The 58233-nt window shown below is 49.0% G+C and overlaps 2 protein-coding genes and 1 pseudogene across 3 annotated transcripts in view; 1 reads left to right on the forward strand and 2 right to left on the reverse strand.

Moving 5' to 3' along the window:
• LOC149435133 (beta-1,4-galactosyltransferase 3 pseudogene) overlaps positions 1 to 2117 on the reverse strand; it is a 5064-nt pseudogene extending 2947 nt beyond the window's left edge. The window contains exon 1 of the transcript XR_016308548.1: positions 458 to 2117. The product of XR_016308548.1 is annotated as a beta-1,4-galactosyltransferase 3 pseudogene (transcript). The remainder of the gene's footprint in view (positions 1 to 457) is intronic.
• A 12625-nt stretch (positions 2118 to 14742) lies between these two features.
• On the reverse strand, positions 14743 to 18639 carry LOC149435134 (uncharacterized). Its single transcript, XM_089662978.1, has 3 exons — positions 17610 to 18639; positions 16826 to 16879; positions 14743 to 15506 (listed from the first exon to the last, which is right to left on the reverse strand). The coding sequence occupies exons 1-3, from the start codon at positions 18637 to 18639 to the stop codon at positions 14743 to 14745; spliced, it is 1848 nt and encodes a 615-aa protein (XP_089519104.1).
• Positions 18640 to 24448: 5809 nt separating this feature from the next.
• On the forward strand, positions 24449 to 32452 carry LOC149435135 (uncharacterized). Its single transcript, XM_089662983.1, has 3 exons — positions 24449 to 24587; positions 28109 to 28268; positions 29708 to 32452. Exons 2-3 carry the CDS (start codon positions 28131 to 28133, stop codon positions 32042 to 32044), a joined length of 2475 nt encoding a protein of 824 aa, XP_089519109.1. The 5' UTR covers positions 24449 to 24587; positions 28109 to 28130; the 3' UTR covers positions 32045 to 32452.
• Positions 32453 to 58233: the final 25781 nt, after the last annotated feature.

Genomic DNA, 58233 nt, shown 5'->3' on the forward strand with positions numbered 1-58233 from the left:
AGGGAACAGTATAGGGGGCCAGTAGACCCCAGTACAGGGGGGCCAAAAGGAATCAGTACTGGAGGGCCCAATACTGGGGTCTATAGCTGAGGAAATCTGCTGGATCATACGTGGTGCCCTGATCCCCACCCGCCCTCCCCTCTCGTCCCTCCCGAGCGATGTCACACACAGGCTCCTGGGGCAGACAGGAGGGGAGGGCCGGCTGGGATCAGCGCAGGACAGTCATGCAAGTTGCTCTGCAGCTTGACTGTCAGCTATGTGGGGATGCGATCCACCCGTCTTCTGCTTGTGATGGGTGGTGGAACCCCGGTTGAGAAACCCTGCTCTAGAGGGGGAAAATAAAATCCAATTTACTGAGCAGACTATGGGGAAACATGATGCTCCGATGATGGAGAACATTGATAGGATGCTTTAAAAGTTATAAAAATAAACTACTTTGTCAGATGTACCCTCTTACCTGTCACGTAAGGCCTGAGAGGACGACAGAAACCACCATCTACCGAATCCCAATCACCCAACTGTAGGAGGTACAAGATGGAGCCCACAAGCAAACTAAATTGGAGCCTTCGTCCCGCAAATTCCATAATGGGCAGAAATTTCCATTTCTCTTGTCTGAGAACTGCATTGAGCACAGTGTTACTTGAATTGTATTCCAGGATTTGCTTGCCTTCAGCTGAGAGAACTCTCCATAAAGTCTCGGAAACCTTTCATTGAGGCGTTTTATAGTTTGAATACCACGTCAGAGATATATCATTGATTACTGTAAAAGAACATATTCCATATTTTTTTTTTTCAATTTTCCGGAAAAAACAAAACAAAAATGATGAGGGGGAGGGGCTATAGGTACTTCTTGTTTTACTAAAATTTGTGTTAAGATGACACCAGAAAAGAATTCACAGCATCAATCAGTTACATACAATTGTTCCACTTCCTGGTTTGTCGGTTGACCAACTGGTCCAAGCCAAGACTTGTTGGACCAATCGTAGAAGGGTAGACAGGTGAATAAAGGCTAAAATGTCTTGAAATGAGTAGAAGTCCATGGAGTTAGAGGGGAGAGACTCCAGAAAACCGGGCAAAGGGATTGGTGAAAGCCCAGTCCCAGTCCCACCTTCATAACGGAGCGCGTCTATTTGTTCCAATGTCCACCGTGATGTTGGTGTAAAGTGGGAGAAGCTCCTTGGACAGCAGTTTATATTTGAGGGAATTTAGGCCGTCTTGTCTCCAAGTCCCCCACGCCTTCCTCAAAAGGTAGTACCGCTGCGGGTTTATCATGTTCCCTTTGTCTCGAGAATGTTGGATCATTTTGTACCTTCCCACAAGGGCCGACGGCCGAGATATATTCATGCCTCTGAAATGAATTCGAGCCGAAAAGTCGTCGTCTTCACCGCCCCAGCCCCAGTAATTGTTTGATAATCCGTTCAATTGTTCATACTGCTCAGGGGTCAAGGCAGAGACACCCCCAAAGTAGTCCTTGTAGGGCAGACTGTAATTAAACTTGTCCATGGCCACAGAAGCATGTTTGGGAAACTTGTCGCAGGTGTACAGGTTGCGGTCATCTTCGGGGATGAGGTCCACGTCATGGAAGAACAAGCAGTCCCAGTCCTCGTCCTTCATGGCTTCTTTAAAGCCAACATTCATGAGTTTAGCACGGTTAAAGGTGAAACTGCCCGCCTGGTGGATGATGTAGATGCCGTAGTTCAGATGTTGGCGCTGCAGGAACGGATGTAGGTTGTACAAGAGATATTTAAGGTGCTCCTCTCTGTTCCGGTAAGGGATGATGATGGCGGTTTTTTTTTTGGAGATACAGTCGGGGGGCTCGTAGCGGCCTCCTTGGGTCACATTAGGGTTCTCCTGTATCACGTCTTCCAGTTTCAGGGACTTTGGTAACTGGACCTTGATTGGACCTTTTGCACTTGGCGAGATCACCGGGCAAGGCCGGGGTTCAATACTTCGTTGAATCACAAGGAACTTGGACATCTTTAGTTGTACCTTGTGGAACAGAAAGGCTAAAACCCCCAGCTGGACACAGAGAAAGAGCAGCAGGCAACGCAACTTCCTGGAAGCCATTTGGCTGTTCTTTGCAATCCAGGGGTCAAAATCCAGTAGAGGAAGCAGACATCCACAGTCCAGCAAGCAGCAAGTGTCTGATTGCTACTCAACCTTTGCAAAGTTTCTGTTCATCTCACCATGTGGTATTCAGTAAAATATCTTTGACTTGTAATGTCCCTCAGGCAGAAACCATAGCAAAAAACTCAGGTTTTCAGAATCGAAGTCACCAAGGGGTGAGGTGCATATTTTTGGAATTCCCCAGTTTGGTGCACGTAACTCCATCCCCCCCCCCCCCCAGCAATTTCTCAAGGAGCTTTTATAGGGCAGATATAAAAAAAACAACAAATGGTGGGGCAACAGGGACCCGGCACCATTCTAAGGAGGGGCAGTTTGTTACCACTGACATTGGCCGGTCTATGGAAAAGTATACACTACGGGGTAATTGCCGGGTGTCGTAGGTTACACCACTGTGGTGAAGGATAGATGCCAAGGTTTTGACCTCTATAGACCGAGGTTGTCTACATCCAACCAGTTTATACAATATAGAAGGCCTTAGTCCGGAGGGAGCCGTATCCCGAGTGGAGGGAGGAACCCAAAAACTAAGAATGTGCATCCAAATGTTACAATTCTGCATTAGAGCAGATGGAGAAAGTCCAGAAACAAAAAGCAAGGTAGTGTGGAAGCATGGCGCTGACCGGGGGTCATGAGGGCCGAATTTTCCCCATCAGTTTGACGTGATGTACTGTGAAGGAAATGTGTATTTGCTCCCCGTCTGATGCTGAATTTTCGCCCCTCACACAGAAATGATCGGTCTAACAATGGAATGTTCGCCCCTCACACAGAAATGATCGGTCTAACAATGGAATGTTCGCCCCTCACACAGAAATGATCGGTCTAACAATGGAATGTTCGCCCCTCACACAGAAATGATCGGTCTAACAATGGAATGTTCGCCCCTCACACAGAAATGATCGGTCTAACAATGGAATGTTCACCCCTCACACAGAAATGATCGGTCTAACAATGGAATGTTCGCCCCTCACACAGAAATGATCGGTCTAACAATGGAATGTTCGCCCCTCACACAGAAATGATCGGTCTAACAATGGAATGTTCGGTGTAACACTGAGAGACAGAATACAACAACAAATTCAGCAGAAATGCGTCTAACAAATGATGACTGATCTGCATGTTCATGAGGGAAAGAAGGATTTGATCTCCTTCACAAACATGACTTAGTACTTGGTGGCCAATCTCTTGTTGGCAATCACAGAGGTCATACGTTTCCTGGAGTTGGCCCCCAGGTTCGCACACATCTCAGGAGGGATTTTGGCCCACTCCTCTTGGCAGATCCTCTCCAAGTCATTAAGGTTTGGTGGCTGACGTTTGGCAACTCGAACTTTCAGCTCCCTCCACAGATTTTCAATCGGATGAAGGTGTGGAGACTGGCTAGGCCACTCCAGGACATTAATGTGCTTCTTCTTGAGCCGCTCCTTTGTTGCCTTGGCCGTGTGTTTTGGGTCATTGTCATGCTGGAACACCCATCCACCACCCATTTTCAATGCCCTGGCTGAGGGAAGAAGGTTCTCACCCAAGATTTGATGGTACATTGCCCCGTCCATCGTTCCTTTGATGCAGTGCAGTTGTCCTGTCCCCTTAGCAGAAAAACACCCCCAAAGCAGAATGATTCCACCACCATGTTTCACAGTTGAGATGGTGTTCTTGGGGTCATAGGCAGCATTCCTCCTCCTCCAAACACGACGAGTTGAGTTGATGCCAAAGAGCTGGATTTTGGTCTCCTCTGACCACAACACTTCCCACCAGTCCTCCTCTGCATCATTCAGATGTTCAGTGGCAGACTTCAGACGGGCCTGGACATGGGCTTTCTTGAGCAGAGGGACCTTGCGGCACTGCAGGATTTCAGTCCTTGTCGGCGTAGTGTGTTACCAATTGTTTTCTTGGTGACTGTGGTCCCAGCTGCCTGGAGATCATTGACAAGATCCTCACGTGTAGTTTTGGGATGATTCCTCACTGTTCTCATGATCATTGACACCCCACGAGGTGAGATCTTGCATGGTGCACCAGACCTAGGGAGACTGACACTTGTTTTGTGTTTCTTCCATTTGTGAATGATTGCACCAACTGTTGTCACCTTCTCACCAAGCTGCTTGGCCATAGTTTGGTAGCCCAGTCTAGCCTTGTGTAGGTCTACAATCTTGTCCCTGACATCCTTGGACAGCTCTTTGGTCTTTGCCATGGTGGAGAGTTTGGAATCTGATGGTTTGATGGCTCCTGTGGACAGATGTCTTTTATACAGGTAACAACATGAGATTAGCAGCACTCCCTTTAAGAGACTGCTTCTAATCTCAGCTTGTTACCTGTATGAAAGACACCTGGGAGCCAGAAATCCTGCTGAATGATAGGGGATCAAATCCTTCTTTCCCTCATGAACATGCAGATCCGTCATCAGTGTTACACCGAACATTCCATTGTTAGACCGATCGTTTCTGTGTGAGGGGCGAACATTCCATTGTTAGACCGATCATTTCTGTGTGAGGGGCGAACATTCCATTGTTAGACCGATCATTTCTGTGTGAGGGGCGAACATTCCATTGTTAGACCGATCGTTTCTGTGTGAGGGGCGAACATTCACCATCAGCTGGGGAGAGAATACGCATTTCCTTCACTGTAGAAGGCCTTAGTCCGGAGGGAGCTGTATTCCAAGTGGAGGGAGGAACCCAAAAACTACGAATGTACATCCAAATTTTAAAATTCTGCGTTAGTCAGAGCAGAAGGAGAAAGTCCAGAAACAAAAAACAAGGTAGCGTGGAAGCATGACCCTGACCGGGGGTCATGAGGGCCCAATTTTCCCCATCAGTTTGACGTGATGTAAGAGGGCCCAGAAACAGGGTTCCAGGCTATGGCCTGTTTCTCCTTCCACATTGGCTCACTTCCTATGGAAGACTCCAGTTTCCCCAAGACTGAAGTCTTCAGAGTCCTTCCGGTCATGGGTTGGCTGAACCCGAATGCTCAACGATGATTGGCTGAATGCTTTGGGGAGGCTAAATATGCACAGAAAGTCACCTCCCCTCCCTCTCATCCACACATCCATTGTGAACGTCCTGCAGATAGTCCTTCCAACAATTTCCCCAAAATATTGATGAAAATTTGGAGAGTTCTGCAAATATTTGTAGCAGGGACTGACCATTTGGGTGGTCAGTCGGTGGTCGGTGATCAGGCACTGCCTGAGGGCCCGAGGTCAGAAGGGGGCCCCATGAGATGCCCCTGGTACCTTTCATAGGCTTTTTTGGGTGTGGTTGAGCATGGGGGGGGGGGCACTAAATAGGCAGGAAGTGCACCCTACACTATGGGGGTACCTACAGGAAAGGGGGGGCACTTAGGCGTCTTCACCTTGGGTGCTGAACAGGGGCAGACTGACCATTCGTGCACTTGGGCAGTAGGGGGGCCTATGAGATGCCCCTGGTACCTTTCATAGGCTTTTTTGGGTGTGGTTTGAGTGTGGGCAAGGACACAGGGGCCCCATGATCCCCTATTGCCCGGGGGGCCCCATGAGTTGTCAGTCCGCCCCTGGTTTGTACACAACCTGGATTTGCTATGGTTTCCCTCCAGGTCAGCCCGGGGCACCACCATCTGGCACCACCAGAATTCCACTTTTCAGAATAAATATGTAGCACTACCCCCATAGGAGTCGCTAGAAATTTGGGTCCCCCTATACTCCTGCACAGCCAGGCAACACGCATTTCCTTCCAGCCTTGCACTCCAGAGACAGTAAACAGTCCTTGAACTTGGTTTTTTGGGATTTTATTAGAGGATTGGAACTTGGATGGAGATGAGGGATACATGGGATGCCCAAGGAACTGTTAAACCGAGCTCAACTTCCTGGAATTATGTACAAATGCTCCTAAAGGTTTCTCTTTGAGAAGCTATCCAGCTTCTCCCGGCGTACCTCCTCAGACCCCAGATGAAATCTCCTCTTCGCCCAGCTGCCTGAGGGAATCTCTGGGCAAGAGGACCCAGAATCTGCCACCTTACGGTCAGCAGTCCCAGGTGGGGGCTAGGTAGGTCCCCCACCTGAATGCCCTTCCTTATCCGGCCCGGGGTGTGTGGAATTACTCAGTCCTCTCCTGCAAGCTTGTGGGTTGGTGGTGCCTTCAGGCCTTACGCTGGGCTGGCTCCTTCCCTACGTCCCAGGCTGTCCTCTCTCAGGGGATGGTGATCCTCCCTTCCAGTTCCTCCACCTGTAGGTAGGCCCCTCTCCTGGACCCCCTCCCAGGCTTTACACTCCATCCTGCTCACTCCATCTTCCTCCAGGACTCTCCTGCTGCTGAGCAGGCTCATTCACTTTTAAGGGCTGTCCTGACCCCTTGCCAAGCCTCCTGCTTGGGGAGTCCCTTAAGAGCGCAGACCAGTTCCTCCTCACCCCCCACCCACTGAGTTCTAGAGACTCCTCCAAGTCTCTCTATCAGGGGGAGGTATCAGAGAACTGGTGTGACCCAAATCTGATTATTTCTCCCTGGCTGCTACTCACCCATTACTTTATATCATCCAGCTCCCCCTAGCTGTCTAGGAGGGTACTACAAATTAGAAGCGTTTTCCAGTGCGATGCTGGCCCAGGACATCCCAATGTGCTTTTCTCTCAATTACCGTTTCCAAAGGAGGTTTCATTTTCTGGCAGTTTATTTAATTTTGAATTTGAGTTGAACTGATTTTCAGATTCCATCACTTCCTGTAGATCAGTGGTCTCCAAACTGCGTCCCGGGGGCCGGATGCGGCCCTTTGCTTGCTTTTATCCGGCCCTTGGGGCATTATTTACCCCCATCAGCAACAGTGGTGCATAGTGGTGCATACTATTCCTTCCACTGACACCAATGATGGGACACTATTCCTTCCACTGACACCAATGATGGGACACTATTCCTTCCACTGACACCAATGATGGGGCACTATTCCTTCCACTGACACCAATGATGGGACACTATTCCTCCCACTGACACCAATGATGGGGCACTATTCCTTCCACTGACACCAATGATGGGGCACTATTCCTCCCACTGACACCAATGATGGGACACTATTCCTTCCACTGACACCAATGATGGGGCACTATTCCTCCCACTGACACCAATGATGGGGCACTATTCCCCCCACTGACACCAATGATGGGACACTATTCCTTCCACTGACACCAATGATGGGGCACTATTCCTCCCACTGACACCAATGATGGGGCACTATTCCTCCCACTGACACCAATGATGGGGCACTATTCCTCCCACTGACACCAATGATGGGGAGCTATTCCTCCCACTGACACCAATGATGGACACTATTCCTCCCACTGACACCAATGATGGGGCACTATTCCCCCCACTGACACCAATGATGGGGCACTATTCCACCCACTGACACCAATGATGGGGCACTATTCCTCCCACTGACACCAATGATGGGGCACTATTCCTCCCACTGACACCAATGATGGGGACACTATTCCTCCCACTGACACCAATGATGGGACACTATTCCTCCCACTGACACCAATGATGGGGCACTATTCCTCCCACTGACACCAATGATGGGGCACTATTCCTCCCACTGACACCAATGATGGGGCACTATTCCTCCCACTGACACCAATGATGGGACGCTATTCCTCCCACTGACACCAATGATGGGGCACTATTCCTCCCACTGACACCAATGATGGGGCGCTATTCCTCCCACTGATACCAATGATGGGGCTCTATTCCTCCCACTGACACCAATGATGGGGCGCTATTCCTCCCACTGACACCAATGATGGGGCACTATTCCTCCACTGACACCAATGATGGGGCACTATTCCTCCCACTGACACCAATGATGGAGCACTATTCCTCCCACTGACACCGATGATGGGGCACTATTCCTCCCACTGACACCAATGATGGGGCACTATTCCTCTCACTGACACCAATGATGGGGCACTATTCCTCCCACTGACACCAATGATGGAGCACTATTCCTCCCACTGACACCAATGATGGGGCACTATTCCCCCCACTGACACCAATGATGGGGCACTATTCCTCCCACTGATAGCAATGATGGGGCACTATTCCTCCCACTGACACCAATGATGGGGCACTATTCCTCCCACTGACACCAATGATGGGGCACTATTCCTCCCACTGACACCAATGATGGGGCCACTATTCCTCCCACTGACACCAATGATGGGGCATTGTTTACTCTCACTGACACCAATGATGGGGCATTGTTTACTCTCACTGACACCAATGATGGGGCATTGTTTACTCTCACTGACACCAATGATGGGGCATTGTTTACTCTCACTGACACCAATGATGGGGCATTGTTTACTCTCACTGACACCAGGACATTTTCTTCTCCCACTGTATACAGTCTGGTCCCCCTAAAGTCTGAAGGACCGTAAACTGCCCTTCGTGTATAAAGTTTGTAGACCCCTGTTGTAGATCATCTCTCAGCATTCCCTTCCTGTAGGCCATATCCTGGAAGCCGTCACCTTGTTTCTGGACCCCCACCTCCCACCCACCTCCCACCCACCTCCCACCTACCTTCCACCAACTTCCTATACAATCTGATTGTACAATCTCCTTTTAGATTTTCCCATCAGCTATGCACTACAAGGGTCTGCCTGACTGGATACGGAGTGATTGGATTGTTTAGGTGGGTCCTCCTCAGGGGCGGGACTGACCATTTGGAAACTCGGTCACTGCCCGAGGGCCGGGGTCAGTAGGGGGCCCCATGAGATGCCCCTGGTACCTTTTTCATAGGCTTTTTTGAGTTTGGGCAAGGACACGGACCCCATGATCCCCTATTGCCCGGGGGCCCCATGAGTTGTCAGTCCGCCCCTGGTCCCCCTATTCCATAGTTCTGGTAAATCTAAAGGAAATTGTACAATCAGATTGTATGGCTATCTTTATACAAGTACATAGGAGGGAGCGGACGGAGAGACTCGGCCGTCAGGCCACGTTCATACCTCCATGTAGCGAAAACGAACATTCCCGCATGCGTTCGTTTTGGAGCTTCTTTGCTTGGCACGCATTCAAGTGAATGGTCAGCCCTACACGCTACAATCGTTGGCCTGGTGTAAACAAACCGATTTCACCTTCAGGCCCCATTTCACGCTGTGAGCAGTAGGAGAACGTGTTTTTTGGCTCGTTTTTTCCAGTGAGACACATCGGGCAGCTGGTTTACTTCAATAGGCTGAGATGCTGTGCAGATACCTCCCCGATTCCTTAGACAACCTTGCTTGTCTTGTTTTTCTTGACTCTTGAACCCTCTTGAACCCTCCTATTAAAGCCATGCCTTTGCACTTCCTGTTTGCCAGGTTGGTCTGTCAGGGTCAGGGGGGGGGGTCAGGATCGGAGACCAGTAGCTATAGCAGTAGAGAGGCTCCCCACCGACCAGCAAGTATACAAGCAGGTCACCCTGGAGAAAGATGCGGGCTCACCTGAGGTGCGGGGACTAAGACCTAACCACTGATGGTGGGGATGGGTTTTGCTGCTTGTTAGTACCTGGTCGGGGTCCTCAGGTTCGCCCCACCAGGAGGTGAGCAAGATGGGGACTAGTAACAGATAGAGAAAGTAGGGATCAAGCAGAAGCGTAGCCAGTAAACAAGTCAAAGGTCGGTAACAAGTGGTGGCAGGTTGGGACCAAGTCAAAGGTCGGTAACAAGTGGTGGCAGGTTGGGACCAAGCAGAAGCATAGTCGAGGAACAAGCCAAAGGTCGGTAATGAGTGGTTGCAGGTTGGGACCAAGCAGCAGCGCAGTGGAGGAACAAGCCAAAGGTCGGTAATGAGTGGTTGCAGGTTGGGACCAAGCAGAGGCGTAGTCGAGGAACATGCCAAAGGTCGGTAATGAGTGGTGGCAGGTTGGGACCAAGCAGAGGCGTAGTCGAGGAACATGCCAAAGGTCGGTAATGAGTGGTGGCAGGTTGGGACCAAGCAGAGGCGCAGTCAAAGAACATGCCAAAGGTCAGTAACAAGTGGTTGCAGGTTGGGACCAAGCAGCAGGGTAGTCGAGGAACATGCCAAAGGTCGATAACAAGTGTGGCAGGTTGGGACCAAGCAGCAGGGTAGCCAAGGAACAAGCCAAAGGTCGATAACAAGTGGTGGCAGGTTGGGACCAAGCAGCAGGGTAGCCAAGGAACAAGCCAAAGGTCGATAACAAGTGTGGCAGGTTGGGACCAAGCAGCAGGGTAGCCAAGGAACAAGCCAAAGGTCGATAACAAGTGGTGGCAGGTTGGGACCAAGCAGCAGGGTAGTCCAGGAACAAGCCAAAGGTTGGTAACAACTGGTGGAAGGTAGGGACCAAGCAGCAGGGTAGTCAAGGAACATGCCAAAGGTCAGTAACAAGCGGTGGCAGGTAGGGACCAAGCAGCAGGGTAGTCAAAGAACACGCCAAAGGTCGGTAACAAGTGGTTGCAGGTTGGGACCAAGCAGCAGGGTAGTCAAGGACCAAGCCAACGGTCGGTAACAAGTGGTTGCAGGTTGGGACCAAACAGCAGCATAGTCAAGGAACAAGCCAATGGTCGGTAACAAGTGGTTGCAGGTTGGGACCAAGCAGTAGCATAATCAAGGACCAAGCCAAAGGTCGGTAACAAGTGGTTGCAGGTTGGGACCAAGCAGCAGCGTAGTCAAGGAACAAGCCAAGGGTTCATAATGAGTGGTAGCAAAAGTACGGATGTCGGCTGGAGAGAGCACAATAGTCTGGCAAACAGGAAGTGTAAAGGCATGGCTTTAATAGGAAGTTCATGGGACGAGCAAAGGGTTCAAGGGTCAAGAGAAACAAGACATAAGGCAAGGTTGTCTAAGGATTCAGGCTGGGGGTGGTCCAGCATTTCAGGTGGCTCAGAAAATAGAGATGCTGCCGGACACGACAGAGGTTGCAGGTTCCAGCTCCAGGTCCTGACAGGACCTCATTTCGCACAAAAAAAACAAGAAATGTTTACTAATTCAATTGTGCTTGCTAACAATCATCCCGAAAACACGTCCACCTTAAACCTGGATACAAAAGGATCTTTTTCTGGTGTTTTACAGTTTAGAGTTATGAGCTCTGACTAATGAGAAGCTCATTTATAGGAGTACGGGGTGGTCATAAAACCTGGCCAGTTCCTGCACTCACACGTCAATGTGGAGACTGAAGCAAAGGAGAAGATCTGGTGACAGAGAAACAGAGCTGAAGATCCTAGGAGGAGATCACAGGTGGAGGTTATAGGTAGACATCATGGTGCTAAGGATTGTTTCTGGAGATCAATGGTGACCACACTCAAGAGTTGGTAGAGAACAAAATGTTGGAGATCACAGAGATCATAGCGCTGGATATCATAGGTAGAGAGTATAGTACTGGAGGTCAAAGACAGAAATCATGAACACAGATCATAGTGCCGAAGAACATAGGTATAGACCAGGGACGGACTGACCATTCAAGCACTTGGGCACTGCCAGAAGGCCCGGGTCAGTAGGGGGCCCCATGAAATGCCCCTGGTACCTTTTATAGGGTTTTTGGGTGTGCTTTGAGTGTAGGCAAGGACACAGGGGCCCAATGATCCCTTATTGCCCAGGGGCCCCATAAGTTGTCAGTCCGCCCCTGGTATAGACCATATGTGGAGATCATGGATTGATTTCATAGGTTGAGACTATAGGTAGAAATCATAGTGCTGGAGAGCATAGGGAGAGATTTTAGAGCCAGAAATCATAGATGGAGATCACAGTGCTGAAGATCATAGGTACAGATTATGATGCTGAAGATCATAGGCAGAGATTGTGGACAGAGACCATAGTGGTCGAGATCCTGGACAAAGACCATAACGCTGGAGATCATAGGTGAAGATAATAGGCAGAGACCATAGTGCAGGAGATCATAGGCAGAGATCTTAGTTGGACATCATAGGTAGAGATCATAGGTAGAGTTTATGGATAGACATCGTAGTGCTGGAGATCATAGGCAGAGATCTTAGTTGGACATCATAGGTAGAGATCATAGGTAGAGTTTATGATGCTGAAGATCATAGGTAGAGATTGTGGACAGAGACCATAGTGGTGGAGATCATAAGTGGAGATAATAGACAGAGACCATAGTGCAGGAGATCATAGGCAGAGATCTTAGTTGGACATCATAGGTAGAGTTCATAGATAGAGTTTATGGATCAATATCTTAGTTCTGGAGATCATAGCTACAGATTATGATGCTGAAGATCATAGGTAGAGATTGTGGACAAAGACCATAATGCAGGAGAACATATGTGGAGATAATAGACAGAGACCATAGAGCAGGTGTTCATAGGTAGAGTTTATGGATAGATATAATAGTGCTGGAGATCATAGGCAGAGGTCTTAGTTGGACATCATAGGTAGAGATCATAGGTAGAGATCTTAGTTGGACATCATAGGTAGAGATTATGGGTAGATATCTTAGTGCTGGAGATCATAGGTAAAGATTATGATGCTGAAGATCATAGGTAGAGATCTTGGTTGGACATCATAGGTAGAGATCATAGGTAGAGGTTATGGATAGATATCTTAGTTCTGGAGATCATAGGTAGAGATTGTGGACAGAGACCATAATGGTGGAGATCATAAGTGGAGATAATAGACAGAGACCATAGTGCAGGAGATCATAGGTAGAGGTTATGGATAGATATCATAGTGCTGGAGATCATAAGTAGAGATCACAGGAGGAAACCATGGACAGATATCATAGTGCTGGTTACAGGTAGGAATCATAGGTGGAGATCATGAATGAAAATCATGGTGGTGTAGAGCATAGATGGAGATTGTGGAGGGGACATTATAGTTCTAGAGATCATAGTGCTGGAAATTATGGACTTAAACCATAGGGCTGGAGATCATAGGTAGAAATCACAGTGCTGGAGAGCAAAGGTAGATCAACCTTTTGACATAGTGAACCTTTGGGGGACTCTTGGCATGGTGAACCTTTGGGGGACTCATGGCATGGTTCACCTTTGGGGGACTCTAGGGATAGTGAACCTTTGGGGGAATCTTGGTACAGTGAACCTTTGGGGGACATTTGGCATGGTGAACCTTTGGGGGACTCTTGGCATGGTGAACCTTTGGGAGACGTTTGGCATGGTGAGCCTTTGGGGGAATCTTGGTACAGTGAACCTTTGGGGGACATTTGGCATGGTGAAACTTTGGGGGACTCTTGATACAGTGAACCTTTGGGGGACATTTGGCATGGTGAACCTTTGGGGGACTCTTGGCATGGTAAACCTTTGGGAGACCTTTGGCATGGTGAACCTTTTGGGGAATCTTGGTACAGTGAACCTTTGGGGGACTTTTAGCATGGTGCACCTTTGGGGAACTCTTGGTACAGTGAACGTTTGGGGGACTCTTGGCATGGTGAACCTTTGGGGGACTCTTGGTACAGTGAACCTTTGGGGGACTCTTGGCATGGTGAACCTTTGGGGGACTCTTGGCATGGTGAACCTGTGGGAGACTTTTGGCATGGTGAACCTTTGGGGGAATCTTGGTACAGTGAACCTTTGGGGGACATTTGGCATGGTGAACCTTTGGGGGGCTCTTGGCATGGTGAACCTTTGGGAGACTTTTGGCATGGTGAACCTTTGGGGGACTCTTGGTACAGTGAACCTTTGGGGGACTCTTGGCATGGTGAACCTTTGGGGGACTCTTGGTACAGTGAACCTTTGGGGGACTTTTAGCATGTGCACCTTTGGGGGACTCTTGGTACAGTGAACCTTTGGGGGACTCTTGGCATGGTGAACCTTTGGGGGACTCTTGGTACAGTGAACCTTTGGGGGACTCTTGGTACAGTGAACCTTTGGGGGACTCTTGGTACAGTGAACCTTTGGGGGACATTTGGCATGGTGAACCTTTGGGGGGCTCTTGGCATGGTGAACCTTTGGGAGACTTTTGGCATGGTGAACCTTTGGGGGACTCTTGGTACAGTGAATCTTTGAGGGACTCTTGGCATGGTGAACCTTTGGGGGACTCTTGGTACAGTGAACCTTTGGGGGACATTTGGCATGGTGAACCTTTGGGGGACTCTTGGCATGGTGAACCTTTGGGAGACTTTTGGCATGGTGAACCTTTGGGGGAATCTTGGTACAGTGAACCTTTGGGGGACATTTGGCATGGTGAACCTTTGGGGGGCTCTTGGCATGGTGAACCTTTGGGAGACTTTTGGCATGGTAAACCTTTGGGGGACTCTTGGTACAGTGAACCTTTGGGGGACTCTTGGCATGGTGAACCTTTGGGGGACTCTTGGTACAGTGAACCTTTGGGGGACTTTTAGCATGTGCACCTTTGGGGGACTCTTGGTACAGTGAACCTTTGGGGGACTCTTGGCATGGTGAACCTTTGGGGGACTCTTGGTACAGTGAACCTTTGGGGGACATTTGGCATGGTGAACCTTTGGGGGGCTCTTGGCATGGTGAACCTTTGGGAGACTTTTGGCATGGTGAACCTTTGGGGGACTCTTGGTACAGTGAATCTTTGGGGGACTCTTGGCATGGTGAACCTTTGGGGGACTCTTGGTACAGTGAACCTTTGGGGGACTTTTAGCATGTGCACCTTTGGGGGACTCTTGGTACAGTGAACCTTTGGGGGACTCTTGGCATGGTGAACCTTTGGGGGACTCTTGGTACAGTGAACCTTTGGGGGACTTTTAGCATGTGCACCTTTGGGGGACTCTTGGTACAGTGAACCTTTGGGGGACTCTTGGCATGGTGAACCTTTGGGGGACTCTTGGTACAGTGAACCTTTGGGGGACATTTGGCATGGTGAACCTTTGGGGGGCTCTTGGCATGGTGAACCTTTGGGAGACTTTTGGCATGGTGAACCTTTGGGGGACTCTTGGTACAGTGAATCTTTGGGGGACTCTTGGCATGGTGAACCTTTGGGGGACTCTTGGTACAGTGAACCTTTGGGGGACTTTTAGCATGTGCACCTTTGGGGGACTCTTGGTACAGTGAACCTTTGGGGGACTCTTGGCATGGTGAACCTTTGGGGGACTCTTGGTACAGTGAACCTTTGGGAGACTCTTGGCCAGGTGAACCTTTGGGGGACTCTTGCTACAGTGAACCTTTGGGGGACTTTTGGCATGGTGCACCTTTGGGGTACTCTTGGTACAGTGAACCTTTGGGGGACTCTTGGCATGGTGAACCTTTGGGGGACTCTTGGTACGGTGAACCTTTGGGGGACTCTTGGTACAGCGAACCTTTGGGGGACTCTTGGCATGGTGAACCTTTGGGGGACTCTTGGCATGGTGAACCTTTGGGGGACTCTTGGTACAGCGAACCTTTGGGGGACTCTTGGCATGGTGAACCTTTGGGGGACTCTTGGCATGGTGGACCTTTGGGGACAGTACCAATGAGGAGGTGAGTATTACAGCCAGACAATTTATTAACCAAATACTGCAGTAAGCAGGTCCTTCAAGCGGGGATCACCTTCAGTGAACACTCAGTGTGCCAAAATTATCAGCAGATATCGAGATTTGGACAAATTATATATTTTCTTGTAAAAGTCGGGCTTGGCCTCCCCCTCCCCCCCTCATAGCCTTCCCAATTGTCAGCCCTTCGCACTATAGGCTCAGAAGATGGGAAGGGGCGGGGCCAAGCTCAACAACAACTAAAATGGGCTGCCTTTATCTTTGCATCTATTGAGTGTTTTTTTGAAGGAAATTGAGTGTTTTTTTGAAGGAAATTTTCTACTTTGTTGTCACACTGAATTCAGCATGGCACCACCCCCATGGCACCACCCCCATGGCACCATCCCCCATGCCACCACCCCCATGCCACCACCCCAAAAAAGTGGGTTTCCCCAACTAAAATGGAAGCTAACAATATAACAAATTCAAAAGAAATCAATGAAAAGATATAGTCCATGGCGGAGTATTTTAGTCCACCTAGAAAGGTCCTCTAAACCTGACCATACATGTCTACAATCTGCTTACATCTGCCAACAATTGTGTAGTACGGGGGCCTTTCCAGATTGGATAGAAATTGTATCGTTTGGGTCCTTCCATGAGGCAAAGTTGGTATAAGGGGCATGTGAGACTTCCTTCTATGAGGCAAAGTTGGTAAGGGGGCTTGTAACCCTACTTTTCATGCAATGTTGCTATGGGGGGGGGGGGTTGTATGTGAGCTTCCCTTCCGTGTTGCAAACTTGGTATGGGGTGGCATATGACCGTACCCTCTACGATGCAAAGCTAATATTGGGGGGGGGGGGATGTGAGCCTTCCTTTCATGATACAGAGTTGTTATTATGGGGGGCATGGCTCTTCCGTCCATATTGCAAAGTTGGTATTGGGGGTATTGGGGGGCGTGTGACCCTTCCTTCTATGATGGAGAGTTGGTATGGGTGAGGGGGCAGGAGACTCCTCCTTCCATGATGCAAAGTTGGAATTGGGGAGCATGTGAGCCTTCCGTTCATGATACAGAGTTGTTATGGGGGCATGTGACCCTACCTCCAATGATTCAGAGTTGGTATGGGGGGAATATGACCCCTCCTTCCATGCAAAGTTGGTATGGAGGGGGAGGGGGCATATGACCCTCCCTTCCATGATGCAAAATTGGTATGGGGGGGCATGTGACCCTTTCTTCCACGATTCAAAGCTGGGGTGTGGAGGCATGTAACCCTACCTTTCATGATGCAGAGTTGCTATGGGGGGCATGTGACCAGGGGCAGACTGACCATTTGGAAACTCGGGCCCGGGTTCAGTAGGGGGCCCCATGAGATGCCCCTGGTACCTTTTTCATAGGCTTTTTTGAGTTTGGGCAAGGACACAGGGGCCCCATGATCCCCTATTGCCCGGGGGCCCCATGAGTTGTCAGTCCACCCCTGCATGTGACCCTACCTTTCTTGATGCAGAGTTGTTATGGGGACATGTGATCCTACTTCCAACGATTCAGAGTTGGTATGGCGGGCATATCCATAATGCAGAGCTGATATGGGGAGGGGACATAAGACCCTTCCCTCAATGATGCAAAGTTGGTATGGGGTGGGAGGGGGCATATGACCCTTCCTTCCATGATGCAAAGTTGGTATGGGGGGAGGGGGGCATGTGACCCTTCCTTCCATGATGCAAAGCTGGGGTAAGGGAGGCATATCACCCTACCTTCCATGATGCACAATTGGTATGGGGGGGCATATAGCCATTCCTTCGAAGATGCAAAGTTGGGTTCTTGCAGCCAAATACCAGGCCAGGCACATAGGTGGGTGGGTGGGTGGGGGCAAGGAGGGTACTTAGCCCAGTGTAACATCTACCCCAGATCACCCCAAAACAAGGATCTGTCCTGAGGTTCTGGCAGACTAACTGTGAGGCAAGGAGCCACAGATAGGTAAGTAGATCAGCCAACAGAAGACCGGCTATCAGACCTACCTGTTACTTTGCCCTGACTAGATGAAGTATATGGAGTTTAGAAGGGTTCCAAACTCCATAGACATACAAAATATTTTGATAGGAGAACTTTGGAACAAAGTTGAAAAAAATAGGCAAACATTTCGGCAGCCCTTCTCATTATGGTCTGAAGCCTATGTCCACCGTGATATTGGCGTAGAGCGGTAGAAGCTCCTTGGACAAAAGTTTATAATGGAGGTTGTTGATGCCGTCTTGTCTCCAAGCCTGCCCTGTTTTGTCCAAAAGATCCCACCGTTCCGGGTTTGCTTCATTCCCTTTGTCTGGACTGTGCTGTATCATTTTATATCTCCCATAAACAATGGAGGGTCGCAACACCGACATGCCACTGAGGACCACTCTATTGCCAATGTCATCGTCCTCACCGCCCCAGCCCCAGTAGTTATTTGGAAACCCATTGATTTGCATGTACTGCTTGGGGGTGAATGCACAGACGCCTCCAAAATATGAACCGTATGGCAGAACATAACCAAACTTGTCTATGGCACTAGATGCATGCTTGGGGAACCTGTCGCAGGTGTACAGGTTGCGGCCATCTTCGGGGATGAGGTCCACATCGTGGAAGAACAAGCAGTCCCAGTCATCATCCTTCATGGCTTCCTTGAAGCCAACGTTCATCAGCTTAGCACGGTTAAAGGTGAAACTACCCGCCTGGTGGATGACGTAGATGCCGTAGTTCAGCTGCTGGAGCTGCAGAAAGGGGTGCAAATTGTACAAGAGATACTTAAGGTGGTGCTCCCTGTTCCGGTGAGGGATGATGATGGCGGTTTTCTTTCTGGAGGTACAGTTGAGGGGCTTGTAGAGGCCTCCTTGGGTCACATCGGGGTTCTTGCGTATCACTTCTTCCAGTGTCAGGGACTTTGGAAACTGGACCCTGATAGGCCCTAATGGGGAGATGATCGAGCAATTTGTCAATGTCTGACTTCCTTCACGGCTTCCGGCTTTCAAACTTAGCTTGTCATGAATATCCTCAGTAAATGTTAGGTTCTGGGCACTGGGCTGTACCAAATACTTGAGGACACCCTTCTGTAGAATCCCAAAGGAGTATGTGACCACCTTCGGGACGCCCAAGTAGTACAGGAGGGTCATAACCACCAGCTGGACGAAGAGAAAGAGGAGCAGGTAATGTCTTTTTGATGTGTCCATTGTTCAGTTCGCTAAGATCCAAGTCACAAAATCCAGCCAAGAATTATTAAAAGGCGTACGTGATCCAGGTGGTTACCAGCAAGTTCTTCCTGGTCCTTCTTAAAAAATATGATCTTCTCTTTCGACTCAGTCAGTTGAAAAGTGTAGAAGAGAAGCATAAAAAAAAAAAAGCCAAAAGGATCTGCAGGATCCAGTCTGTGAGCGGCAAGACGTGTGTCAAAGACGGTTCCGTGTTCAACCTCGCTGGCTCCATCGAGGTACACCTTGCTGACAGATAAATCACGTACGTGTATGTGCAGGTAGGTCACGTTGACATCCCAGCCATTTCGAGCACTCGCTTGAAACTAGGTTCCTGGTCTGCATGAACGGGCTACTGACCCACCCACTAAACTAGAATATTGTGAATTCATGTGGCTGGAACATTGCAAACAACTAGCTTGTTCATCACATCGGGGTTCTTGCGTATCACTTCTTCCAGTGTCAGGGACTTTGGAAATTGGACCCTGATAGGCCCTAATGGGGAGAACATCAAGCAATTTGTCAATGTCTGACTTCCTTCATTGCTTCCGGCTATCAAACTTAGCTTGTCATGATTATCCTCAGTAAATGTTAGGTTCTGGGCACTGGGCTGTACCCAATACTTGAGGACGCCCGTCTGTAGAATCCCAAAGGAGTATGTGACCACCTTCGGAACCCCCAAGTAGTACAGGAGGGTCATAGCCACCAGCTGGACGAAGAGAAAGAGGAGCAGGTAATGTCTTTCTGATGTGTCCATTGTTCAGATCGCTAAGATCCAAGTCACAAAATCCAGCCAAGAATTATTAAAAGGCGTACGTGATCCAGGTGGTTGCCAGCAAGTTCTTCTTGGTCCTTGTTAAAAAATATGATCTCCTCTTTTGACTCAGTTAGTTGAAAAGTGTAGAAGAGAAGCATAAAAAAAAAAGCCAAAAGGATCTGCAGGATCCAGTCTGTGAGTGGCAAGACGTGTGTCAAAGACGGTTCCGTGTTCAACCTCGCTGGCTCCATCGAGGTACACCTTGCTGACAGATAAATCACGTACGTGTAAGTGCAGTAGGTCACGATGACCTACTGAGAAAATTCAGAAAGTCGAAACAGACCATTTTCTTCTGTCCCAAATATCTCAAAGAATGCATCTGTAGCACTACCCCCTTAAGAGTTGTTGAGTTTTGGGTCCACCTATAGTCCTGGACAGCCAGGCAACACACATTTTCTTCAGACCTTGCACACAGGAGACAGTAAACAGTCCTTGAACTTGTTTTTTTTTTGGGGGGGGGTGGGGGATTTATTAGGATTATTGAACTTGGAAGGGGTTGATGGATTGTACAGGATGCCCCAGGGGAACTGTGAGGACAAACACCTTAGCAACTATATACAAGTCTGTTAGACAACAAGGTCTCTTGGTTGGAAGAGCTCTCCAGCCCTCCGGGTGTACCACCTCAGACCCCAGATGAAATCTTCTGTTCATCCAGCTGCCTGAGGGAATTCTTGGGCAAGGGGACCCAGAGTCTACCACTTAAAAATCAGCAGTCCCAGATGGGGGCTAGTCAGGTTTCCCACCAGAATGCCCTCTCCCCTTATCTGGCCCAGGGGAATATGGGATTACTCACTCAGTCTTCTCCTGCAAACTTGTGGGTTGGTGGCTGCCTTCAGGCCTTACGCTGGGTTGGCTCCTTCCCTGCTTCCCAGCTTGTCCTCTCTCCTAGGATGGTGAGGCTGAGAGATCCTCCCTTCCAGCTCCTTCGCCTGTAGGTAGGCCCCTCTCCTAGACCCCCTCCAGGGCTCCACACTTCAGCCTTCTCACTCCATCTTCCACCCAAACTTTCCTGCCTCTGAGCAGGCTCAGTCTCTCTTAAGGGCTGTCCTGACCCCATGCCAAGCCTCCTGCTTGGGGATTGGTCACAGGATAAGGGGTGGATTGACAACTTATGGGGCCCCCGGGCAATAGCAGATCATGGGGCCCCTGTGTCCTCACCCACACTCAAAAGAGCCTATGAAAGGTACCAGGGGCATCTCATGGGGCCCCCTACTGACCCCGGGCACTCGGGCAGTGCCCAAGTTCCCAAATGGTCAGTCCGCCCCTGGTCAGGATCCCTCAAGAGTGCAGACCAGCTTTTCCTCACCCCTGCCTACTGAGTTCTAGAGACTTCCCCAAGCCTCTAGATCAGGGGGAGGTATCAGAGAACTGATCTGCAGAGCCTCTCAGCCCTGACCCAAACTTGACCCTTTGACTATTTCTCCCGACTGCCATTTAGCCTCCCATCTAGAAATATAATTAGCTAGCTCCCCCTAGCTAACTAGGAGGGTGCTACACATGACTATAAACAAACCACATTTAAGTGTAAGTCCAACCAGAACCTTTTATATAAAATTTTGGTAGAGTGGGGGAGGGTAAAAACCATTGTCAGGTCTGCACTTCTACCCCGGGCTCTATAGGGCCTATTCTGCAGGTTCTATGTTATAGAGCAGCCATCACTAAATGGAGGACAGTGGTCCAGACCCAGACAGAGTGATGGTCCCATCCTGACCATCAGGCAGTCCCCAGCATTGGTTCTCACCATCTGCTTGCTCACCATCAATGGTGCCATGTGCATGCCCCACCTCCAGCATCAAAGGAGAACGGAAGTGGAACTTTCTCTTTCCAGACCTGCAGCTTGTATAGGCATAGTGGGGGCTGTTAATGGGACACCTGATGTAAGGGGCACTATGATGGGATCACTGTGATTGAGACACCTGAAATCAAAGGGGGCACAGGGACACCAGATGTAGGGGGTACTAAAATGGGGACACTCGATTTAGGGGGGTGCTGTGATCAGGACGCCTCATATAGCAGGGCATGGGGACACCAGGTGTAGGGGGTACTGAGATGGGGACACCTGATGTATAGGGATACGGTGATGGGGACACCTAATGTAAAGGGGCACTGTGATGGGGACACCTGATTTAAGGGGGCACGGGGACCCCATATGTTGTGGGTACTGAGATGGGGACACCTGCTGTACAGGGGTACTGTGATGGGGGACACCTGATCTGAGTTGACATGGGGACACCAGATGTATGGGGTACTGAGATGGGGACACCTGATGTAAAGGAGCACTGAGATGGGGACACCTGATATAAGGAGGCACAAGGACCCCATATGTAGTGGGTACTGAGATGGGGAAACCTGATGTATAGGGGTACTGATCAAAAGTTGACATGGGGACACCAGATGTAGGAGATCTGAGACACCTAATGCATAGAGGTACTGTGATGGGGACACCTGATATGAAAAGGGAACTGTGATGGGGACACTTGATCTAAGTGGTCATAGGGACACCAGATGTAGGGGATCTGATGTAGGGACACCTAATGTATAAAGGTACTGTGATGGGGACACCTGATCTAAGTTGACATGGGGACACCAGATGTAGGGGGTACTGAGACGGGGACACCTGATGTAAAGAAGCACTGTGTTGGGGATACCTGACATAAGGGGGCACGAGGACCCCATATGTAGTAGGTACAGAGATGGGGACACCTGATGTATAGGGGTATTGTGATGGGGACACCAGATGTAGGGGATCTAGGGACACCTATTGTATAGAGGTACTGTGATGGGGACAGCTGATGTGAAAATGGAACTGTGATGGGGACACTTGATCTACGTGGGCATAGGGACACCAGATGTAGTGGATCTGATATAGGGACACCTAATGTATAAAGGTACTGTGATGGGGACACCTGATCTAAGTTGACATGGGGACACCCGATGTAGGGGATCTGATATAGGGACACCTAATGTATAAAGGTACTGTGATGGGGACACCTGATCTAAGTTGACATGGGGACACCAGATGTAGGGGATCTGAGATGGGGACACCTAATGTATAAAGGTACTGTGATGGGGACACCTGATCTAAGTTGACATGGGGACACCAGATGTAGGGGATCTGAGATGGGGACACCTAATGTATAAAGGTACTGTGATGGGGACACCTGATCTAAGTTGACATGGGGACACCAGATGTAGGGGATCTGATATAGGGACACCTAATGTATAAAGGTACTGTGATGGGGACACCTGATCTAAGTTGACATGGGGACACCCGATGTAGGGTATCTGAGATGGGGACACCTAATGTATAGAGGTACTGTGATGGGGACACCTGATCTACGTTGACAAGGGGACACCCGATGTAGGGTATCTGAGATGGGACACCTAATGTATAGAGGTACTGTGATGGGGACACCTGATCTAAAAAGGGAACTGTGATGGGGACACTTGATCTACGTGGGTATAGGGACACCAGATGTAGGGCATACTGAGATGGGGACACCTGATGTAAGGAGTCACTCTGATGGGGGCATCTGATCTAAGGGGGCACTGTGATGGGGACACCTGGTGCAAGGGGGCACTGTAATGGAAGCAGCAGATATAAAGGGGCACTGCTATGAGGAAACCTGATGTAAGGGAGCATAGGGACATCTGACCAAAGGGGCACTGTGATGGGGACACAGAATATCAGGGGGCCCTGTCATGGGGACACCTACTGTAGCAGCCCACTGTGATGGAGACACCTGATGTAAGGAGACATTCTGATGGGGACACCTGATGTTATGGGTCATTCTGATGGGGACACCTTATGTAAGGAGACATTTTGATGGGAACACCTGATGTCATGGGCAGGGGTAGATTGACAACTCATGGGGCGCCCGGGCAATAGGGGATCATGGGGCCCCTGTGTCATTGCCCAAACTCAAAAAGGCCTATGAAAAAGGTACCGGGGCATCTCATGGGGCCCCCTACTGACCCCGGGCCCTCGGGCAGTGCCCGAGTTTCCAAATGGTCAGTCCGCCCCTGGTCATGGGTCACTCTGATGGGGACACCTGATGTAAGGGGGGAATTGATGGGGACACCTAATATAAAGGGGCACTCTGATGGAGACACCTGATGTAAGGGGGGAATTGATGGGGACACCTAATATAAAGGGGCACTCTGATGGAGACACCTGATGTAAGGGGGGAATTGATGGAGACACCTATTATAAAGGGGCACTCTGTTGGGGACCTATCTGAGTTAGAGCACAAACATGAGATCTGGCTCCTTCTGGTTCAAATACCGGGATTCGCGCCGTCTTTTGTTCTACTAAAAAAAAAGGAAAGTTTTATTTCTATCTGTGCGGCTGTCGGCAATTTTCACTCACTTCCTGTCTGGTGAATCCGTTGTCAACAGAACAGGAAGTGAGTGGAAATACACCATTATCATAGGCTTCATGAAAAAAGCTTAACCCTTCCCCAAGCCTTCCAGAACAACACATTTTGGCTTGACATTTTAATTCCTCATAATATTTTTGGCCAAGGGGCAGGGAGGTGTCCCGAATCTTCTTTTGGACTAATGACATGTATTAAAATTCAGAAATTTAAAGTATGCAATTTCTTCCTGAAACAAAGGATCTATTAGGTCATCCATGAAACTAGATAAACAGGTAAATTAAACTTGCAGATTGAACTTTTTTTTTCTGGGATGAAACTCAAAGCCTCTTCACGCCATCCAAATGTGAGAACCTGGAACAGACGTCTGTAAGAAATCTACGTAGAAAAAAAAAGTGTAAGCTGTTCTTTTCCTTTTTTTTTTTGCTCTTTTTTTGGGGCCACCTCCTGGTCCAGACGTTGGCCACCCGAGGAGTCGTGTGAAAAGTTGTTGACAAGCCTTGAGTGGCAGGACGTGATTGGAACTCTGGGCTGGGTGACACATGTTGTCTCATTTTAGGCAGAACCTCCTTAATTGATGGTACCGGCCAAACGAGTATGGGCTGGCCATAAAGTCACAAATAATGAGGTGACACAAGGTGCCTCCTTTGGGAAAACTAGGCCACCCTCTCGCTATAAATGCCGACTGAGATTGGTCATTCCTAGTCTGCTGTCTGCTCTGTGTCAGTGTGGAGGAGGTAAGTCCTGCATGCTTTTACACATTCCTGAACTCATAGCTTGGCTACAATCCAGAATACAAGTTTTCAAAAAAAAAATTATATATATTTTTTTTAATAGATATAGATTTAGATGATGTCAGAAAACATTTTCGGGCTGCTAAATTCAGTTTGGTGAATTCAAGCAAAAATTCGAGAGGCTCCCGTTATAAATGTTCTGAGAGTGTTGGGAAATTTTTGTAGAGGCATGCTCGGTGTTCAAGAATCTTTTAAAGGCATTAAAGGGGTCCTTGGCTTGAGTGGGATCCCTCGTAGACATAAACTCTATAAAAGTATCTACAACTTATATCAGCCTTTCTCAGCCCCTCTACACCAGGAGAACCCTCAAGATCATTTTCAGGTCTCAGGGAACCTCTGCTGAAATTATCTCGTTGGTGGTCAGTGAGAAGAAGGCTTCCCTTACAGTGGTGGTCAGAATGCCACCTTTAAAGGTCATTTGTGTCATGCCACTATCTCTGGTCCCAGAACCATGCAGGCAACATCAGATAGGAGGTCAATTGTCCACAGCTCAAGGAACCACTAGCAACCTCTTGAGGAGCAACAGGGTTGTACGGAACCCTGATTGAGAATGGCCGTCCTATTTAGTCTCCCATACTAAAAGTTTCTACAAAGCTCTAACATGGTTCTAGCTCAGCCTTTCTCAACCTTTTTATCCCCAAAGAACCCCTAAAATAATTTTCAGGTCTCGGGGAAACCCTTACTGAAATTAATTAATATGTGGGAAATGGAAAAATGCTGTATTGATAGGTAGTCAGTGGGAATAATAAAACCCCTTACAGTGGCGGTCGGAATGTCACCCTTATAGATAAAAAGATCATTGGTGTCATGCCACTAGCTCTGCCAAGTGGCGTTGGTCCCAGAACCATGCAGGCTACATCAGATAGGAGGTCAATTGTCCACAGCTCAAGGAAACACTAGCAACGTCTTGAGGAGCAACAGGGTTGTACAGAACCCTGATTGAGAATGGCCGTCCTCTTTAGTCTCCCATACTGAATGTTTCTACAAAGCTCTAACATGGTTCTAGCTCAGCCTTTCTCAACCTTTTTATCCCCAAAGAACCCCTAAAATAATTTTCAGGTCTTGGGAGAACCCTTACTGAAATTAATCTATGGGAAATGGAAAAAAAATGCCGTATTGATGGGTAGTCAGTGGGAATAATAAAACCCATTACAGTGGCGGTCGGAATGTCACCCTTATAGATAAAAAGATCATTGGTGTCATGCCACTATCTCTGGTCCCAGAACCATGCAGGCAACATCAGATAGGAGGTCAATTGTCCACAGCTCAAGGAAACACTAGCAACGTCTTGAGGAGCAACAGGGTTGTACGGAACCCTGATTGAGAATGGCCGTCCTCTTTAGTCTCCCATACTGAATGTTTCTACAAAGCTCTAACATGGTTCTAGCTCAGCCTTTCTCAACCTTTTCATCCCCAAAGAACCCCTAAAATAATTTTCAGGTCTCGGGGGAACCCTTACTGAAATTAATCTGTGGGAAATGGAAAAAAAATGCCATATTGATGGGTAGTCAGTAGGAATAATAAAACCCCCTACAGTGGCGGTCGGTTGGTTGGTGTCATGTTGCTGGCTTTGCCAAATGGCATTGGTCTTGCAACTATGCAGGTACCATCCAATGGGAGGTCAGTCAGCCGCGGCTCAAGGAATCCCTAGCAACCTCCGAAGGAAGTCTAGGGGTTTCCATGGAACCCTGGTTGGGAATGACTGTTCTAGTCATACCTTGGCCAAACTTTTCAGAAGGTCTAACATTTTTCCATGGGATGCTGAGGGTCAGCAGAACCGGGAAACTTTAATCTAAAATTTTCCAAGACCAGCACAGGCTAAACCAGGGGCGGACTGACCATGTGGAAACTCGGGCACTGTCCGAGGGCCCGGGGTCAGTAGAGGGCTACATGAGATGCCCCTGGTACCTTTTTCATAGGCTTTTTTGAGTTTGGGCAAGGACACAGGGGCCCCATGATCCCCTATTGCCCCATGAGTTGTCAGTCCGCCCCTGGGCTAAACTCAAACAGATACCCTCTACGGTTCAAAGCGTGGAAAATCAGAGACAACGGTCTGACCACTACCCTAAAATTCTATGTGTCTCGTAAAATGCTCAGAATTACCACCAATTCTTCTCTCACCATCAATTCTCTTCCAACCTTCTGAAAAACCGGTCAGCCTAAAGACCTTTATCTTCGGTTTTAGTGTCTTACCGAATAAAATAATTTAGAGCTCACATTCAAGCGTTCCTGCTCACTCATAATGGGAGTGTGTACGTGGGTGGAAGAGAATACTTATTATTTCACATATAAATCTGGTAATTATCAGTGACTACCTAATGATGTGCTGTCAGATGGATAGACTTTTTTTTTATTAAGGCGTTATACTTTAAAGACCAGCTCAGGCTTTTTTTTTTTGCCCTATCATCTCATCAGGAAGGTTTGCTAGGACGGAGCTTCCCAAATCATTCTGCATAATTTGGAATCATTTGGGGCTCCTGAATACACACTTTTTTGGTTCAGATTTGCTTTGATTGGTTGGGAATTTTGGTTGGGAAATTCCAAATTTTAGAGGCTTGTGAATTTTTAAAAACAGCGACTGATTTCTGCTCGGGGTTACTGGTGCCAACTGCAATGGGTCAACTTAGTTGGCTCCACAGGACCTACTATATCCCAGAAGAATATATCAATGGGATGGAGTCTCCAAGTGTTCCTCTATTGTTGGTTGGGAATATGGGACAAAGCTTCCTACTGGCCACACAGCAATAACGATTACTGGGTTACTGGTGCTCCTGCAATTGGCCAACTCAGTTGGCTCATCAGGACCTACTATAGCCTAGAAGAATATATCAATGGGATGGAGTCTCCAAGTGTACCTCTATTGCTGGTTGGGAAAATGGGACAAAGCTTCCTACTGGACATTAGAGGCCACACAGCAATAATGATTACTGGGTTACTGGTGCCACCTGCAATGGGCCAACTCAGTCGGCTCATCAGGACCTACTATACCCCAGAAGAATATATCAATGGGATGGAGTCTCCAAGTATACCTCTATTGTTGGTTGGGAAAATGGGACAAAGCTTCCTACTGGACATTAGAGGCCACACAGCAATAACGATTACTGGGTTACTGGTGCCACCTGCAATTGGCCAACTCAGTTGGCTCATCAGGACCTACTATAGCCCAGAAGAATATATCAATGGGATGGAGTCTCCAAGTGTACCTCTATTGTTGGTTGGAAAAATGGGACAAAGCTTCCTACTGGACATTAGAGGCCACACAGCAATAACGAAGGCTGTCTCGAAAGGCAATGCGTCTCCGGTGTAGCTACATCTCCCCACCCATGTCCGTGGGGTAGGGAGAGAAGAGATGGGAGGAGAGGACAATGGGGGAAAGGAAAGTGAAAATGTCAGGGTAGTGAAAGTAGTTACATTCATCTACTAAAGGACCCTGAAAAGTCTAATCTTTTTTTTTCCACCTGTAGGACAAAACCTTAATTTGCAAAAATGCCAAAACTGATCGGGTCAGTCCAAGACATTATTGAGGTTTTTGAAAAATATGCCAAGCAGGACTGCAGCCACGCCAAACTGAACAAACAGGAGCTCAACCTTCTGATTCAGAATGAGTTTGCAGATGTCATTAAGGTAAGATGGACATTCTGTAATTGGACAAATCTCTTGAAGGGGCTCTGTCTGTCCCAGCAGAGGGTTGCATCTAGTTGTGAAGGGTGCTGTTGCTCAAAGTTGGGAAGGGCTGTTGGTTCAAGGGTGGAGCTCACCTCGCTCATACATGGGCACAGCCCTGAAACTAACAACGATACCCAAGGTTGGGCAACCTACAGCACGGGACAGGAGTTCCATGAACTCCAACATCAATGTCTACATTATGGAACTTTTATACTATATATGTATCTACACCAGCCATTCTCAACCTTTTCAACACAGAGGAACCCTTGAAATTATTTTTCAGTCTTAGGGAACCCCCGCTAAAAATGACTACAACTTGTGATACATTAGTGTGATGATCAGTTGGGAAGAATGCTCCTTGTACTTGTGGTCATTGGGAAGAGTTACCCCCATATAGGAAGATAAAAAGATCAATGGTGTCAGTGGGAACTTACCTGAGAGGCAGAAATTGCCATTGCTCAAGGAACCCCTTCCAACCTCTTGAGGAACCCTAGTTGAGAACCCCTGATCTACACTATATAGCCATAATTCTGTGAACAATTGGCTATCATGCTTTTATGAGTTTAGTGGACACACCATTCCAGAACCATGGCCATTAATATGGCGTTGCCCCCTCACCTCATGGCCATTAACATGGCGTTGCCCCCTCATCTCATGGCCATTACCATGGCATTGCCCCCTCACCTCATGGCCATTAACATGGCGTTGCCCCCTCACCTCATGGCCGTTAACATGGCATTGCCCCCTCACCTCATGGCCATTAACAAGCAGTTGACCCTTCCCCATAACTATTAATATGGTGTTGCTCCCTTTGCAGCTATCAAGGGAGCTACCTAATGTTCTATGAAGACTTTCAAAAAGATTTTGAAGGGTGGCCAAGGGAATTGGTGCCTATTTGTGAGGTCAGGTAATGATGTTGGATCAGAAGACCTGGCTCACACATCGGCCTCACATTGGGCACCAAAAAAAAAAAAGACCTGGCAGTCTTTATTCCCGGTTCCAGGCATTCAGTAGGGTTGAGGTCAGGATTCTGTACAGGACACTCAAGTTCCTCCACACCAAGCTGATCAGACCATGTCTTTATGGAGCTATTACTGTATCAGGGGCACAGTAATGCTGGAACAGAAAAGGGTCTTTACCAAGCTGTGCCCACAAGCTGGTAAGAGCACAATTGTCTACAGCGTCTTTGTATGATGTAGTTCAAACGGAACCCTTCAGTGGAGACACCTGAACTTCATCATGCGGAGAGGTCCTCTTACTTATTACTGATGCAGCCTCTACATCTAAGGTCTAGTTTGTTCTTGGGCTTAGTAATCTTTTAGGGAAAGTTGTCTTCAACACGCTCATGCTACTGTTACTCTATACCAAAATTTTAAATCAATTTCCTTTCCTTTCAGAACCCCAAAGATCCCAATACCATCTCAACTTTGCTTAAAATTCTTGACGAGAACAATGACGGGGAAGTGGACTTCAATGAATTTTGTGACCTTCTCTGCAGAGTACTGAAAACTTATTACAAGGTTGTGTATGAATCAGATGCCGCATGCCGACAAGATTCATCGGTCACACAAGGTGATAAGACAACGCAGGATTCATCACAGAAAAGTGATGCCCCTCCTAAATATTACCAGAATCCTCTCTACCCCAAGCCTTTTTACGGCTCTCAAGGTCAGTCTTCATACCAAGGCCAAAGTAGAAGTAGTGTGGGTCAAAGTGGTGGGCAAATATTGGGAGGTGCCACCTATACATCAGGTGCCCCCCAATCATGCGGAGATCCTGATGTGCCTACAGAAGATAGCTCAACTCAGACTGATGATCGCAAGGCTCCAGCTACACAGGCAGATTCCACAACATCTCAAGTTAGTACCACCACCTCCTCTTCCAGTTCCCAGCAGAGCCAACAGGGAACATATCAAACAGGTATCACCACCTCATCCACCCGTGACCAGCAGAGCCGACAGGGATCTGATCAAACATCCCAAGTAGGTACCACCTCCTCCAGTTCTCAGCAGAGCCAACAGGGAACATACCAAACAGGTACCACCTCATCCTCCAGCACCCAGCAGAGCCAACAAGGAACAGATCAAACATCCCAAGTAGGTACCACCTCCTCCAGTTCCCAGCAGAGCCAACAGGGAACATGTCAAGCAGGTACTGACTCATCCACCAGCACCCAGCAGAGTCAACAAGGAACAGATCAAACATCCCAAGCAGGTACTACCTCCTCCAGCTCACAGCGAAGTCAGCAGGGAACATACCGAAGATCTCAAGTAGGTGACACCACCACTTCCTCTTCCACATCTCAGCAGAGCCAACAGGGAACATGTCAAGCAGGTACTGACTCATCCACCACCAGCACCCAGCAGAGTCAACAAGGAACAGATCAAACATCCCAAGTAGGTACCACCTCCTCCAGCTCACAGCGAAGTCAGCAGGGAACATACCGAACATCTCAAGTAGGTGACACCACTACTTCCTCTTCCACTTCTCAGCAGAGCCAACAAGGAACATGTCAAGCAGGTACTGACTCATCAACCAGCACCCAGCAGAGCCAACAAGGAACAGATCAAACATCCCAAGTAGGTACCACCTCCTCCAGCTCACAGCGAAGTCAGCAGGGAACATACCAAACATCCCAAGTAGGTGACACCACCACTTCCTCTTCCACTTCTCAGCAGAGCCAACAGGGAACATGTCAAATAGGTACCACCACATCCTCCAGTGCCCAGCAGAGCCAACAGGGATCAGATCAAACATCTCAAGTAGGTACCACCTCCTCCAGTTCTCAGCAGAAACAGCAGGGGGCAAATCAAACAGGTACCACCACATCCTCCAGTGCCCAGCAGAGCCAACAGGGATCAGATCAAACACCTAAAATAGGTACCACCTCCTCCAGTTCTCAGCAGAGCCAACAGGGAACATATCAAACAGGTACCACCTCATCCTCCAGTGCCCAGCAGGGCCAACAGGGATCAGATCAAACATCTCAAGTAGGTACCACCTCCTCCAGTTCTCAGCAGAGCCAACAGGGAACATATCAAACAGGTACCACCTCATCCTCCAGTGCCCAGCAGGGCCAACAGGGATCAGATCAAACATCTCAAGTAGGTACCACCACATCCTCCAGTTCTCAGCAGAGCAAACAGGGAATATACCAAATATCTCAAGTAGGCGATACCCCCACTTCCACTACTCCCAAGCCTCGATATTACCAACAAAGTCAAAATCAGATTACTCTGTCTGACTCCACTATTACTTCCCAGTCCCAAAGCCAACAAGACACCTCCATCACCACTGCTCAATCTAACAAGGAGAGTAAAGACCAAACATCTGCACAAGGTAGCTTGCAACAAGACCAACAGGAACCCCAGAAGTTCTACCAACATGCAGTATATTTACCTCCCCCAACTCTGGGTCAAAGATCTCAACCCTCACAACAGCCACCTTCCTACTCTGAAATCCAACAAGGCTCAGCAATTAGCCAACAACGCCCAAAGCAGTACCAAGAAACCCAACAACCCCCACAGCAGTACCAAGAAACCCAACAACCCCCAAAGCAGTACCAGGAAACCCAACAACCCCCAAAGCAGTACCAGGAAACCCAACAACCCCCAAAGCAGTACCAGGAAACCCAACAGCCCCCACAGCAGTACCAAGAAACCCAACAACCCCCACAGCAGTACCAAGAAACCCAAAAACCCCATTTTTATCAGTGCCACAAGAAAAACATGTAAGATAAAGTTCTCCTCAAGTATCTATCCTTCAACTACGAGGTGCCTAAAATCAATATTCCCGATCATGCTGTTTTAAAGCAATCCAATCATTTTGAGGTGCTCTATAAGGGTATCCATCGAGAGGAGGTGGATGATGAGAAATTTGGAAGCAGGTAAAGCGAAGACCTACAGCAACCCTCCTCTTCGACTTGCTGGACTTACCTCAGTTCTTACATGACTTCATCGGACAGTCTATGGTCAGCCAAACCCGTAATAGTAATTTTGTGTTGATGATTCTGATACATTTTCCGGCCTTGGTTTGTGGTAGCTTGCAGCCTACAGAATCAAGTTCTTTCTTTGCAAATCGACCTTATTTGTGACAGTATTGTAATAAACAGTAAAAAAATAAAAAAAAAACAGTTGTGTGAATGGCGGTGGATTTTTTTTTTCTTAAGAAAAGGGTCCTTAAAGTTTCCGGTTGAGCTGAAAATAATGCGAATGACTAGATTCTGGTACCACCTCAGTCTGGAAATACTCGCTGTAGATAGATATGTAGCCGTTCAGGAGGTAATTTAGGTTAGATGTTAGGTTGAGGGCTAGAGTAGGAGTTGGGTCGAGGGTTAGGGGTCAATGTCATCATCATCACTGGATCTCTGTGCTTGTCTATGAAATGTAGGCAAACCCTAATGTTAACCCTAAGGTAAGAACCCTAATGGTGACCCCAACACTAACCCTAACCTCAACTCTAAGCTAACAACCATAATGGTGACCCCAACACTAACCCTAATGGTAACTCTAACCTCAACCCTAATGTACCAACCCTAATGGTGACCCCAACACTAACCCTAATTGTAACCCTAAGCTAACAACTGTAATGGTGACCCCAACAGTACATCTAATGGTAACTGTAAGCTAACAACCCTAATGGTGACCCTAACCTCAACCCTAAGATAACAATCCTAATGGTGACCCCAACACTAACCCTAATGGTGACCCCAACACTAACCCTAATGGTAACCCTAACCTCAACCCTAAGATAACAATCCTAATGGTGACCCCAACACTAACCCTAATGGTAACCCTAACCTCAACCCTAAGATAACAATCCTAATGGTGACCCCAACACTAACCCTAATGGTGACCCCAACACTAACCCTAACGGTAACCCTAACCTCAACCCTAAGATAACAATCCTAATGGTGACCCCAACACTAACCCTAATGGTGACCCCAACACTAACCCTAATGGTAACCCTAACCTCAACCCTAAGATAACAATCCTAATGGTGACCCCAACACTAACCCTAATGGTGACCCCAACACTAACCCTAACGGTAACCCTAACCTCAACCCTAAGATAACAATCCTAATGGTGACCCCAACACTAACCCTAATGGTGACCCCAACACTAACCCTAATGGTAACCCTAACCTCAACCCTAAGATAACAATCCTAATGGTGACCCCAACACTAACCCTAACGGTAACCCTAACCTCAACCCTAAGATAACAATCCTAATGGTGACCCCAATACTAACCCTAATGGTAACCCTAAGCTTAACCCTAATGTACCAACCCTAATGGTGACCCCAACACTAATCCTAATGGTAACCCTAACCTTAACCCTAGGCTAGCCCCCCTAATGGTGAATTACATCTAATGGTAACTGTAAGCTAACAACCCTAATGGTGACCCCAACACTAACCCTAATGGTAACCCTAACCTCAACCCTAAGATAACAATCCTAATGGTGACCCCAACACTAACCCTAATGGTGACCCCAACACTAACCCTAATGGTAACCCTAACCTCAACCCTAAGATAACAATCCTAATGGTGACCCCAACACCAACCCTAATGGTGACCCCAACACTAACCCTAATGGTAACCCTAACCTCAACCCTAAGATAACAATCCTAATGGTGACCCCAACACTAACCCTAATGGTGACCCCAACACTAACCCTAATGGTAACCCTAACCTCAACCCTAAGATAACAATCCTAATGGTGACCCCAACACTAACCCTAATGGTAACCCTAACCTCAACCCTAAGATAACAATCCTAATGGTGACCCCAACACCAACCCTAATGGTGACCCCAACACTAACCCTAATGGTAACCCTAACCTCAACCCTAAGATAACAATCCTAATGGTGACCCCAACACCAACCCTAATGGTGACCCCAACACTAACCCTAATGGTAACCCTAACCTCAACCCTAAGATAACAATCCTAATGGTGACCCCAACACCAACCCTAATGGTGACCCCAACACTAACCCTAATGGTAACCCTAACCTCAACCCTAAGATAACAATCCTAATGGTGACCCCAACACTAACCCTAATGGTAACCCTAAGCTTAACCCTAATGTACCAACCCTAATGGTGACCCCAACACTAATCCTAATGGTAACCCTAACCTTAACCCTAAGCTAACAACTGTAATGGTGACCCCAACACTAACCCTAATGGTAACCCTAACCTTAACCCTAGGCTAGCCCCCTTAATGGTGAACCCAACACTAACCCTAATGGTAACCCTAACCTCAACCCTAAGCTAACAACTGTAATGTTGACCCCAACACTAACCCTAATGATTACCCTAACCTCAACCCTAAGCTAACAACCATAGTAGTGACCCCAACACTAACCCTAATGGTAACCTTAACCCTAGGCTAGCCCCCCCTAATGGTGACCCTAACATTAACCCTAATGGTAACCCTAATCTCAACCCTAAGCTAACAACCCTAATGGTGACCCCAACACTAACCCTAATGGTAACCCTAAGTTAACTACTGTAATGGTGACCCCAACACTAACCCTAAGCTTAACCCTAATGTACCAACCCTAATGGTGACCCCAACACTAATCCTAATGGTGACCCCAACACTAACCCTAATGGTAACCCTAACCTCAACCCTAGGCTAGCACCCCTAATGGTGACCCCAACACTAACCCTAATAATAACCCTAACCTCAACCCTAGGCTAGCACCGCTAATGGTGACCCCAACACTAATCCTAATGGTAACCCTAAGCTTAACCCTAATGTACCAACCCTAATGGTGACCCCAACACTAACCCTAATGGTAACCCTAACCTCAACCCTAGGCTAGCACCCCTAATGGTGACCCCAACACTAACCCTAATGGTGACCCCAACACTAACCCTAATGGTAACCCTAAACCTTTGTTTATAAACGAAGCCATTGCAATGAGCCACAAAGCCAAAGCGGTGATCTGGGTCGGGGGGCCGTGTGTAAGAAATGTCTTCTTCCTTCATTTGTTGGAAAAAAAGAATTGCTGCTCTGTCATGTGACCTGGATCTTCCCATTTTTAGATCCTATGGGTTACCAGGAGCATTATGTGTGTTTCACGACATCAGAGCCTGCGGTGAGTTTACCATCTTCAATCAGACCCCTCAGTGCGATAGGAGGCAAGGTCCATCCATTGTGTTGAGCTATTAGGAAAAAGGTGGAGTCTGCATATCTAATGAGCATAGTAGCTGCCGCCGGACGCATACCTAATTAATCAATACACGTTAATCTGATCGCTATCACGTGAGCCGGCTTTGGTCATCTTTGGTCGTCTTTGGTCGTCTTTGGTCGTCTTTGGTCGTCTTTGGTCATCTTTGGTCATCTTTGGTCGTTCTTTAAGAAAATACAATCGTAGAACACCAACATAAAGCACCAAACTGAACCCCCCCCCGAAATTGTTCAGTCCAATCAGAAGGGATGATAAGGAACAGTCCTAACCCTGCAATGTCCTTCTATGTCCTCTATGTTGAACACATCATGGGCACCACCAAGGATCATTTATAATAGAATATCTCCTGTGATCAGCAGCTCCATCTAGTGGCCATAATGAGAGTTGTTTTTTTTTTATTTCAGGAAAATACCGACTATGGCCACTGGATGGAGCTGACGATCACAGGAGATAATTATGTTACAAACAACAGGGCCATCAATGGTGGTGCCCATGTGAGTGGCTAAGACATCTGCGCAGTGAATGCTTTTATACAGACCCCCCCAAAAAAGTGACCCTGGGTGTATGTACCCCCAAATATAATCTGTTCCATCTGGAAACATTCTTTTATTACATACAATGTATCGATTCTCTGTGTGAGAGGAAAGACTCAGAACACCCCAAAAATTCTGCTCCTCGGGGGTGTAGAGGACACGTAGAGTGTGGATGGGGCACCGGTCTGAGGCTATGGATGTCGGGAAATGCGCGCAAAATCGTGCGCCCCCCCCAAAAAGGTGCTCCAGTAGCCGGGCACGCGGTCAGATCGGGCAGATCAATCATCAGTCTGGGGCAGGGGTCTCCATACTATGGCCCTCCAATACTACAAGTCCCATCATGCCTCTGCCTCTGGGAGTGTTGCCTGTGGCTGTCAGAGTCTTGAAGGCCTCATGGGACTTGCAGTTCCTCAACACCTGGAGGGCCATAGCTTGGAGACCCTTAGTCTAGGGGTCTCCTTGAACCTTGGATGGGTTGGCCATTTTGAAACTCGGGCACTGGTTGAGGGCCTGGGGTTAGTAGGGGGCCCCATGAGATGCCCCTGGTACCTTTTTCATAGGCTTTTTTGAATTTGGGCAAGGACACAGGGGCCCCATGATCCCCTATTGCCCGGGGGCCCCATGAGTTGTCAGTCCGCCTCTGGTTGGGTGGTCACCATGGGATACTCCAGCAACATCAAGTAGGAACCTGAGGACACCTATCTTCCTCCTAAAGGTTCTTAGCCCTAGAAATGTGTTTCAAACCGAATCGAAAAATTCTGACAAAAGTTTTGTTTTTTTCGGAAATTTGGACGTATCCGAATCTTCCGGGCGGCCACAGGAACGAATTGCAACGAGTCCGAAATACATTTTAATGAAACAAAGAAATTATTTTTGTTTCATTCGGATGTTTGAAGCATCCGAATGAAATGAATGATCTGAATTCATTGGAAAACAGCGGGTTGGACTGTGCAGAATGAAAACCATTTGATTCCTTTCGGAACGATTCAATTCGCCGAGTTACTCATTTCGTTTCATTCGTTATGAAATTTGTTTCATTTCGCTGATTCGTTTTTCGAATGGATTAGAAGTATTTGAATTCGAATTAAAAACATCGAATTGATTTGATAATAGGTGGTTAAGGAGGAGGGGGGCGGCCGGCGGGCCCTTCACAACCACGACTCCCCGATGACAGCAGAATGTATACAATGCTGGATTTAAAAATTAGGGGGGGAAATGGCATGGGTGTGTCCCCCCCCAAAATCCATGCCAGGACCCTCGGGTCTTTTGGGGGGAGCCCCATGCCAAAATCTAAAAATAAAAAGGGTGTGGGTGCCCCCCCAAAAAAAATTCATATGAGGCCCTTTGGGTCTGACATGGGTTTTGAGGGGAGCCCCATGCTAAAATCTAAAAATAAAAAGGGTGTGGGTGACCCCCCCAATAAATTCATATGAAGCCCTCCAGGTCTGACATGGATTTTTCGGGGAGCCCCATGCTAAAATCTAAAAATAAAAAGGGTGTGGGTGCCCCCCCAAAAAAATTCATATGAGGCCCTTCAGGTCTGACATGGGTTTTGAGGGGAGCCCCAAGCCAAAATCTAAAAATAAAAAGGGTGTGGGTGCCCCCCCAAAAAAAATTCATATGAGGCCCTTCGGGTTTGACATGGGTTTTGAGGGGAGCCCCATGCTAAAATCTAAAAATAAAAAGGGTGTGGGTGCCCCCCCAAAAAAAATCATATGAGGCCCTTCAGGTCTGACATGGGTTTTGAGGGGAGCCCCATGCTAAAATCTAAAAATAAAAAGGGTGTGGGTGCCCCCCCCAAAAAAATCATATGAGGTCCTTTGGGTCTGACATGGGTTTTTCGGGGAGCCTCAAGCCAAAATCTAAAAATAAAAAGGGTGTGGGTGCCCCCCCAAAAAAAATCATATGAGGCCCTTCGGGTTTGACATGGGTTTTGAGGGGAGCCCCATGCTAAAATCTAAAAATAAAAAGGGTGTGGGTGTCCCCCCCAATAAATTCATATGAGGCCCTTCAGGTCTGACATGGGTTTTGAGGGGAGCCCCATGCTAAAATCTAAAAATAAAAAGGGTGTGGGTGCCCCCCCAAAAAAAATTCATATGAGGCCCTTTAGGTCTGACATGGGTTTTGATGGGAGCTCCATGCCAAAATCTAAAAATAAAAAGGGTGTGGGTGCCCCCCCAAAAAAAATCATATGAGGCCCTTCAGGTCTGACATGGGTTTTGAGGGGAGCCCCATGCTAAAATCTAAAAATAAAAAGGGTGTGGGTGCCCCCCCCAAAAAAATCATATGAGGTCCTTTGGGTCTGACATGGGTTTTTCGGGGAGCCTCAAGCCAAAATCTAAAAATAAAAAGGGTGTGGGTGCCCCCCCAAAAAAAATCATATGAGACCCTTCGGGTTTGACATGGGTTTTGAGGGGAGCCCCATGCTAAAATCTAAAAATAAAAAGGGTGTGGGTCCCCCCCCAATAAATTCATATGAGGCCCTTCAGGTCTGACATGGGTTTTGAGGGGAGCCCCATGCTAAAATCTAAAAATAAAAAGGGTGTGGGTGCCCCCCCAAAAAAAATTCATATGAGGCCCTTTAGGTCTGACATGGGTTTTGATGGGAGCTTCATGCCAAAATCTAAAAATAAAAAGGGTGTGGGTGCCCCCCCAAAAAAAATCATATGAGGCCCTTCAGGTCTGACATGGGTTTTGAGGGGAGCCCCATGCTAAAATCTAAAAATAAAAAGGGTGTGGGTGCCCCCCCCCAAAAAAATCATATGAGGTCCTTTGGGTCTGACATGGATTTTTCGGGGAGCCTCAAGCCAAAATCTAAAAATAAAAAGGGTGTGGGTGCCCCCCCAAAAAAAATCATATGAGACCCTTCGGGTTTGACATGGGTTTTGAGGGGAGCCCCATGCTAAAACCTAAAAATAAAAAGGGTGTGGGTGTCCCCCCCAATAAATTCATATGAGGCCCTTCAGGTCTGACATGGGTTTTGAGGGGAGCCCCATGCTAAAATCTAAAAATAAAAAGGGTGTGGGTCCCCCCCCCCCCAATAAATTCATATGAGGCCCTTCAGGTCTGACATGGGTTTTGAGGGGAGCCCCATGCAAAAATCTAAAAATAAAAAGGGTGAGGGTGCCCCCCCAAAAAAAATTCATATGAGGCCCTTTAGGTCTGACATGGGTTTTGAGGGGAGCCCCATGCTAAAATCTAAAAATAAAAAGGGTGTGGGTGCCCCCCCCAAAAAAATTCATATGAGGCCCTTTTGGTCTGACATGGGTTTTTCGGGGAGCCTCAAGCCAAAATCTAAAAATAAAAAGGGTGTGGGTGCCCCCCCCAAAAAAATCATATGAGGCCCTTCGGGTTTGACATGGGTTTTGAGGGGAGCCCCATGCTAAAATCTAAAAATAAAAAGGGTGTGGGTGTCCCCTCCAATAAATTCATATGAGGCCCTTCAGGTCTGACATGGGTTTTGAGGGGAGCCCCATGCTAAAATCTAAAAATAAAAAGGGTGTGGGTGCCCCCCCAAAAAAAATTCATATGAGGCCCTTTAGGTCTGACATGGGTTTTGATGGGAGCTCCATGCCAAAATCTAAAAATAAAAAGGGTGTGGGTGCCCCCCCCAAAAAAATCATATGAGGCCCTTCAGGTCTGACATGGGTTTTGAGGGGAGCCCCATGCTAAAATCTAAAAATAAAAAGGGTGTAGGTGCCCCCCCAAAAAAAATCATATGAGACCCTTCGGGTTTGACATGGGTTTTTCGGGGAGCCTCAAGCCAAAATCTAAAAATAAAAAGGGTGTGGGTGCCCCCCCAAAAAAAATCATATGAGACCCTTCGGGTTTGACATGGGTTTTGAGGGGAGCCCCATGCTAAAATCTAAAAATAAAAAGGGTGTGGGTCCCCCCCCAATAAATTCATATGAGGCCCTTCAGGTCTGACATGGGTTTTGAGGGGAGCCCCATGCTAAAATCTAAAAATAAAAAGGGTGTGGGTGCCCCCCCAAAAAAAATTCATATGAGGCCCTTTAGGTCTGACATGGGTTTTGAGGGGAGCCCCATGCTAAAATCTAAAAATAAAAAGGGTGTGGTAGTCCCCCCCAAAAAAATTCATATGAGGCCCTTCGGGTCTGACATGGGTTTTGAGGGAAGCCCCAAGCCAAAATCTAAAAATAAAAAGGTGTGGGTGCCCCCCCCCCCCAAACCCTTAGGTCTGGTATGGATTTTAAGCAGAACGCCATAACAGACGCTTATCTGAGCCAAACAGCCTGGCAGGCCAGGAAAGGGGAACGACAATAGAGTGCCCCCCCTCCTGAACCATACCACCCAACATACCCTTAACATGGGGGGGGTGCTTTGGGGGCACCTTGTCCCTCAATTGAGTTGAATATACACTGCAAAAAAAATGAAAGAACGACTTTGTAATCCGAGTCGCATGAAGTCCATGACTCTCCCGGGATATGGATCTGGTCAGGTAAGTCGCAGAGGATCTGGTCAGGTAAGTCGCAGAGGGGGTGGTAATCAGTTTCAGCTGCTTTGGTGGTAATGAAATTGACAACAGGTGCACTAGATGGGCAACAATGAGATGACCCCCAAAATAGGAATGGTTTCCCAGGTGGAGGCCACTGACATTTTTTCCCTCCTCATCTTACCTGACTGTTTTTCTCTCGTTTTGCATTTGGCTCGGGTCGGTGTCACTACTGGTAGCATGAGGCCATACCTGGACCCTACAGAGGTTGCACAGGCAGTCCAACTCCTCCAGGATGGCACATCAATACCTGCCATTGCCAGAAGGTTTGCTGTGTCTCCCAGCACAGTCTCAGGAGCACGGAGGAGGTTCCAGGAGACCAGAGCATGGAGGAGATTCCAGGAGACGAGAGCATGGAGGAGATTCCAGGAGACAAGAGCATGGAGGAGATTCCAGGAGACGAGAGCACGGAGGAGATTCCAGGAGACAAGAGTATGGAGGAGATTCCAGGACACAAGAGTATGGAGGAGATTCCAGGACACAAGAGCACGGAGGAGATTCCAGGAGACAAGAGCACGGAGGAGATTCCAGGAGACAAGAGCACGGAGGAGATTCTAGGAGACAAGAGTATGGAGGAGATTCCAGGACACAAGAGCACGGAGGAGATTCCAGGAGACAAGAGCACGGAGGAGATTCCAGGAGACAAGAGCACGGAGGAGATTCTAGGAGACGAGAGCACGGAGGAGATTCCAGGAGACAAGAGCACGGAGGAGATTCCAGGAGACAAGAGCACGGAGGACATTCTAGGAGACGAGAGCATGGAGGAGATTCCAGGAGACCAGAGCACGGAGGAGATTCCAGGAGACGAGAGCACGGAGGAGATTCCAGGAGACAAGAGCACGGAGGAGATTCCAGGAGACGAGAGTATGGAGGAGATTCCAGGACACAAGAGCACGGAGGAGATTCCAGGAGACAAGAGTATGGAGGAGATTCCAGGACACAAGAGCACGGAGGAGATTCCAGGAGACAAGAGCACGGAGGAGATTCCAGGAGACAAGAGCACGGAGGAGATTCTAGGAGAAAAGAGCACGGAGGAGATTCCAGGAGACGAGAGCACGGAGGAGATTCCAGGAGACGAGAGCACGGAGGAGATTCCAGGAGACGAGAGCACGGAGGAGATTCCAGGAGAAGAGAGCACGGAGGAGATTCCGGGAGACAAGAGCATGGAGGAGATTCCAGGAGACGAGAGCATGGAGGAGATTCCAGGAGACAAGAGCACGGGAGGAGATTCCAGGAGACAAGAACATGGAGGAGATTCCAGGAGACAAGAGAATGGAGGAGATTCCACGAGACAAGAGCATGGAGGAGATTCCACGAGACAAGAGCATGGAGGAGATTCCAGGAGACAAGAACATGGAGGAGATTCCAGGAGACAAGAGAATGGAGGAGATTCCACAAGACAAGAGCACGGAGGAGATTCCAGGAGACAAGAGAATGGAGGAGATTCCAGGAGACAAGAGCATGGAGGAGATTCCAGGAGACGAGAGCATGGAGGAGATTCCAGGAGACAAAAGCATGGAGGAGATTCCAGGAGACAGGCGGTTCCTCTAGGAGAGCTGGACAGGCCCGTAGAAGGTCCTTACCCATCAGCAGGACCGGTATCTGCTCCTTTGTACAAGGAGGAGCAGGATGAGCCCTACCAGAGCCCTACAAAATGACCTCCAGCAGGCCACTGGTGTGAATGTCTCTGACCAAACAATCAGAAACAGACTTCATGAGGGTGGCCTGAGGGCCCGACGTCCTCTAGTGGGCCCTGTGCTCACTGCCCGGCACCATAGAGCTGGATTGGCATTGGCCATTGAACCCCAGAATTGGCAGGTCCACCACTGGTGCCCTGTGCATTTCACAGATGAGAGCAGGTTCCCCCTGAGCAGGGGTGGACTGACAACTCATGGGGCCCCCGGGCAATAGGGGATCATGGGGCCCCTGTGTCCTTGCCCAAACTCAAAAAAGCCTATGAAAAAGATACCAGGGGCATCTCATGGGGCCCCCTACTGACCCCGGGCCCTCGGGCAGTGCCCGAGTTTCCAAATGGTCAGTCCGCCCCTGCCCCTGAGCACATGTGACAGACGTGAAAGGGTCTGGAGAAGCGGTGGAGAACGTTCTGCTGCCTGTAACATGGTTCAGCATGACCGTTTGGTGGTGGGTCAGTGATGGTCTAGTGAGACATCTCCATGGAGGGACACACAGACCTCTACAGGCTAGACAATGGCCCCCTGACTGCCATTAGATATGTGGATGAAATCCTTGGACCCATTGTCAGACCCTACACTGGTGCAGGGGGTCCTGTGTTCCTCCTGATGCAGTGGGTCCTGGGTTCCTCCTGGTGCGGTTGGTCCTGGGTTCCTCCTGGTGCGGTGGGTCCTGGGTTCCTCCTGGTGCGGTGGGTCCTGGGTTCCTCCAGGTGCGGTGGGTCCTGGGTTCCTCCTGGTTCAGGGGGTCCTGGGTTCCTCACGGTGCAGTGGGTCCTGTTTTCCTCCTGGTGCGGTGGGTCCTGGGTTCCTCCCGGAGCGGTGGGTCCTGGGTTCCTCCCGGTGCAGTGGGTCCTGGGTTCCTCCCGGTGCAGTGGGTCCTGGGTTCCTCCCGGTGCAGTGGGTCCTGGGTTCCTCCCGGTGCAGTGGGTCCTGGGTTCCTCCCGGTGCAGTGGGTCCTGGGTTCCTCCTGGAGCAGGGGGTCCTGGGTTCCTCCTGGTGCAGTGGGTCCTGGGTTCTTCCTGGTGCAGGGGGTCCTGGGTTCCTCCTGGCGCGGTGGGTCCTGGGTTCCTCCTGGTGCGGTGGGTCCCGGGTTCCTCCTGGTGCGGTGGGTCCTGGGTTCCTCCTGGCGCAGTGGGTCCTGGGTTCCTCCTGGCGCAGTGGGTCCTGGGTTCCTCCTGGTGCAGTGGGTCCTAGGTTCCTCCTGGTGCAGTGGGGCCTGTGTTTCCCCTGGTGCAGACAATGCCCGGCCTCATATGGGGAGAGTATGCAGGCAGTTCCTGGAGGATGAAGGAATTGATACCATTGAATGGCCCCCACACTCGCCTGACCTAAATCCAATAGAACCCCTCTGGGATGTCATGTTTCGGTCCATCCGACGCCACCAGGTTGCACCTCAGACTGTCCAGGAGCTCAGTGATGTCCTGGTCCAGATCTGGGAGGAAATCCCCCAGGACACCATCCGTGGTCTCATTAGGACCCTCCCCCGACGTTGTTTGGCTCCCACAGAACCCGTCTGTGGGAGCCAGAATCATTGTTGGTAGGGGATCAAACACTTATTCTACTCCCTGAACTGTAACTCCATTCATAACATTTGTATCGCGTTGTTTCTGGATTTGTGGTCGATGTTCTGTCATTTCTATACATCGAGGATAACAATTGCAGACCGATCGTTTCTGTGTAAGACGGCGAACGTCCGGAACCTTCCGGGGATCAAATCGGGATTTTCTGCCCCGAACAACGCAGAACATTCCCAGTCACTGTACAGCCAGCGCTAATACTGAACACCACACTAGGGGGCAGTGCAACCCTGCAAATGGATACGCCGTGTCCTGGATGCCGGGAGTCATTCTGTATGTATGGACTCTGCACAGTCCCACTTCTCCTGTCCCGGATGCCGGGTGTCATTCTCGGTATCAGTCCCCGTTCTGTATGTATGGACTCTGCACAGTCCCACTTCTCCTGTCCCAGATGCCGGGTGTCATTCTCGGTATCTGTCCCCATTCTGTATGTATGGACTCTGCACAGTCCCACTTCTCCTGTCCCCGATGCCGGGCGTCATTCTCGGTATCTGTCCTTATTCTGTATGTATGGACTCTGCACAGTCCCACTTCTCCTGTCCCGGATGCCGGGTGTCATTCTCGGTATCTGTCCTTGTTCTGTATGTATGGACTCTGCACAGTCCCACTTCCCCTGTCCTGGATGCCGGGTGTCATTCTCGGTATCTGTCCATATTCTGTATGTATGGACTCTGCACAGTCCCACTTCCCCTGTCCTGGATGCCGGGTGTCATTCTCGGTATCTGTCCATATTCTGTATGTATGGACTCTGCACAGTCCCACTTCTCCTGTCCCGGATGCCGGGCGTCATTCTCTGTATCTGTCCCCATTCTGTATGTATGGACTTTGCACAGTCCCACTTCTCCTGTCCCGGATGCCGGGCGTCATTCTCGGTATCTCCTCCTATTCTGTATGTATGGACTCTGCACAGTCCCACTTCTCCTGTCCTGGATGCCGGGTGTCATTCTTGGTATCTGTCCTTATACGATATGTATGGACTCTGCACAGTCCCACTTCTCCTGTCCCGGATGCCGGGTGTCATTCTCGGTATCAGTCCCCGTTCTGTATGTATGGACTCTGCACAGTCCCACTTCTCCTGTCCCGGATGCCGGGTGTCATTCTCGGTATCTGTCCTTGTTCTGTATGTATGGACTCTACACAGTCCAACTTCTCCTGTCCTGGATGCCGGGTGTCATTCTCGGTATCTGTCCCCATTCTGTATGTATGGACTCTGCACAGTCCCACTTCTCCTGTCCCGGATGCCGGGCGTCATTCTCGGTATCTGTCCTTATTCTGTATGTATGGACTCTGCACAGTCCCACTTCTCCTGTCCCGGATGCCGGGCGTCATTCTCGGTATCTGTCCTTATTCTGTATGTATGGACTCTGCACAGTCCCACTTCTCCTGTCCTGGATGCCGGGTGTCATTCTCGGTATCTGTCCTTGTTCTGTATGTATGGACTCTGCACAGTCCCACTTCCCCTGTCCTGGATGCCGGGTGTCATTCTCGGTATCTGTCCATATTCTGTATGTATGGACTCTGCACAGTCCCACTTCTCCTGTTCCGGATGCCGGGTGTCATTCTTGGTATCTGTCCCCATTCTGTATGTATGGACTCTGCACAGTCCCTCTTCTCCTGTCCCGGATGCCGGGTGTCATTCTCGGTATCTGTCCTCATTCTGTATGTATGGACTCTGCACAGTCCCACTTCTCCTGTCCCGGATGCCAGGTGTCATTCTCGGTATCTGTCCATATTCTGTATGTATGGACTCTGCACAGTCCCACTTCTCCTGTCCCGGATGCCGGGTGTCATTCTCGGTATCTCCTCCTATTCTGTATGTATGGACTCTGCACAGTCCCACTTCTCCTGTCCCGGATGCCGGGCGTCATTCTCGGTATCTCCTCCTATTCTGTATGTATGGACTCTGCACAGTCCCACTTCTCCTGTCCTGGATGCCGGGTGTCATTCTCGGTATCTGTCCTTATACGATATGTATGGACTCTGCACAGTCCCACTTCTCCTGTCCCGGATGCCGGGTGTCATTCTCGGTATCTGTCCCCATTCTGTATGTATGGAGCAGATTAGCTCTGACATCAGATACATTGTTATGACTCCAGCACAATGTTCGGCCAGTTGCAGTTCAGAGGACGACTTTTCCTGAAGACGATGACTTTCCTCTTCCTCGGTGAGGTAATCACACTGACTGAGGGAACACGGAGGACGGGGGAGGGGGGGGAGAAGGACCAGCGTAGGACTAACTAGCAGTAAAGAGGAGGGGAGGGTAGAGGAAGATACCAAAATAACTTTAGTAAACAAGTTGCAGCGAACAGAAACCGCCACTAGATGTCAGCATAATGATAGACAATAGGAAGCTAATGCAGTTCAATGCTGAAACATCCATGGGGGAACATGAGGCAGAACATTCACCTACATGAAGGAACATGAGGCAGAACATTCACATCCATGGGGGAACATGAGGCAGAACATTCACCTACATGGAGGAACATGAGACAGAACATTCACCTACATGGGGGAACATGAGGCAGAACATTCACCTACATGGAGGAACATGAGGCAGAACATTCACCTACATGGGGGAACATGAGGCAGAACATTCACATCCATGGGGGAACATGAGGCAGAACATTCACCTACATGGGGGAACATGAGGCAGAACATTCACCTACATGGGGGAACATGAGGCAGAACATTTACCTACATGAAGGAACATGAGGCAGAACATTCACATCCATGGGGGAACATGAGGCAGAACATTCACCTACATGGAGGAACATGAGGCAGAACATTCACATCCATGGGGGAACATGAGGCAGAACATTCACCTACATGGGGGAACATGAGGCAGAACATTTACCTACATGAAGGAACATGAGGCAGAACATTCACATCCATGGGGGAACATGAGGCAGAACATTCACCTACATGAAGGAACATGAGACAGAACATTCACATCCATGGAGGAACATGAGGCAGAACATTCACCTACATGGGGGAACATGAGGCAGAACATTCACCTACATGGAGGAACATGAGACAGAACATTCACATCCATGGAGGAACATGAGGCAGAACATTCACCTACATGGAGGAACATGAGACAGAACATTCACATCCATGGAGGAAAATGAGGCAGAACATTCACCTACATGAAGGAACATGAGGCAGAACATTCACATCCATGGGGGAACATGAGGCAGAACATTCACATCCATGGGGGAACATGAGGCAGAACATTCACCTACATGGGGGAACATGAGGCAGAACATTCACCTACATGGAGGAACATGAGACAGAACATTCTCATCCATGGGGGAACATGAGGCAGAACATTCACCTACATGGAGGAACATGAGGCAGAACATTCACCTACATGGGGGAACATGAGGCAGAACATTCACCTACATGGGGGAACATGAGGCAGAACATTCACCTACATGGGGGAACATGAGGCAGAACATTCACATCCATGGAGGAACATGAGGCAGAACATTCACCTACATGGGGGAACATGAGGCAGAACATTCACATCCATGGGGGAACATGAGGCAGAACATTCACCTACATGGAGGAACATGAGGCAGAACATTCACCTACATGGGGGAACATGAGGCAGAACATTCACCTACATGGGGGAACATGAGGCAGAACATTCACCTACATGGGGGAACATGAGGCAGAACATTCACCTACATGGAGGAACATGAGGCAGAACATTCACCTACATGGGGGAACATGAGGCAGAACATTCACCTACATGGGGGAACATGAGGCAGAACATTCACCTACATGGGGGAACATGAGGCAGAACATTCACATCCATGGAGGAACATGAGGCAGAACATTCACCTACATGGAGGAACATGAGGCAGAACATTCACCTACATGGGGGAACATGAGGCAGAACATTCACATCCATGGAGGAACATGAGGCAGAACATTCACCTACATGGAGGAACATGAGGCAGAACATTCACCTACATGGGGGAACATGAGGCAGAACATTCACCTACATGGAGGAACATGAGGCAGAACATTCACCTACATGGAGGAACATGAGGCAGAACATTCACCTACATGGGGGCCAGGTAGGTGAATGAGCCAGCAATGAGGCCTCTAATTTATTCTCCAGAATCTAGACTCTTTCTCACAAGGTGCTGCTTCTACAACAGGCGGTGTCATGGGGCCCGAGGGTGGGAAGGGGACCCCACTAGGGAGCTGGTCTGAGGTCTCCATTGTGAACGAGCCGAGGTCAGATGCAGGGGATCGTGCATTGGGTGGGAGAAGGTCGTTCAGCACCAGGGGCGGATTGAGAACTCATGGGGCCCCCAGGCAATAAGGGATCATGGGGCCCCTTTGTGCTTGCCCAAACTCAAAACTGCCTATGAAAAAGGTACCAGGGGCATCTCATGGGGCCCCCTACTGCCCAAGTGCACGAATGGTCAGTCCGCCCCTGTTCAGCACCCAAGGTGAAGACGCCCAAGTGCCCCCCCTTTCCTGTAGGTACCCCCATAGTGTAGGGTGCACTTCCTGCCTATTTAGTGCCCGCCCCCCCATGCTCAACCACCCAAGGTGACTACCTCATCTACCTACCCCTCACCCCAGCCCTGCATGGGGTCTGTTGCTGGTCACGGATCCCCCCCCCCCCCCCGATCTGTGAGTAGATGTAATGCTTTCAGAGCTTCTGGTCATCCCGGCCAGCACTGAAATCCTCCCTGTATGGCTGACACAGTATGAGGAATCCCAGAGTGTCTCCTCCCAGAGGTCCGTAATGCCGAAAAAGCTGCAAAGTTAGAGGATGGTGAGACGTTTATGGGGGGGGGCGCTGCCCCTGTATCAGCATCTGAATCACCTGCTGGTGGTACTGTGGTCCCCTGGGTGGAGGGTTGTAGTTTCAGTGTCCACCAGCGGGTGTCTCCTAGCAGCCAGCAATCTCCTGTAATCAGTCTCCACCTGATGCTGGCTGCTGGGCGGGTATACAGGTCCTCCTCTGCCTCTTGCCTTCGGTGTTGCCAGTGATCCCGACCTTGCTCCTGCCCTCTTCCCTGCTGCCTTGTACCGGCCCTCCTTTGTTCCTGACCCCCAGGTTTGGTCCCCCCTTCCCATCTACTTCCTGCACCGACAGATTTACCTGCTTTTGTGGGCTCACGATTGGCTAGGTGTGGGCACCCCTGTGTCAGGATCTGGATCACCTGCTGGTGGTACTGTGGTCCCCTGGGTGGAGGGTTGTAGTTTCAATGTCTACCAGTGGGTGACTCCTAGCAGCCAGAAGTCTCTGGTAATCAGTCTCCACCTGATGCTGGCTGCTGGGCAGGTATACAGGTCCTCTTCTTCCTCTTGGCTTCAGTGTTGCCATAGATCCTGACCTGCTCCTGCCCTGTACCCTGCTGTACTGGCTCTCCTTTGTTCCTGACCCCCAGTTTTGGTCCCCCCTTCCCCATCTGCTTCCTGCACCTCCAGATTACCCTGCTTTTAAGGGCTCATGATTGGCTAGGTGTGGGCACCCCTCTGTCAGAATCTGGATCACCTGCTGGTGGTACTGTCGGTGGAGGGTTGTAGTTTCAGTGTCCACCAGTGGGTGTCTCCTAGCAGCCAGCAGTCTCCGGTAATTAGTCTCCACCTGATGCTGGCTGCTGGGCGGGTATATAGGTCCTCCTTTGCCTCTTGGCTTTAGTGTTGCCAGTGATCCTAATCTTGCTCCTGCCCTCTTCCCTGCTGCCTTGTACCAGCTCTGCTTTGTTCCTGATCCCCAGTTTTGGTCCCCCCCCCTTCCCATCTGCTTCCTGCACCTCCAGATTACCCTGCTTTTGTGGGCTCACGATTGGCTAGGTGTGGGTGCCTCTATGTTAGGATCTGGATCACCTGCTGGTGGTAATGTGGTTCCCTGGGTGGAGGGTTGTAGTTCTGGAACAGAGCCACCTAATGGCAGACTAGCTAACTGCACCTGCCTATAGTTGAGGCTACTGAGAAGCTAGCTGGAGAACTGAGGTGTCAAGTTCATTCCATGCACAGTCTCTCCTAAGGGCGGACTGACCATTTGGAAACCCAGGCACTCCCCGAGGGCCCAGGGTCAGTAGGGGGCCCCATGAGATGCCCCTGGTCCCTTTTTCATAGGCTTTTTTGAGTTTGGGCAAGGACACAGGGGCCCCATGATCCCCTATTTCCCGAGGGCCCCATGAGTTGTCAGTCCGCCCCTGGCCTCTCCTGATACCTGTCCTTGACTTAGACATACTCTCCAGAGCCCTCAGTCCTGATGCAAGCAGTGGGAGGAGTTATGCAAATACCAAAATGCCTTGACGAATGGGTGTCAGTCTGGAGGAGCGGGCGTTCCTAGGCAGGCTGTATTTACATAAGTAATGCCCACATGCGATTCTGAGCCTCCACGATCGACGGAACCGAAAGCCAGTGAATAAAAGGGGCGGGGCCAGGGGCAGGCAGGCCGGGGAGGAAAGGGCTGGATGATGCTGGGCGTCCTCCAGGCAGGAGCTCTAGCTGACTGGCTTCAGCTTCTAATGCACGTTATGAGAAGCTCACAGTGTGCGGTGACATAAGAGGAAGCTATTTCAGTCCAAGAGGGGAGCCGGTCCACCTGGAGGGTGGAGGTCAGATTTAATTACATTTAATGGTCATGTTAATTTTTTTTCCGATGTAATAACAATGTAACTATTTAAGGAAAGTGCAGTTTAATTTTTATTAAGAGCCGCTGTGTAAGTATAGGCCGCAGATCTCCGATGACTAGTAATTAAAGGGGTGAGGTGCGTAGGAGATCCATCAACCTGGACAGGGTTCTTCAGAAGCCGGATCCTGCCTGAGATGCATGAAGGCAGACCAGGTTCACGTATTAAACCCGGACACCTTGGTGCTCCTTCCCTACGTTACTAGAAATGGGGACTTTCTAGTCCAATGGGATTCTTTTATTTAATTGCTAAGACCAGATACGAAGATATGGATTTTCTATGGAGAACATCAGCCCACTGAGCAACTGGACCCAAAAATCAGTGGTGGTTAGGGATGACCAAATCCACCATGGTTTGAATAGCCAAAGGTCAACCCAAACGTCATGAACTGCGAATTCCACTGTAAACCTCAACTGTCACATTCAGGTGGTCAGGGAACAATAACTACAGTATAGCAGCAGAAAGGCTCCCACCAATCAGCAGGTCACCCTGGGGGAGGATGTAGGCTCATCCGAGGTGTGGGGTCCGAGCACTAACCGGTATTCACCAGAGCTCCTGAGGGTGGAGATGGGTTTTGTTGCATGTTCGTACCAGGTTGTGGTCCTCAGAATCACCACACCAAGAGGTGAGCGAGCCGGGGTCTAGTAGCAGATAGAGCAGGTAGGGATCAAGCAGAAGTGTAGTTAGTAAACAAGCCAGAGGTCAGCAACTAGTGGTTGCAGGTTGGGATCAAGCAAAAGCATGGTCAAGGACCAAGCCAAAGGTCGGATAATGAGTGGTTGCAGGTTGGGATCAAGCAGAAGCGTGGTCAAGGAACAAGCCAAAGGTCGGATAATGAGTGGTTGCAGGTTGGGATCAAGCAGACGCGTAGTCAATAAACAAGCAAAAGGTCGATAATGAGTGGTTGCAGGTTGGGATCAAGCAGAAGCGTGGTCAAGGACCAAGCCAAAGGTCGGATAATGAGTGGTTGCAGGTTGGGATCAAGCAGACGCGTAGTCAGGGACCAAGCCAAAGGTTGGATAATGAGTGGTTGCAGGTTGGGATCAAGCAGAAGCGTGGTCAAGGACCAAGCCAAAGGTCGGATAATGAGTGGTTGCAGGTTGGGATCAAGCAGACACGTAGTCAGTAAACAAGCCAAAGGTCGTTAATGAGTGGTTGCAGGTTGGGATCAAGCAGATGCGTAGTCAAGGAACAAGCCAAAGGTCGTTAATGAGTGGTTGCAGGTTGGGATCAAGCAGAAGCATAATTGAGGAACAAGCCAAAGGTCAATAACAAGTGGTTGCAGGTTGAGATCAAGGAGAAGCGTAGTCAAGAAACTAGCCAAAGGTCGATAACGAGTGGTTGCAGGTTGGGATCAAGCAGAAACATAGTCAAGAAACAAGCCAAAGGTCGATAATGAGTGATTGCAGGTTGGGATCAAGCAGACGTGTAGTCAAGAAACAAGCCAAAGGTCGATAATGAGTGATTGCAGGTTGGGATCAAGCAGACGCGTAGTTGAGGACCAAGCCAAAGGTCAATAACAAGTGGTTGCAGGTTGGGATCAAGCAGAAACATAGCCAAGAAACAAGCCAAAGGTCGATAACGAGTGGTTGCAAGTTGGGATCAAGCAGAAGTGTAGTCAGTAAACAAGCCAAAGGTGGATAATGAGTGGTTGCAGGTTGGAATTGAACAGAAGAGTAGTTGAGGAACAAGCCTAAGGTCAATAATGAGTGGTTGCAGGTTGGGATCAAGCAGAAACATAGTCAAGAAACAAGCCAAAGGTCGATAACGAGTGGTTGCAGGTTGGGATCAAGCAGAAACATAGTCAAGAAACAAGCCAAAGGTCGATAACGAGTGGTTGCAGGTTGGAATTGAACAGAAGAGTAGTTGAGGAACAAGCCTAAGGTCAATAACAAGTGGTTGCAGGTTGGGATCAAGCAGAAGTGTAGCCAGTAAACAAGCCAAAGGTTGATAATGAGTGGTTGCAGGTTGGGATCAAGCAGAAGCATAGTCAAGAAACAAGCCAAAGGTCGATAATGAGTGGTTGCAAGTTGGGATCAAGCAGAAGTGTAGCTGAGGAACAAGCCAAAGGTCAATAAAAAGTGCTTGCAGGTTGGGATCAAGCAGAAACATAGTCAAGAAACAAGCCAAAGGTCGATAACGAGTGGTTGCAAGTTGGGATCAAGCAGAAGTGTAGTCAGTAAACAAGCCAAAGGTGGATAATGAGTGGTTGCAGGTTGGAATTGAACAGAAGAGTAGTTGAGGAACAAGCCTAAGGTCAATAATTAGTGGTTGCAGGTTGGGATCAAGCAGAAACATAGTCAAGAAACAAGCCTAAGGTCAATAACGAGTGGTTGCAGGTTGGGATCAAGCAGAAACATAGTCAAGAAACAAGCCAAAGGTCGATAACGAGTGGTTGCAGGTTGGAATTGAACAGAAGAGTAGTTGAGGAACAAGCCTAAGGTCAATAACAAGTGGTTGCAGATTGAAATCAGGCAGAAGAGTAGTCAAGGAACAAACCACAGGTCGATAACAAGTGGTAACAAAGAGACAGCAACAGGAGTGACAAGAGCAAGATATTGGCTGCAGAACGCACAATATTCTAGCAAACAGGAAGTGCAAAGGCATGGCTAAAATAGGGAGTTCATGGGAGGAGCAAACAGTTCAAGGTTCACCAGAAACAAGGTTCAAGGCAAGATCATCCAAGGAATTGTCCAGGGAGTTATCTAGCATCTCAGGTGGGTGGTTCAGCAAGAAGAGATACTACCAGCAGAGGATGCAGGTTCAGATCTGGGTTCTGACACTGGGACACTTTGGATCAACCAGGGTTTCTGCAGGGGTTCCTTGAGCTGTGGCTGTATAATTGTGTCTGCATAGTTCCGGGGCCAGGGCCACTTGGCAGAGTCAATGGCGTGACACCATGGATCTTTGTAATTTTCTGTATAGGGCAGAATTCTGATCGACAATATAAGGGGGGAAGTTTTCTCATTGACCCCCAATGGATAATTTTTAGCAGGGGTTTCCCAAGACATGAAGATTACTCCAAGGGTTCCTCTAGGGCAGCCTTTCCCAACCATTTCAACACGAGGAACCCTTGAAATAACTTTCTGGTCTCAGGGAACCCCAGCTAAAAATGACCACATCTACAACTCATGAAACAGTGTGATGGTCAGTGGGAAGAATGCTCCTCACACTTGTAGTCATTGGAATAATTACTCTCTTATGGATAGATAAAAAGATCAATGGTGTCAGTGGGAACTTATCTTAGAGGCAGAAGTTGTTCATTGTCAGCCCTAGCAACCTCTGGTGGAACCTTAGAGTTCCCTTGAACCCGGGTTGAGAAACCCTGATCTAGGGTAAAAAAATGTTGAGAGACAGAAGCTATCCCAAGCTGCGGTTTGTACCGGTCAATACGCTCTTCAATGGATCACGTCAGCATCTAAGACGAACATCGTTTTTTTCTGAAGTGGTCTACAAGTTGGACATAAACATGAAGGCATGAACTCAATTAAAAATCAAATGTATCCTGAATACAAACCTAATTGTGGATCAGCTGCATGATGTCCCATGAACACGGAACATATCATCTCGTAATAATCAAGGAAGAATAATTATGAACCGCGAAGCTGAGGTAAACACCCAAAATTCATGAAACAGTCAGATTATCTATCTCACGCAATAACCAACCTACATAGTTTTTGCCGTTCAGAGGGAGAGCAAAACAAAACCATGCGACATGTACTTCCATAACAAGGGATTGGAGATATTATTGGGGGGGTGAGATGGGGTGTAGAAGATAAGAAGAAAAGACAGAGCGACAACCACTGCAAAGGAAACTCAGCGAACTCAGTAGAAGACCCTGAGTTGTCAGCAGAAGACCCAAGGAACTCAGTGCAAGACCTGGGGCACTCAGTAGAAGACTTGGGGCACTCAGTAGAAGACCTAGGGCACTCAGTACAAGACCTGGGGTACTCAGTACAGTAGAAGACCTGGGGTACTCAGTAGAAGACCTTGGGCACTCAGTACAAGACCTGAGGTAATTGGTAGAAGACTTTGGACACTCATTAGAAGACCTGGGGCACTCAGTAGAAGCCTTGGGGCACTCATTAGAAGACCTGGGTAACTCAGTGGAAGACTTGGGGCACTTAGTAGAGGACCTGAGGATCTCAGTAGACCTGGGGTACTCAGTACAGTAGAACATCTGGGGTACTCAGTAGAAGACCTGGGCACTCAGTAAAAGACCTGGGGTACTCAGTACAGTAGAAGACCTGGGGTACTCAGTACAAGACCTGGGGTAATTGGTAGAAATCTTTGGACACTCATTAGAAGACCTGAGGTACTCAGTAGAAGCCTTGAGGCACTCATTAGAAGACCTGGGTAACTCAGTGGAAGACTTGGGGCACTTAGTAGAGGACCTGAGGATCTCAGTAGACCTGGGGTACTCAGTACAGTAGAACATCTGGGGTACTCAGTAGAAGACCTGGGCACTCAGTAAAAGACCTGGGGTACTCAGTACAGTAGAAGGCCTGGGGTACTCAGTAGAAGACCTTGGACACTCAGTACAAGACCTGAGGTAATTGGTAGAAGACTTTGGACACTCAGTAGAAGACCTGGGGTACTCAGTAGACCTAGGGCACTCAGTAAAATACCTGAGGTAATTAGTAGAAGACTTTGGATACTCAGTAGAAGACCTGGGGTACTCAGTAGAAGCCTTGGGGTAATCAGTAGAAGATTTGGGGCACTCAGTGGAAGACTTGGGGCACTCAGTAGAGGATCTGGTGCCCTCAGTATAAGATCCAGGGGACTCAGTATAAGACCTACTGCTCTCAGAGGAAGAGAGACCTCAGGCCAATCAGTAGAAAACCTAGCGCTCTCAGAGTAAGACCCAGGGCACTCAGTAGAAGACCTAGATCTGTTAACAGATGACCCAGATCACTGATTAGAGGACCTGGGGCACTGAGTATAAAACCTAGGGGTCTTAGAAGAATACTTTGGGCACACTGTAAAAGACCTGGGGTACTCAGTAGGAGACCTGGGGCACTCAGTAAAAGTACTCAGTACAGTAGAAAACTTGGGGCACTCAGTAGAAGACCTAGGGCACTCAGTACAAGACCTGGGGTAATTGGTAGAAGACTTTGGACACTCAGTAGAAGACCTGGGGTACTCAGTAGAAGCCTTGGGGTACTCAGTAGAAGATCTGGGGCACTTAGTGGAAGACTTGGGGCACTCAGTAGAGGATCTGGTGCCCTCAGTAGAAGATCCAGGGGACTCAGTATAACAGCTACTGCTCTCAGAGGAAAGAGACCTCAGGCCAATCAGTAGGAGACCTATGGCTCTCAGAGGAAGACCCGGGGCACTCAGTTGAAGACCTAGATCTGTTAATAAATGACCCAGATCACTGATTAGAAGACCTGGGGCACCAAGTATAAAACTTAGGGGTCTTAGAAGAAGACTTTGGGCACTCAGTTGAAGACCTGGGGCACTCCGTACATGACCTGGGGTACTCAGTAGAAGACTTAGGGCACTTAGTGCAAGTCCTGGGGTACTCAGTAGAAGGCTTGGGGCACTCAGTGGAAGGTTTGGGACACTCAATAGAAGAGTTGGGGTAATTAGTAGAGGACCTGAGGCCCTCAGTAGATGACTTGGAGCACTCACTAGAAGACTTGGGGCAATTAGTAGAGGACCTGAGGATCTCAGTAGAAGACCTAGGGGACTCAGTATAAGACCTACTGCTCTCAGAAGAAGAGGACTCAGGCCAATCAGTAGAACACCTAGGAGTTTCAGAAGAAGACCTAGGACACTCAGTAGGACTGGAGCTGTAGGCAGAAGACCCAAGGCACTAAACAAAAGACTCGGGTCACTCTGATTAAGACCCTGAGCACTCAGTAGAAGACTTTGGATACTGTGCAGAAGATTTAGGGCTCTTAGAAGAAGACTCAGGGCACTTAGTGGAAGGACAAGGCCAATAAATAGGAGACCCTGGGCACCCAGTAGAAGACCCAGAGCTGTCATCTCCTCCCTCTCTCCTCCCCTCCTCATCTCCATAAGCCCTCCTTCTCATCTCCTCCCCCTCCCTTTATCCTCCTCTCCTCATCTCTATAACCCCTCCTTCTCATCTCTTCCCCCCTCCCTCTCTCTTCCTCTCCTCATCTCCATAACCCCTCTTTCTCATCTCTTCCCCCCTCCCTCTCTCCACCCCTCCTCATCTCCATAAACCCTCCTCCTCATCTCCCCCCTCTCTCCGCCCCTCTTCATCTCCATAAACCCTCCTCATCTCCTCCCCCTCCCTCTCTCCTCCTCTCCTCATCTCCATAACCCCTCCTCCTCTTCATCTTTTCCCCCCTCTCTCTCACCTCTCCTCCTCATCTCCATAAACCCTCCTCCTCGTCTCTTCCCCCCTCCCTCTCCCCTCCCCTCCTCATCTCCATAACCCCTCCTCCTCATCTCCATAAACCCTCCTCCTCATCTCTATAAGCCCTCCTCCTCATATCTTCTCCCCTCCCTCTCCCCTCCCCTCCTCATCTCCATAAATCCTCCTCCTTATCTCCATAAGCCCTCCTCCTCATCTCTTCTCCCCTCCCTCTCTCCTCCCCTCCTCATCTCCATAAATCCTCCTCCTCATCTCTTCTCCTCTCCCTCTCTCCTCCCCTCCTCATCTCCATAACCCCTCATCTCCTCCCTCCTCACCTCTGTAACTCCTCCTTCTTGTGCACAGGAAGTTGTTTAAGGACCTAGAGAGTGACCATTGAAGAAACGGAGAAGCCATCAACACCATCAACCATCAACAGCCTACAGCCAATCCCAACCAAGCCCAACCAATCCCAACCATACCCAGCCAATCCCGGCACAAAGATAATGATTTTGTGACCATTGAAGAAATGGAGAAGCCATCAACACCATCAACAGCCTACAGCCAATTCCATCCAAACCTAACCAATCCCAACCAAACCCAACCAATCCCTACCCCAGCCAAACCCAGCCAATCCCGGCACAAAGATAATGATTTTGTGACCATCGAAGAAACAGAGAAGCCATCAACACCATCAACCATCAACAGCCTACAGCCAATCCCAACCAAACCCAACCAAACTCAGCCAATCCCTACCCCAGCCAAACCCAGCCAATCCCGGCACAAAGATAATGATTTTGTGACCATCGAAGAAATGGAGAAGCCTTCAACACCATCAACCATCAACAGCCTACAGCCATTCCCAACCAAACCCAACCAATCCCTACTCCAGCCAAACCCAGCCAATCCCAGCACAAAGATATTGCTTTTGTGACCATTGAAGAAACGGAGAAGCCATCAACACCATCAACCATCAACAGCCTACAGTAAATCCCAACCAAACCCAACCAATCCCAACCAAACCCAGCCAATCCCGGCACAAAGATAATGATTTTGTGACCATCAAAGAAATGGAGAAGCCATCAGCACCATCAACCATCAACAGCCTACAGCCATTCCCAACCAATCCCAACCAAACCCAGCCAATCCCTAACCCAGCCAAACCCAGCCAATCCCGGCACAAAGATAATGCTTGTGTGACCATCGAAGAAATGGAGAAGCCATCAACACCATCAACAGCCTACAGCCAATCCCAACCAGACCCAAACAATCCCAACCAAACCCAAACAATCCCTACCCCAGCCAAACCCAGCCAATCCCGGCACAAAGATAATGATTTTGTGACCATCGAAGAAATGGAGAAGCCTTCAACACCATCAACCATCAACAGCCTACAGCCATTCCCA

This window comes from Staurois parvus, unplaced genomic scaffold (assembly GCF_062004578.1).
Source record: "Staurois parvus isolate SC_StPar_1 unplaced genomic scaffold, SC_StPar_1.0 ptg001599l, whole genome shotgun sequence".
Classification (NCBI taxonomy): domain Eukaryota; kingdom Metazoa; phylum Chordata; class Amphibia; order Anura; family Ranidae; genus Staurois; species Staurois parvus.

Bases quoted from the DNA above. Each gene is read 5' to 3' on its own strand.
- LOC149435134 (XM_089662978.1), bottom strand. From the start codon at position 18,639: ATGGACACATCAAAAAGACATTACCTGCTCCTCTTTCTCTTCGTCCAG. The intron at 16,880-17,609 runs GCTTCAGACCAT...CCCGGGCAATAG, and splicing joins CAATATCACGGTGGACATAG to GGGATCATGGGGCCCCTGTG. The intron at 15,507-16,825 runs GTACCAGGGGCA...CCCCGCTTGAAG, and splicing joins CAAAAAAGCCTATGAAAAAG to GACCTGCTTACTGCAGTATT.
- LOC149435135 (XM_089662983.1), top strand. From the start codon at position 28,131: ATGCCAAAACTGATCGGGTCAGTCCAAGACATTATTGAGGTTTTTGAA. The intron at 28,269-29,707 runs GTAAGATGGACA...CTTTCCTTTCAG, and splicing joins AGTTTGCAGATGTCATTAAG to AACCCCAAAGATCCCAATAC.